The sequence below is a fragment of the Vanessa atalanta genome, chromosome 10, assembly GCF_905147765.1.
Source record: "Vanessa atalanta chromosome 10, ilVanAtal1.2, whole genome shotgun sequence".
Taxonomy (NCBI): Eukaryota; Metazoa; Arthropoda; class Insecta; order Lepidoptera; family Nymphalidae; genus Vanessa; species Vanessa atalanta.
The window spans coordinates 12138517-12208806 of record NC_061880.1 but is presented as its reverse complement, the minus strand read 5'-3'; the positions used below and the strand labels follow the sequence as shown (position 1 = coordinate 12208806).

Here is a 70290-nt window from a genome sequence, read left to right as displayed (position 1 = left end):
TCATATTTTATAACATGTTCAATGGAATAGACAAGAATTAGATCAAGAAGAGAAGGAGTGCTGTTAGGAAAAGTGTAAGTAGCGTCCAAAAGTAATGTTTGCAAATCAGCTCCATTCACGAGAGACTTCAAACGTGAAGCTATTCTTATTCGAATAAAATATATAACTTTAGAATTAATTATTTTATAAGTTAAATCTAAACCAACCGCTCCCAAACAACCCAAAATCCTAATATGAATAAAGCGAATGTAACGTTTATATATCGATTAGCAACTAACAATTGACAAAAATGTTTCCTCACCATATTGAAGCAATCTTGTAGAATTATCACCAAGTCATTTTGACAAGAGATTCTTGCCTTCGGGACATAACTGTTGCGTTTATAGTACGACATTTAGTACTGGTAGTGGAAGGTGTTGTTTGAAACAATATGTGATGGTTTTGTCAATGGTCATATTGACCCTATGGTTCGAATGACACATGCTTTGTTTCTTTTGTTATAAATACACAAAAAAAACAACAAGAAAACAGAATTTTAGTTTTTTTTGGGTAATTACATTATAAATGTGCAGTCAAAACTTTCATGTATATATTTAAGAATGTCGTGAAAATAACGATTTGAGACACTTTTAACATTCCGTTACATAATAAAAAACGTTCTAACCAAAATTAGCTTATGTAAATGATATAATTCAAGACTGCATCAAACATGAAATCTCGTAATCTAATATCTAGGCTCTCCACTAGAAGAAATGCAAGCATGAAATTGCCTCAGAAGGCAGGACCTCGAATAAACAATTTCATGCTCAAGGCAGAATTTATTTTATTTTATGATATAAATAGGTGGACGGGCAAACTCGCCACCTGTTGACAAGTGACCACCACTGCCCATAGAAAGAAATTTTACCAATTTCGTACATAACCAATAACGATCACGTAAACGAAGGGCACGATTTTCGCGCTGTGAAACCAGAGCCTAATAGTTGTATCCATGTAATCTATAATCGAATCGGAAAAAACAATCCGATTATAAATACTACGTCAAACGAAATATTTATACTGAAAACGATGTACGCACACTAGTGTCATCTATTGCTTATTTACCATTTAGTTTTCTTGAGTTGACTTATTGTGTATCTAAATAAAAATTTATTATTTTCTATTGCCATATAACATACTTCTATTACTTATCTGTATGTAGATGTACTTTTAACTAGTAGGTACCATGAGAATTAATATACAAAAACAATGAGATCACGATAGCAAGTTAAGCTAAAAATAGGTCTAGATATATGGTTCAAATGATATCAGATCGGTTTGCTTTAAACGAAGCTAAGACAATTAACTTTTATGTGTGTGTGTGTCTTATAGCGTTTTCAATTTTAATAAAAACGTGAGAAAATACATACACAAGCCTTGCCAACATTTGATCAATTAAAACGAAGAATCGCAAGCAGGCGTGCTCCGAGATCATAGGGGTCATGACAAAAATTGTATACATGACCTTAAAAACCATCTAAAACCATTTTTTAACCTTGTTTCATATATAATCATATAAAACCTCCGTGGTCGATTAGTGTGTACACCGGTTTTCATGGGTACGCCACTCTGAGGTCCCGGGTTCGATTCCCGGCCGAGTCGATGTAGAAAAAGTTCATTAGTTTTCTATGTTGTCTTGGGTCTGGGTGTCTGTGGTACCGTCGTTACTTCTGATTTCCATAACACAAGTGCTTTAGCTACTTACATTGGTATCTGAGTAATGTATGTGATGTTGTCCAATATTTATTTATTTATTTATTAAACTGGCCAATAACGATAACATTTGACCTCCAAAATTTTTAGCTGCGACCACTACCACTTGCAAATGTTTTCCTAAATATTGGTTCTTTACAATGAAAATTCCGTAAATCCCTTGATGGGTTGGACGCCTCATCTCTACTTATGGAGACGGTTGGAGCTCATGCCTCATAACACAACGCTGTTCCATAATAGGTTGGCGAATATAACGACACACGATACGATACACGTGGCATAACTTTATCCGACACATGCAGGCTTACTCACTATGTTTTCCTTCAGCGCCGAACACGATATAATTATAAATACAAATTATGCTGATTAATAATTAAAAACATAATTTATGCAGATCATCATTTTTTCGTCAAAGGCGTTTGTCCGAATTCCAACCTGATATATCCGGTTAAGGTCCACGGATCCAAATCTTATAAGATATTCATTTGATCTTTTTAATTAAATAATTATCAAGTAAAAGATGTAATTGAACAAAAAAATATCATGTTAATTTGGCATCATTTTAATGTTTTTTATTTTCACATTGATAACAATGTAATACTTGTGATACACATACACTTATTAAATGGATATGGAATTACTATTTCGTTTTACACTTTATAGCTAAAAATTTGTTCATATCCATATTATATAAGTCAGATTAGGACAAAACCGAAAAGGGGTAAATACCTTAATTACAATTATTATCTAGTCCTTAAAGCAGCCATGTAGTTTAATACATGCTTTAATTTTGCATAAATTAAACTATGATAATAATATAAAGCCTTTCGATTTTTTCCTTTGACATTGTATCAATTGAATGAAATTAAAAAAAAAAAGGTTGTTACGTCAATAATTTGTTTACAATGACTTGATTTACACAAAGTTTGATTACATTTATTACTTTGTTCTTAGTGTAGATTCACGTCCGCAAAATATTCGTAAACAAGAAACAGTTAAAACTGAAGGTAATTATAATTCGTACTTGGTTCTTGTTCATAAATATTTAGCTGAAACATGTAGTTACATTGTGTTTAAAATCAAGGCCGTTTTCCCTTACACCTAATTAATTTACATTAAAAACGTAAACATATTATCCAAAGACAAGATTATACATAGAGATCAGTCCACAAAATCGTTTCGCAGTCATTAATATACAATTATCAATACTGTCTTCCACGCTCCGAATTTATTAACTTCTAACCTATTAAACCGAACTTAGAGCTAAAAACCTGACTTAGGCTAACATCTATACTCCGAATTTGAACTATTTTCGGTGGTATTATACAATAATAATAAAATTAAACGATTTTTTATTATTTAAGATATTGAGCAAATTAAATATTCAATTCAAATTACAGCTTATAGATATCAGACTGTATTCGAAACATTTTAGTGTACGAATTATTTGTTTCGCGCGTGGAATTTGAGGAATTCAACAGTTGACAAGAAGATATCGTCAACAAGTTCTTTGGGTGTCTGCATTGCTGCGAAGTGTCCGCCAAAATCTAAAGTAGTGGAATGTACTAAATTGATAAATTTATCCCTTAGTATCCAATCTGGTTGATAAACGACTTCGTGTAGGAAATTTATTGCAGCCGTCGGCACTTTTGTTGGGATGCTGAAAAGAAAATTTTAGTTACATATACAAAATAAATATCAATTTTATAACACAAATTTAACCGATTTACTTGGTGGTAGGGCTTTGTGCAAGCCCGTCTGGGTTGTTACCACCCACTCATCAGATATTCTACCGCCAAATAACAGTACACTGTATTGTTGTGTTCCGGTTAGAAAGGTGAGTGAGCCAGTGTAATCACAGGCACAAGGGACATATCATCTTAGTTCCCAAGGTTGGTGGCGCATAGGTGATGTAAGGAATGGTTAATAATTCTTACACCGCCTTTGTCTATGGGCGGTGGTGACCACTTTCCATCAGGTGGCCCATATGCTCGTCCGCCAACCAATGCCATAAAAAAAAGATTCAAGTTTTTCAAAAAAAACACAATACAAACTTTTAAAAATAAAAACAACCGAGTTGGTAATAATCTTCTTTTTCCGACATTAGTAAATAAATTGTTTTTCAAAACTATTTTTTGATTCCATATAGAATTGTTTATCTTTCTCGTTGTTGTTGAAGATGTTACGTCATACCGTCAGCGAAAACTAATAATTTATATAACTAGCTATGCCCGCGGTTTCGCCCGCGTTAAATTGGTTTTAAACATTAAATAATAAAATATCATTAACCAAACGGAACGGATGTGTAAAAACTTGTACCATATTAGCATATTTATAGTTTCTACGTAATTTTTGTTCGAACCACTTTTTATGTATTTCATATGTAAGTAACATTTTCCCGCAGTAAAACAATAACCCGCATTTGATGACTCAAGTTGTTTTCGCATGATGCGGTAACAGGCATACAGGCAGACAAAATAAATATACATATTTGTTATTGAGCCCGTGTATCGATAATAATGACTTTTAGCAATTACAGCTTACGTGGCTCAATTACAGTTTTATTACACGTATAAATAATGAAACCGACAAGAGAACAATATCTATTTAATTTATTAAAGTTTGCTTAAGAACCGATTACTAGTGTTAATTCTATTTTAGTTATGACCAAAGACATTTAGATAAGATAAAATATGAATCGTTGTTTTTTCAATTCACAGAAAACAGTAAATTTTCGCTTCCTCTTTAAATTATTAATAATCTTTGAAAATGGAACTTATTAAAAGATATAAATATGACATACGAAAACCTTTTGGTTATTTTAAACATAACAAGTGTTACCACAAAATATAAATGATGATATAAATAGATTTAATAACATAAATTAAGATTAACGAAAGGTACTTACTCCTGGACGATGAACACTTCGGACCACGCAAACGCCTCGGCATATAATCTCACAGAAGTGGTAATGCGCTCATTCGCCCACAATATTGTGGCCGTGTCTAACAAATCGTCTAAGTCTATGTTCTCTAATCCGCCGTGTTGTGTATGTAATTGTTTTCGATTTGTGCAAATACCGATCTTCTCGAAAATATACGCTGCCATCCCAGCTGGTGTGTCTGCTATTGCCGCGCCTATAAATAAGAGCTCGATATATATTTTTATTTATTTTATGTTGGCTGATGAGGATGCTACCTTCGTCCATAGACACTATAGCGAACCCTCCGAATTTAAGATTTTACATCTCCCTTATATCTTCAATTACTCTGACTTCATCACATTACAAAACAAAACACGGTGATAAAAAAAACATTATATTTTTGTGGAACTGTTAGTGGTAGAATTGGTGCTACCCACCTACCGGCCATATTTCAACGTGTTACCGTACTTTGTAAAATAAATTAAACGTGTAAATCATTTCGTATTAATAAACTTATTTATTTATATTAACACTAAGACCTTAATTATAAACAAATAAAAATTATATAAAATAGCTACTGTGCACGCGACACAATGTTGGCAAGTATATAGGAGCATTTCCCCTTTGAAATAATATTATAAGTCTTAATATGAATAAGATACGCTAACATGCGTCACGGTAGCATGTACTGCTGGTTTTTAGTGGGTATTCCGGTATACTAGGGCACACTAGGTGTCCTGGGCACCGGCGTGTCCCACATACCGCCCCACATTCAGGTGGGGGAAACCCGTAATGCGTTTTTCCGGCGAGAAAAAAAACGCTAACATCGTAAGCTAATTATGTTGATTATAAATATTGCTATCTTATCATTTCTCGTTTAGACACTGTTTGAGTCAAGTGCCTTGACTTTATAAAACCCTTTTCTTATTTGCAACTAAGTAGCTGGTAGGACACAAGGTGAACTCGTGTAAAGCTTAACATTCATATGTTTAATATTAGATTAAATTACTAATGAATGAAAACAAATATTGTTCTATTTTAATGTTTTATAACATTCAATTTTATTTAATGGTCTTAGTTGAAGTTCTTTATGGTAGGCGCCACTCACTCATCGGTCAATCTACCACCAAACAGCAAATATATAGCATATTTTAAAATGTTAATAAAAGATTTATAGATAACAGTTGATATCGTTGATCTAGTGACTAGCTTATCACAACCCCGACGCCACGAGCTTGAAACACAGGGCATAACCCTAGGGCCGTGAAGCATGAGGCTTTGCTAGCGCCTTGAGGAGTTCTCCACTGAGCCTTGGAGTAGATAACGGAAGGGGCCACGGGATCGTTATGGCGATCCACGAGTTGGAAGTTTATAAGTACCTAAACTCCCATGTTTTGGAAAGGATTTTCAAAAGATAAAGCATTTGAATTGTAAACCAGCTGCAATCCGAATCTGTGCCTATTGTATTTTAAGGTCCTAACCCTCAGTGCTTTGATTTCTGTATTTTCTTTATATTCTGATTTACTTAATCGTGATCAAACATTTTTATTATTATTAATAGCATTGTTCACTCACCTATTGTATCAGGTTTCGTTGCCTGTAAATGGAAATAGCCGCTTTCTCTGACTAGGTATGTCAACAAATCTTTAAGAGGATACATTCTGTGTCTGTGTTTGCTTTCAACAATCAAACTAGAGAACAATGACCCGACGATGTATTTCACATTACTTATTGGTCTAGACGATAACGGCATGTTTGTGTGGAATCTGCAAATTACAAGTCCAAGTAACTGAGATACGTTCACGATAAATACATGATATAACTAGTTATAACTAATTATATCCAATTATTATTAATATTATAAGCAACACCACGTGTATGGATCATATTTAGACTTCCTGAATAAATTTAATGTCATTCATTCATTAAACGTGATCATTATTGTGCTGTAGTCATCGTTAACATTATTTTAAAACAATGCATTGGTGGATATATATCTTTAAGTAAAGATATTATAATTGTCTATAGCCTATTCCAGTGGAAGTAGGAAAAAAGATAAACAAACCTTCGATTTCGGTATTTCATGCGATTTGCTAATAACTCAGCTATTGGGCACTACTAAGATTTTATGATTAGATAATATATATTTATTCAAATTTTACTTCCAAAATTGCCATAACAGTTTCGTTGACGTTCTAAACGCCATTTTTTCGCAAAACCATAGGGAATATTATAGATTAACCAAGCTCTCGAACAATTATATTATTACTATTTGCTGTCAAAAGTTGTTTATTTGGCTTTTTTCCTCTTATGGTTGGAATAGATTATAATATGTCTAAATTATAATCTATTCCAAGATTACAGTATGATTCTGTAAGAATTCACTTCGTATCTCACGTGTGAAATGTTGACTACTTACAGTGATACGCCATTTTGAGACGTGTATCCTATATTTTTTTTAATTATTATAGTCAATGCCACATATAATATTCTGACGTTTCAAGACCGTTATCTGCGGTGAGATTCGAATTTCTTGTTACAGAATAGCCCTACAGAAGGCTTTGCTATAGTAGAGTACTCTGTAGTATCAGTATTAATATATATCATATATGTAATTAGAAGTAAAACGAGACCAATAGTTATAATAATACATGCATCAGTTACCGACCCGAGTATTTCATCAGGAAACACCGTACACATATGTGTTGCCGCTTGCGAACCCCAATCGCCGGCTTGGATGTAGAATTTATTAAAGCCGAGTCTTTTCATTAGATTTCTCATAATTATACCGATTTGGACAGGGTTCAGACCTGGTTTATTTGTACCCTGTAAAATGAACGTTTTGAGAATTAATTACGGAAAAGGACTTTTAGTGCTAAATGATTTTGAAAAGTGTAGATATCTTATCTTAACAGTTTATCATAAGATTTATCGTCACTGATGTGTTCAAAAGATTTTAGGCACATATCATGCCGAAAGAAATAAGTACCTTCGTATTATATTAAAACAATATAAGAGCCTTTTTTATTTGAAATACGCATTCAATTTTACAAATAGAATGGTAATAGGAGCGGGCGAGACGAAAAAAATGGCACGTGTAAAATTGTTCTATTGACTCATTCACTTATATATCATAAGTACTTATAGGAACATTACTTTTGCATGTTTTGCGCGCACTGTTTTGTAAATAACTAGATACCCGCCCCAGCCACACACGGATTCAATAAGGGTCTATATAAACTTTTCGATTGAAGAACAAAAATAAAAAAATATTTTTATTTGTTCTGGGAAAGAAAACGCGGCTTTCTTCTCGAATCATTAGATTTATTGATGGAAACCGCATTTTTATCCGTTGTATAGTTTAAAAAATCTTAAAAAAGCGGGAAAAGAGTTTGTTTATACTATGTAGAAATATCAATTTAATAAAAGGTAATTTCACTATACTCTTTAAGATTGAATAGTTTTAGTTACCTCAGAAAATCCGAAACCAGGTAGATCGACGGCAATCACTTCAAAAACAAAGTCATATTCGTTTCTAGGCGTCGTGAGCATCGGAATAATTTTGTCGAACTCCTTAGACGAACTCGGCCAGCCGTGCATGAGCAACATTGGAAGGACCTGCTTGCCTTTCGCTTCGGGTTTCACTCTTATGTAATGTATGTCGAGACCTTGCACCCTCGTCTTGTAATGAGGATATCTATTCAGGAGATCAGCCCTCTCTTTGAATCTGTACTCATCCTGCCAATACTTCAAGAGTTTTTCCAAATATATCGTGTTCATTCCATATTCAGATTGCATGCCCTCCAAAGGCCGAGTGTAAGGTCGCCGGTTTCGTAATCTCATTTTTAAATCATCGATCATCTGTAAGAGAGATTAAATAAATATTTACGTACTTGAGTAAAAGAGGATTTTATTTTTATCGTTAAATGTACCGAGTCTTAATTTTTATTTTTGTGTATTATCTGTATCTATCTAAAATTAAATAGTAATTATTATATTTTTAAATATAAATTTAAATAATAAAAAATGTATTAAAATATTTTATCTATACATAAGTACTAATTTATACCGTTTCATTAAATATAATTTTAAATGGTCGTATTGTTTCGTCTTCTTGATTTGGTTTGTCGCCGTCTCCCCACCATCGATTTAAATCAAGTTTCGGCATGTCAGGAACCCTTTGGAGGTAGTAATTCGTTCCGACTCCGATGCCTACAGCTGCTACCGCGATAATAGTAAATGATTTGAGCATCTGAAATGATTTGTTAATTACATCACAGTATCCAAATATTAGTAATCAACGTTAGAAACCGGTAACAGCTCATATATTTCAAAGATATCTGTTTATTTTTTATGGAATTCATGCAATGAATGAATGCAAAATTGTCTTTAAAATATTAAGCTAGCAGCATTGATTATGATTTTCATGTCTTAATAGTATAAATACCCTACATTAATTTTAATTCGAAAAAAAAACTTCACGATAAATATGCAGTTTATAAAGTATCATTTGATATTGCATGTGCAATTTAATTATTAATAATAATTAAATTAAACATAATATTACTTATCAAATGATAAAGATAAACCACAGTGAAAGTTATGCGATAAATACGTTCATAAACATTTATTAACACATCATAACCACTTAAATTTGCAATGGCTTTAAAATATATACCTTCAACTTTACATATAATAAAAAAAACAAGATGTGAGCCACGCGGTTGGAACATAGTTGCTAACGAAAATAAATTATGTATTAAATAACAAACGCAAAAAAAATTTTGAGGATAATTTAAAGACAATGACTAAATTGTTAATTAAAAATTCCATGTGAAGTAAAACGATTACAAAAAAGTAATTTAAATTATATTACGCTAAAGAAAGATAGAGAAAGAGAAACGAACGGTCATCTAGGGGGGGGGGGGGGCAAAGGGGCATTTTTTCCTATAAGAAGAAGAAGCCGTGTATAAGAACTTCTTTTCAAAAAAGTATTCATAACCAATATCCCACATTTTAAATTTCAACATGAATACAAAACTTATTTTTAGTTTGTATAACGTTTACATTCGATTTTGCAAGTGAGATATATTTAACTTCTCATCTCATTGATCCCATTAGTTGGGGGTGAATAAGCGGCGAAGGTTATCTCCTCGTCTGCAGCCTTGTCTGACCACGTTCTGTTAAAGTCTCGTTATCGTAGTCTTCCTAAACTAAGATCTTCTACTAAGCCATTTCTAGATAATAAGTCTTAGGCGGCTGCTACACTATTTGAGACAGCACTGATCGATTCTTCGTCGAGACATATAGAATTTCATTAAGATTGCATGCTGCACACGTGCAGCTGCAATCAACGTGGCCATGATTTTACGATATATATTATAAAATAAATCCTATCTTTAATTGTATTAACATTAATTTCCTACAGTTGCAATTCTCTGTTTATTTGGGAGGCTTTATACTAATTCCTTTGCCTTGCTCCTCTGCAAATATTCGAGACAGATTTACATCAGATATCATGCAGATAATCTCAGCGTTTCCTTTGTCGTGAGTTGAGATGAATTATAAACAATGTTTAATACCATAAAACTCTGCGATGCTTGTCTCGATTTGAACCCGTAATATTTACTTACGATTCACGTGTTCTACTGGAATTTCTGTTATTATTATTCTGACATTCTACACAAGTACTAGTCCTTAACTTACTAGGCTTTGGTTCCGAACCTGTTTTTTTTTTAATTTTTATTATATTTGCAAATAAATATACCCACCAATTGTATAATAAAACTAAAATAGTGAATTGATTAAAAATTAAGGCTCACTTGAATTTTTTATCTTACCGAGTTTTTTTTTTATGTATTATAATAAGTTTTTCTTATAATTTTACCACAATAGCGTACAATGACGTCATAACAAAAAAAATGCTTAGCAGTAATTATATGTGCATAAGAAACGCGGATGAGACACGTGAGTTAATACAATCGTCTGACAAGACTAGAGTTCCACTAGCTATTGTAAACAAATGTCAGTTTTACATTAGTTTATAATTTAACATTTAATATACGTTCATGGAGTTGATAGAGGTATTATTTCTAACAAATTCAATTTTTAATTTGGAAGGTTAATGTTTTTTTATTTGTGAAGGTAGTATGCAAAAAATATGTTCGATTACAGCGAATTTAACTATTCACATACATTTGTTTTCAAACGATACATAGACGAATGCTTAAACTGTGGGAATATCAATCTACATTGCAAATATTTCATTAGACTGGTTTCAATTAGTTTTTATGACGGTACTTCACAATAAAGGCTATAAAAAAAATAACCGTTAATCCGACAACGAAAGTAGGCCGCAAAAACTTTCACTCGAAACCCTCAACAATAATTCACTGAATATTTAAATTAAAAACAAAAATGGAACACTTTACCTTTTTTTTTTTTAATATATCGTATAAACAAAACTGTGAAAATAATTTATTATTCCCAAAAAAACGTTTCACATACGATATAAAATCGTTCTCACTTTAAATTTAAAACAACTTAAACATCGCACTTCAGTACCGCACGTATGCAAGCGCCGGCGTTCGAAGCCGAAATTGCAAATCCAAAGCGATCAGCGACGGAACGTGTTGACATCGGTACAGAACTAGCGGCGTCTACGGCCTATCTACTACTGTACAAAAATTAAACTGATTATACATTACAATTCGGCCGCGACCTTGACTGATATCGAACATGATGCTAGAAACGTACCTATTATATTCGTATAAACAACAAAGGTGTTACATTAAAATATCAAATAAAATAAACAGGATATTTTAAATCCTTTGTATTGCAAATCTACTTTTTTTTGGATATAGTTAAAACCTTTTACAAACATGTTTAATGTTTGTAAAGTTTATTACCTCATCTTCAAATAACCATCAAGCTATGATTGTAAATATTTTTTGCAAGAAAGAAATAAATACATGTATATGCAGTCCAATTACTTATTTAATATTCTAATAGAAAAATATCTACAATTACCTAGATACATAGCGAACTATGAACTAAGAGAATTAGGAGGTAAAAAATACAATCATTTAAAAAAATAACTCGTGATTATATTCCCACTAATAGATCAATTAATTATAATATTTCTATACGGTTAAGCAATGAACAAAATATTGCAGACATTATACCTACTGGCTATTAATAAATGCAACTAATAGTGTCTTCAAATAGTGTATAATTGTTATCACGTTTCTCAAATTACATCGCTATTATTATATTTCTAATGTATCGCACGATTTCATCCGTTTTGCTTATAATTAATATGCCGGAGAATTTAATCAATAAATATCTAAACATTAAGAAACGGTTTGTTTGTTTAAACGCGAATAACTCAGGATGCAATGATTTGAATGTTTTTTTACGTTAAATAGCCCATTTATTGAGAACGTTTATAAGCTATAAATAACACCTCGCTACGACCCATGGGGTCGGAGCAGTAACGTTCTACGCAGGTGAAACCTTGCCGAACAGCTAGTACCTATATATACCTATACATTATATAAATCTGTCCGATTTAAAGAAAAATGCAATAAATAGTCCATTTATTGAAGTATGTAGCCTAACATAATATTTTCATGATACAAATTACAAACCTTATACGTCAACAAATCTGTCAAGTAGGTACTATTTGTTAACAGTCAATATGCTTATAAAATCAAAGTTAAAAGCAAGTTAAACCGGGGACAGGTCTTCTATAAAAACACAATGTTCATTTATATGTATATGTGTAATAATATGAAAATTCTGTACCTATCAATCGATTTTTTACGTGACCCGGCTAAACAAACAAACATAACTTACCTAGTTATATTATAATACTACTATTATGATACTATTTTCAACGAATGGGATATTAAATATATTTCTTTTATAGTTTATAAAAAAATACACAACGGGCTATTCGAGCAGCTGATCAAATCCGGGTTACGATTCATATATTCCTATAAGTGAGCATCGTAAGCGGATTTCACGGCTGTAAAACAAAGATGCAATTTGCAAACGTGTATTAATTTATAATTATGAAACAGAATTGCAGCCATGCAGTTTAAATATTTTACAATCTTATATATTAATAGCGTAAATCGATTTTTGTCCCAGTGATTGTAGGTCGAGAGCTGCACATAAAAAGTCGGTATAAGAGGATTCAGAATAGCAATTTGCTAAATTTATTAGAATTCATTTTAGATACAGGAAAAAAGTTGCCGGCCGGTTAGAGAGCGGTACAACGTAAACAAAATTAAAGTAAATTGTTATCGACAAATTCTAATTCTAACTGAACTAATGTATACTATTTTTCATTCAAATTTTTGTTTGAATAAGTTTTCATCATTTTGGCGCCGAATGAAAATTAGATGAGTAACTTGCAGTTTACAATTAAATGAAATCAAACCAAAACCTGCCATAGGCTCGAAATTCTGAAAAAAATCTTTTGAATAAACGCGAAGTTTTGTGGGCGACCCACTAGTAATATATTAATTTTACTTTGATTATTTATAAGTATCTAGGTACCTACATATATATATAACCTATTCATTAAGACCATTCCAATGAGTTCAACCACGACACATCTGATGTTATTTGCGGGGAAGTTGGGTATCCTACAGATTCCAGATGATGATAGGGGAACAGGTCAGGTTTATCATACTATGTATCATTAAATTCACAGGATACTAAATTTTGCGATCAGACTAGTAGAACTCACGTTCCCGCAACGACTAGAAGAGAGCTGAACAAATTAGCTGAAGAAATAAATACGACTCATCATTTATACTTAATATGAGTAGCCCTCTTTGTATTGGCGTTTAAAAAATGTGTTTTGACATTCCTGTCAGTATAAAATACACAGTTTTCAATAACAATGAAGTACATTCCATTTTAGTAAGGTACAAAATATTATATATTAACAATAATTTAGATCTTTTGGAAAGAAACGGTGTCCGTCATTGTACAGACACGAGGAGAATAGGTAAACTAATGACATTTAGTTCCCGACTTCGCTAACATAATACATCCTTCCTGGGGCACAGTATTCGTTTCTATAATAAGATTCCAGAGTTATTTTTAACTTGGCCTTATAAAAAATCCAAATCTCATGTCAAAATTACATTGGTAAATAAGGCGTATATATCAATAGAAGATTATATGAAATCTAAAAGAACGTGAAAGTTAGCTTATTTGTTGACTTTTTTGCAGGATATATATAAAAATATAATTGTACTTTACTGACGTATTCTGTAATTAAAACGGTGGAAATAAACTACTAAGTTTTTTGGCAGTTCTTCTCGGTATACTTTCCGAACCGCTGCTTTTCGGATTTATTTTCTTGTATATTGGTTTAATAGTTTAATGAGTAAAATATTACAAAATAATATCCAAATAAATATACTATATTCGGAAGTAGGGCTTTGTGTAATCCCGCCTGGGTAGGTGACACCCACTCATTATATATTCTACCACGAAACAGCAATAGTATTGTTATGTTCCGATTTGAAGGGCCAGTATGCCAATCTAAAGTCGAGGGTATAATGTACTTCAGGCATAAGGTATATCAGAAATTATTTACATTTCTTTCAGTACTAATATTTATGGGCGGTAATGACTACTTATCATTAGGTAGCCCATTTGCAAGTTCGCCTACCTCTACAATAAAAAATCATATAAGTATAGATTATATTTATGTAATGTAACGGAAAGATCAAGGCGTGAATGGAACAGTCTAAAGGAGATTAAAATATATTTAAAAAAAAAAATACTTGTATCGACTTCAACTACCCCAGAACCAAAAATTATGTAACTTCTTTATAAATACATCAGAAGAAATATGTTTGAATCAACTATACAAAAAGCACTATTAATGTTTTTGCGCGGAGATAATTACCTACCGTCACATAATGTTATTTCATTAACGAGAAGTGTTCAATAATATTTACAATAAATTACGTACAAATTGTATTTATTCTCGTCGCTATCTGACATCCGCTATGGTCAGTGAACTTGCCCTCTTGAGAGTCTGCGTTAGAGCCCCGTGATAACATCTATAGGTATACTTATATGTTTTCAATGGGTTTAGCTACCTGTCGTAACTTTTACAGCACATATTTAATAATCTATAAATGTCTAATAATCTATAATAAGCCAAAATGGCCCAGTGGTTAAAACGCGTTTTTTCTTAACCGTTGATTTCGGGTTCAAACCCAGGCAGGCACCACTGAATTTTCATGTGCTTAATTTGTGTTTATAATTCACCTCGTGCTCGGCGGTGAAGGAAAAGATCATTATTGTTGTGCATCCCAGAACAAGGTGCGTCATAATCTTTTAGATTTGATATTGAGGTCTCCAATGAACCATCCGTGTACTAGCTACGGCAGTTTATGGATACATCTCGTTCGAGTGGTAAGTGTTATTCTTGATGGCTATTGTACTAAAGTCAAAGAGCTTGATTAAGAACAGAGCACTTCTTTTAATTCGATCAAACAAGTGACGACAAGGGGAAAATAGACAGCGATGTGTGCACCAACTCTCTTCGCCATAGAAGAACAAAGTCAAAATTCAAGGTTTTTTCAACAATCTTTTGGAGCGTCACTGGTATGTGCGGAAGCGATCCTACGACGTCGTAACATGACGAAAAAGTTATTTGTATTTTCGACCTCAAAGTTTAGTAATTGGTTATACGAATACGTTTGCCTTGATTTACTATTAATAATCCGTTTTAATTTCAATCCTAACGGTCATTTAGTAGAAAATTTACTAATTTTATAAGGCTACCTATTTTTATTTGCACATTTACGTCGCAAAATGTGGGACGAAACCGAGACCAAGAACCGTTTCATCACTATACCGTAAACCGTAAAGCTATTGAGACTTTAATTACGATGTTTCATTTAATAGTATTGCTAGGATCACAAAGGTCAGACACTAATCGTTCCACAAAAACATATCTAAATATATTCATGAATAGGCGACATCGTCTCGAAAACTACTATTACTAGTATTAAGGTGAGTTAGAGTAGGATCGAGGATATTTTTAATCGCTCGATCTCGAATTCGATTCCAGTTCCGTCTTAGTAATTTTGTTTTTCCAAGCGAAACAAGCATCTATCGACTGGAGAACAACAAATGACCAAATCGGCCAGAAATTTGATCGGTACAATCTAATCACATGACCAATCTTACACCTTCTCACTGCACTACTAACTCTAATAGTAGTAACTGTAAAACTATACTCTATTCCAACCATAACAGGAAAAAAAGCAAATAAACAACATTTGACAGCAAATTGACGCGATATCATTGGTCGAGCTTGATTAATCTATGATATACACTATGGATTTGCGAAAAAATTGCGTTTTGACCGTCGACAAAACTGTTATCTGAATTTTGGAAGTAAAATGAAAGTGGAAAAAAGTATTTGAGTGTAATAGTGTTGTATTATAAATAAAGATATATTAATCATAAAAGTAGTATAGCATATATATTATAGCTTCAGATCCTATGACCGAATCATAATTAACTCAAAAATTTAACAAATTCTCATTACCTTCCGGTTGTGAGGAAGTCAGTAATGTTATTAATGCTGCTCGGAAAGCATATAAAGATGTAAGGTCCGCGTATAAACTCCCTCCGTTCGAATTATGAGATTAATAACGAGCGCACTAAATTATGCTATTTAACGTCCTTGAAATAGGCTGCAGTGCCTAAAATTCCGGCAAAATTATAAATACAAACGAAATAATTGTAAATGTTCTATTTACAAAATTTAGAATAGCAATTGATTTTAGGCATTATATCACACGATTTTAAACATACGCTACAAATTGCCAACAAACGAGGTCATACTTCGAACAGGTAGATCTAAGCGTGAATTATATCGTATTTCATAATAACGTCATACTTCTCGGAAACTAGATATGAATTATCGTGTAAATCAATTTTATTAAAAGTATAACACCAAGTCTGAATGCCTCGACGGGCGGCTGGTTAATTTTACGCTAACAAAAAATGTTCTTAGCATTTCTGCCACCGTTCCATTCGGTCATGGTTTGTAAAGTAAATATTTTAATTTTTTTATTTGTATATAATTAAGCCTTGAATGTAAATAATTCTTATTTGAGTTTAGAATGAAAAAAACAGTTTAAAAAAATATATTTTTATCTATCTTGGTGTTCTTAAGATAATGACATTTTAAAAAGGTTTTTTTAATAAAGTTGAATGTTAAGGGTGTTAGTGTTTTGTTGTAAAATATATAAAAGAAAAAATATAAAATGCCTTTTATTAATAATTAGGAAATAAGGTTTTAAAATTTATCGTTAATGGTAATGTTGAAGCCAAATACTATTCCTATTTTATTAGGTTGATGCCATATCTTCGTAATACAATTTAAAAAAAAAACATCATAATAATGTATTCATTATTATGATGTTTTTTTTTTTTAAATATTTTAATAAGATTGCTTTCTGGTAGAAAACATATATTTTTGGAAGTTAGAAAGGGGCCTCGAAAAGAGCATTGCCTCCAAGAAACTTACTATGATATATGTATATAGGAGTGTGTATATATGTATATAAAGATGATATATATATAATTATATATTTCGAACATGAATTGCTTAAATAGTTCTTTGTAATTTAAAATCATGCAGTTTTATCTAATTATTAATATTTGCTTTCTATTTCATATCCGTCTTTTCGATATATTCTTATCTTATTAATCACATGTGATAAGTTATGTATCTTCACATTTACGTAATTATTTAATACGGGTAAGTGTATAGAAGTAAATATTGGACATGATTTAAAAATACATTTATTTTTATAAATGAAAATTGTAAAAGTATTGTTCGGACCTAACATGATTAAACACAACTATAACCTCTTTAGTCCAGATCGGGTAGCTTATGAGGATGGAGTTGTCGAGATTATGAATTCAAAACCAGATGCGACCAATAAAACAATTTAATTTTGTATATTTTTCTACCCATTGAATGTTAGATTGTATTTGTCTAGATACACTTTGATATTAGTAAGTCTGTACCGGCATAGAAGAGTCTCGATACATGCAGGCTAATCTGCCTGAGTACTTCAGTGATTGAAATCATTCATGATATTAGTGTGTTAAGCAATATGGACTCCATTAATATAACCCATACCAAGTATTATTGAAATGATTTAGTTTTCAAAACTTTATGATCGAGTCGAACATCACGTCTTTTTTCAATAAAATTTGTTCAGCGGTACAAGTTAGTCAAAAGTATCTCATTGTACCGAGCGCAGTGTAGTTGTATGAACACCGAGAATTTCCATGGTAACTGAGTACTCCCCTACAGTAAAAAGCACGAAAAGCAGTAACTACGCAGCGTAAAGCGAAATCAGTAAGTACTAATCCTGCCCTGAACTTCCTCCTTCCTGAATCCTCTTCCTCCGAATTTTTAATACAGGCACTATTGATTCCAATAACAAATAAAAAGATATTATGTAGTTTCAAAAATTAAAATATTTAACTGCATATTTCGCTAACATTGTTATTATATATTTATTGTACTTGTGACGCAAATCCCACTATGATAAAAGTTCAACTTCAGTTATAAATACAAAATCGCGGCACGTATAAACAACACCGCCAGCCGCGACAGGCGCTTGCTACAATAATAATTAATAGCTAATATTATGACAAATACACTGTCTAGCTAGGATATTATCTGTGCTTCAGACGGCTCCAAGCACTTGATACATCGTCCATTACATTCGAAAAGTAAAAACAATAAAGTAGATAATTTCTAAGTGACGTATGAACGGGCCAATCTCAAACATTACATTACAACATGAACAGCCTTTAAATTTCCCACTGCTGGGCTAAGGGCTCCTTTTGAGGGGAAGGTTTGGAGCATATTTCGCCACGCTATTCCAGTTCGGGTTGATGGATAGACATGTGGCAGAATTTCGTTGAAATTAAACACATGCAGGTTTCCTCACGATGGGGTACATGTCAGTCACCTCCTCGTGGTGAACCCTGGGCAACGGGGCCGGCTTGAGCTTGCTCGTCGGCCACGGCTAAGACTGGCGGGAGGGATGCCGCGGGGCTGCTCCTGGTACGTCCCTGATCGGCGTCAGGGTGGACCATGTGAGTAGCCTCGTTGGCTAGGAGGGAGTGGGAGGGCTCGCTACTCGAGCCTCCCAGGTGTTTTATACCATCTTATCCGCCGCAGGGCGTCAGCTTCGTTGACGCCCAGCCTCAAGTGGCGGACTCGGGGGAGTTCGAGTTGAGTCCCACATACCCGTCCCGGTTCCCCGAATGGGCGGCATGCGTAAATGCATTTCCTCCTCGTTAAGGGGACTACATGAGCTAAATGCAAGTTTTATAATGCAAAAAAGTATATGATCCAATGCAGTAAACCAAATGAAAAAAATATATGATAATCTTCAGGATACATGCTAAGTATTTGTTATTTTGAAAACATGATGTAATTAATTTGGTACGATAGAAATAAATCACAAAGTTACCTCTAAAAAGATCTTTTAATCAATAATAACTATACTTATATACGTTCCATAATTCTGGTTTTTTGTCAGATTATTCTACAAGCAATATACTATTTAACCTGGGTGTCACTTTTTTAGTAAAATCAATAGATTTTATTTAAATCCGATATTCTTATTTTCGAACAAAATGCGTACGCATGTGTGCGTAAACGCCGTGTACAGACAATGCCGGCCGAGGCCTCATGCTATATAGACGTGTCGATCTTTTCGCCGCATCATTCATTACGTTACGAGATATTTTTTTGTAATTTTAATTGTAAATTCATTGTTTCATGTTTTCTTATAATAATTTTATTCTTTCTTGTAAATAAATATATTAAGTTAAAATAGTGTAGTAGTAATTAGGCATTTGTTTTTTTATTATATTATTTGTTATAAATTTTAATTGTGTAAATATGGGAAATAAAGTGAAACGCGTGAGGAAAACTAAAAAACGTTTATATAAATCAAGCGCCGAACATACATATGAACGATATTAAAAGGTAAGAGTATTTAATTAGTAAACATATTTTTTTTTTTATAAATTATGAATATTGAAAACATCTATTAGAAAAATGTGCAATCAGTTCGCATATAATCAGATTTTTCGAGCCATTCTTAATAATTACGATAGAGAATTTGGTCAAAGGAAGGAAAACATCAATTGACTTTCATGGGGATCAAGTGACTACATTCGATCCCCATGAACTCGAAGCATTTTTTTTTCATTATAACTACTATGACATATTAAGATACATATTTTTTAAATACATAATTTTATAATTAATAAAAATGTAATTACTAACATATATTTATTTTTTACAGAATAAAGAAAGTCGAAAATAATAACACGGAAGCTATTTATATTGCGTAAGAGTTTAATTTTATCGATTGTTTATAATAAGAATTAAAGTTATGTATGAACTAATTTTAATAATAATAAAAAAAAGTAAAGTCTTAACAAAAAAAATGTAATTGTTGTGAACCAGAGAACTAGAATATTTAGAAGTGTCATTTGTACGTAATTCATAAATTTAAATTTTTTTGTAACGTCCGCCATATTGGATTGAATATAGCAGCAATTCATGAATCGTGCATTGTCATCGAGATTAAATATGTGTGCCAACTTTCAGCTGAAAGTGGGTGTAATATTTATTCCAAGATTCCAGGACATATGTAATAACATTAATACATACAAGTGAAATTAAATAAAAAAAATTAACACTAAATGTTTTTTTTTTTTTGTAGTACTAAATATAAATAAAAATATTTTAAGTTTAATTAAATCAGTTTTATTTTTTAATCATTTTCGAATAACAGTCAAAAGCAATACAAATAATTCTAATATCCTATCTATATTTATGAGATTTATGATTAAACCTATTATGATTAACCTTTCATTCATCAATGATTCAATCAAATCGAATTGACAACATTTTTTTCTAGTAAATATTTAGATTTTTTTTTTAAATTGTATATATATTTTTTCTTTATGAACCGATATTAATAAAACGAACAAATACTACGCTATATGTTACCCCACGGTCACTACACTACAGATTTCGAACACTTACGATTTTATTATATAAATAGATCATTAAACTTTTATAAAATGTTAAAAATTGGTATGTTTCAATATTTAGTATAAGAACTAATTGTGGTATAATAATATAAATAATAGAAAAAAAAGTTAAAAACTAACTGTCTATTTTATTGTATACAAAATATAAATAAAAATATTGTAAGTTTAATTGAATCAGTTTTATTTTATAATCATTTGTTAACTAACATCGAAAGAAATAAAAATAATTCTGTTGTCCTATCTATTTTTTATGAGATTTATGATTGATCTTACGTCGCTCGGTTTGGCGCCATCTATTAGAATATTTGGGCGTAATCTCGTTACCTCGCTTAACCCTTAGTACACGGGCTTGCCGTTTTTGTCGATTTTGTAAGTGTGTGCGTGCGATTCTCAAGGGCACTTAGCTCTTGTAGTCCTCTTAAACATAAAAAAAAAGGTTTCCTCACGATGTTCCCGCCGAGCACGATTATGAACACAAATGAAGCACATGAAAATTAAGTGGTGCTTGCTGGGGTTTGAACCCGCAATCATCGCTTAAGATGCACGCGTTCTAACCACTGGGCCATCTCGTCGTAAAGGTTTTACAAGCTTTAATTTTACTAGCAATGTTTGTTTCTTGCAAACTGAATTAAAACCCAGTTCCTCTAATCCTATGTTATTTAAATGACATGTTGATTCAGTTTCGGGGAAAAATCATTTTTATGGTAAGTAGGTCACGTAGTCAATTCATGTTACGTATCCCAACTTCTTCGCAATATTCGAATCGAATCGAATTTGAGCCTGGGGTCCGGCATCATCTTGCATTACAATAAAATTTTCGCCTATTAATCCCATTTAAGACCACGTGAACCTCTAAGCCTCTGTTGTATAGCTTTGTGCCGTAAAGCCAACTCTTCTATCTTTTTGACGAAGCAAGTCAATTAATAAAAGTTTCCGTCGCCCGATCCATACACTTACCGCCTTCCAATAAGGAACAAGAAGTGTGTCAATGAAAATAATATCTGTCCCCACCTCGACGATACACTCGACGATGAGAGCAGTGTTTGCATATGTTTAAATGGTGCAGATCATTTAAACATGTTCTACAGTCACATATTTAGACCCATTGCTCTTCAGTCCAATTAAGCATGTTCAGGTGCAAAACTTAAACGAGCTTCTCTGTAAGCTGCAGATAGCTATGGACCATTTGCTGGTCTAAATGGGGTGAATACTGCTTTCTTATTGTTCGTGCACTCACATTTACTCAACGCACTTAATTCTGCTCCATTTTGACAAAACAATAAATCGGTCCTCAACTCGAGTTCTGCCGGTCTTCTTTTATAAGAATCTGTCTCTACAAAACTTCGGTATACTGTAGATACCGAAAACTAGACTGGTTTAAATTTAAATTTCTTGCAAACGTTCGTTGATCCAATCCTTCCCGCAACAATGCCGCCATTTGAGCGGCTTGTTCGGACGGAGTATCCATATTTATGATAGCGAAACTTTGGTTGAGTTAAATGCTTAACAATAAATACAATAATTTAAATCGCAATAGAAAAAGAAAAAAAACAATTAATTTCGAACCCTACTCTAATAACTAAGGAACTTGAGACTAGGCATAAATTTTATTTTCCCGGCTAGTTTTATCTTTTGCTAGTTGTATTTTTAAATTGTTTTTTTTTTTTTTGATTCGTGTAGTCTCGATATTTTTAGTTAGTTTGCATACTCAACATGCATTTCATCTTTGATGCAGTCCTGCAGTCAGTCTTTTTCAGCAGATGTTTTCGACAGTGTAGATAATCTTACTATTTCCTCAATTATTTTATGTATTATTACGATTATTATTTTCTTTAATCATATTATTTTCTTAAAAGTATTCCCAGCTCAAAATTATCCAAAACGTTTTTTTTTTTAAATCCTAATCAAGCAAATGAACAAATGAATCGTCTAACTATAATTCAATCTTCAGACATAGAATAGAAAATGCAAGACATTATTGCGCCGTCTTATATAGGATATGAAATATGGCTTGTCAACTACATAGCAAACAGTTTACATAACCCTATACCCAGTTAACCTGCACATAAAATTAACCTCTGTAAATAAAATCAATGTATTTTTTTACTTATTTTTCGTATGTTTAAAACAATGAAATACAACACTTTTTTTCCACTTTATGCGGATTTTATTGTAATATATATATCAATAAAATTACAAGAAGTATGTGCTTGGTCTCTTGTAGGCGAATTTGTTGAGTCGCTTGTAGTGGTGTACACGCTTGGGCAGAGGGAACTTGATGGTACTGTTGTGGAACTGTTTCACCTGTGGCCTGCGGCACGCTGAAGCCTTGATGACTTCCACTTTAATGATCTGAAATTAAAATGAATGCATTTAGCATTTCAGTTTTGGCATATAAAATTCAAGAATTCTTTAAATTCAGTCAGCTGGCAAAAGTAAATCTTAGAGGAAAATATAAACTTCATTTTATTATTTGCCAATCAATTTAAATAAGATATAATTTCTGGTTTTAATCTATATATCTGTCTAGATAAATAATTTGGGCACTATATTCTTAACATGCTACATTAGTAGGAGAAAAATAGACAAGAACACTGCTTCTTATAATGTCAAATACATTGATAATGCAATAAAAAACATAAGCATTACATTGTGCTTTAAAAATGCTCAAAACATAATTTAATGAAAGATCAACTGCTCTTGTAAATTATATCAGTTACAAGAAAAACAAAATTGATTAAAAATAAGCAAGTCAAAATCAAAAAATATGGAAATCAATGTGGAATACAATGGTTGATAAATCTGAATATAAGTAGTAACCTGTATGGAATGTGCGCGTGCTCTGTGACGGGCGCCCATGTCTCGGTAGCACTGGGTAACAGCACCTCCCACGCTCAGGTCACGGTACTCTCTGTACATGTTGTGGACACCAGATCTGGATTCATAACGCAGCCAGATACCAAAGTTCTTGATCTTAATTGGACTCTTTTCTGGGATTTCCTGTAAAATATTAAAATTATTTATATGTTAGCATCAACCTTTATCAAGTGGTATTATGGTTAAATTATTACATTATAAATATAAATATATTCAAATTCAATTAAGATAATTAGTCTCATTCATTTCATCTATCTATGAAATATTTATTATTAATTGTCTTCACTCCCAAATTCAAAAATAAAATATTATAATACAAAAATAGAAATGCTATGTACCTATATTGAATTATAATAAACAAATTGTTAATCTAGTAAAATGATGAATTTAATCTAAATTTAGGTATTTTTTGTAATTATAATTGACATTTTTATAAAAACCCACATAAAAATATCTAGTATATATATTTATCAGGTTTTCCACATTTAACCAAATATCGCTAATATATTGATACCACTTATAATACACAATTAACCGATATGAAAAATTTTCATGATAATGAAATATGCATACCTTAATGGAAACAATTTCTCCAGTCGCCTTCTTGAACTTCTTCAATTGCCTTAAAAAGTACCAGAACCGGGACTTGGCGACGATGGTGTCTGGGGAAAAGATCCTCATCTTGTATAGGGGCGGCTTCGGCTCATTCTCAGAGGGCAGCTTGCGCCCGATGACTTCAAATTCTTTCAACTAAAATACAAGTAAGACTCATTTAACAAACAATTCTATAACGAAACCAAAATATTCTTCATATATTCATTGTAAAATCGATCGATGAAATATAATATCAATAGTTTAATACAAACACAACATGACATAACCTATAATATTATAGTAAGTTTTTAAAAAGCACATTATTTTCACAACATTGTTACAATTAGTTCAGTGCAGATAATTTTAAACTGTATCAGTTAAAATATAATGTAAAAATTAAACTGAACATAAACGATATTTCCAAAAGAAATAGCCGCGGCAACGTGTACTCACATTAAGTCACTGTAGCACATTTGAAAACATAAACTTTTGGGCACTTTAAAATTAAATACACATAAACAACTCTTATTACTCTATTATTATTGCGAAACGCCATTATTTCTGTCTATAATTATATTAATTTTATAAAACTTACCTCTCCTTTAGCCTTCATTTTGAGAGATTTTAGCTAAAAAGATCTGTCAACGGAAACGGATCACTAAAGAAAGAAAATGGCGTCATAATTAATATTGCCATAAAAAAAATAACAAATTATATAGAATTATTAAATGAGGAAATATTAATTATTATTTGTATCGTACTTACATTATTTTTATTTTTAATAATAATATTTTTCGTTAACAATTTTAAATATACTTTCCGCGTCATATATATTTTTTCAAGCCTGCTAGCAATTCATCCATTAGTCAACGCCAAAAAATACTTTTCTTTTTTTATAACATTGGCATACTGGCAAATGGCCAGTTCATTCGAGTGGTCCATCCAATACCACATGGTGGTAAGTGGCCTCCATCGCTCATAGACATTGCTACTGCAAGTAATATTAATCATTCCATAGAGCGAAGACCCACTACCAATCTTGGGAAATACGATCTTATGTTCCTTATGCCTATAATTACACTCTCTCATTTATCCTTTTCAAACCGGAACACAACAATACCAAGTGGATGTTATGTAGGTAAGTATAGCAATTTCCGGCTTAAAGGATAAATTTGCATAATTTAGCCAAGAGCTCAGGTTAACACTTTGGAAGAGGTCATATTTATTAAATGGAAACACAGGGGTCAAATAGAAGCCTTTTCTTATTATTGATCACTTGTTATTTGATTTAAACACTTGTAGATTTTTTGCTTGTTACAAGGCAGGTTTTGTGCTTTGTGGTGACTTAAATATGTGGTCATGACCAATATTACATGGAACGTGCTTGAATTTAGTAATATCTTTTAACATTGTCAATTGCTATAGGTACTTAATTTTTTTTAAATACATTATTTAATGTTTTAGAGTATTTTTAACCTTTCTTATCTATAAAATAGAATAGATTAATATTTGTGTCGAAATTGCTAGACAACTACATTAACAAACTAGATATAGATTAATTTTCTATTTGATATGAATTATACCTCTCTTATGAATATGATTCGTATGAAAAATTATAGATATAATATTTTACACTATATCATTATTGACATTTCGTATAAGTTGGTCGCACTTTTAATTTACACACTTGAAGTATGGAAGCACCTGAATTTCGCCTGAAATCTTGTCGGATTTACTGTCCTTACAGATTATTGGAGCGAGTATAGATAGTAAGCTTACGTACAAAAAGTCAGGAAATATGATAATCATATTATTATTTAATTTGGTTACCTACAAAGATAAGGATATGATAGATTAGTGCCTAAAGAATGAAATGGACTAATTATTTTATTCTGTGATTAATGTTCTTTAAACGTACGCTGTAATAGTAAATAATTTGATTTGATATTTTATTGATATATTTACTAAGTAAATTTATTTTATATAATTTTATGCCACTATTCAGCAACACCTTAAAATTTAGGAATTTAGTAGTATATAGAAATTGGCAATTTGGTAGCTAATTCCATCTATTGAGTAAATAAGTCTAAAGTCATATTACTGTAAACTGTTACAATTTTTACGACTGACATGACATTGACATTGAAAGTCGAACTTAAGAACTTGTACTTGACTGTCTTGCTGTCTTCATCTTGACGTTAACGTACTATGTGATGTTTGTCGTAAAATAAAATTAAAGTTTCAAAATAATATGTTGATAAAAAAATAACTTAAGTTTAAATAGTGTCCAAATGTAAATATGTTGTCAAGAAATTTAAGTAAAGTCGTGAAGTATTCATTGTACGGTGGTGTTACCATAGGAAGTGCTGTTGTAGCTTTAAAATATAATGACGCTGATTACAATTCTTTTGCTATAGTGAGACTAACTAGGACCGCTTACACAGCTGTCGATATTGGTAGAACATACCAATCCATGTTATATAGCAAAGAATGGGATAAAAGTTCTAATGAATACTTGGAGGTTAAAAGCCAAGCTCATCAAATTGGGGCAGAGAAACTGCTTGAATTATGCAAAGCCAACAAGGGGGTCTACATAAAGGTTGGTCAACACATCGGTGCTCTTGACTATTTACTTCCCAGCGAATATGTGACGACTATGCGAATTTTACATAAAGATGCACCCAGGAACACAGTTGAAGAATTATACGAAGTTATAAAAGAAGATCTTAAGAAAGATGTAAGTACAGCTTACTACAAAAGTTTTATAACTATTTAATACAGATTTCATGTTTTTATTTTTATTAGCACAAATTGTATATTTCATAATATTATGTACATACTGATAATATATTGTGTAAGAATATAACTAAAAATTCCATGCATTGAAAATAAAAAAAATTAAAAGTTATTATAGTATGTATACATTTTAGTTACACAACAGTTACATCATCTGATAAACATATTAAGTCCGTGTAAGGATAATAATGCCTTATTAAACTAAGTGATTATATTACAGCCCAAGGAATTGTTTGAAGAATTTGATCTAGAACCTCTTGGAACAGCCTCCCTTGCTCAAGTTCATAGAGCTAAATTAAGAGATGGGCCTGAAGTTGCGGTTAAAGTACAACATCATTTTGTTAGAAAAAATACAAAAATTGACTTGAAATGGATGGAATTTATCATTAAAACCATGTCAAAAGTATTTCCTGACTTTCAAATGCAATGGCTTATTGATGAGACAAAGAAAAATATTGCAAAGGAATTGGACTTCTTGCAAGAGGGCAAAAACGCTGAGAAAGTTGCAGAATTGTTTAAAAATTATTCATGGTTAAAAGTTCCTAAGATATTTTGGGATTTTAGCACCGAGAGAGTCTTGGTGATGGAATATGTAACTGGTGGCCAGGTTAATGATGTTAAATATATAGATGTAAGTATTTAATAAATTATATAATTACTGGTTATTGGTGATTTTAAATACAAATTATTATGAATAATAACAGTTTTTATTTAAATAAAACAACATAATGAATAATTATACAATATTCATTTATCAAAGTGTTTTGTTTAATCAAATACAATGATTTTTTTTTTATCTGTTGCTATGTGGCCTTTTCTTTAATTTTCCTTTTTTTCCTCCTAACAGGAACACAAAATAAGCAGACCCGACTTATGTCAAAAGTTAGGTGATCTGTATTCCCATATGATATTTGTAACTGGTTTTGTGCACAGCGACCCCCACCCTGGTAACATTCTTGTAAAAAAGGATCCACAGGACAAGGATGTTACAGTGTTCTTGTTGGACCATGGTCTTTATGCTGTAAGTATTAAGATTTAACATTTAAATAAAATAATATTGAACATTTGTGATTGCATTACTGGGGGCTAATTCTACTAACATATAAAGGTTATGACTCATTCCCGATTCTGTTTCGATCCAACTTCAACTGAACTGCAACTATATTGTTGTGTTAGTAGATTTGAAAAATGGTTGAGTGGCAACAATAATGTTTTGTTTGATTGTGAAAAAGTGAAAATTTGTTAGTAGAATTACCATGACATGTCCATGATCTATCATAACAGACAATGTAACTTTCAAGAGTCAATTAACAATAAAAATATCATTTATTTCCCAGAACAACAATTAAATAAATATTACAATTTTGCTATAAACTTAATGTTAAGTGAATATAAAAACAATGGTTCTTAAAATTGAAACAAAGGTCTTTCAGAGATTGTCCTTTCATCAATAAAATTTTAGTCTTTTATTTGAAGAATTAAAAATTATTTTATCACTGAATATCACTTTTATATGAAATCAATTTGTACCTTATATTTTTTAGCAACTTACAGACAAATTTCGTTACCACTATTCCAATTTATGGCTCTCAATAATTGCAAGGGACAGAGATCAAATCAGAGAGCATGCAGAGCAATTAGGAATAGAGAAAGAATTATATGGACTTTTTGCTTGTATGGTGACCGGGAGACCGTGGGATGTCATCATGAAAGGCATAGACAAGACTAAACCATCATCTGCAGAGGTTTGTTGATTTTATTAAGAATAATTTAGCTTGTATTATCAATAAGTAAATAATTGTTGTTAATAAAGTTAATTTATGCTAATATTAACATATAATGTTATTTAATTGGAGGAAAAGATTACATATTGAGTTTCTTGCGAGTATGTACTCTGTAAATGCTTGTGCCTGGTAACTTAACATTCAATGTTGTATTATATAACCAACTTGAAAAAAAAACAGACTTAAGCATGTTATTATTTTATTAAATATATATAATATTATAACAATAGAATAGTTACTTTAGTGTGTGCATTTTACAAAATAATCACTGTTGTTAATAAATTTCATTATGGCTTGCAAGTAACTATTTCTTGCAGTTCCCTGAGGAAATGAACTCACTTCTTATTGTGATTTTTGTAAATTGATTTGTCATCATGACTGTCACTTTTAAGTGAAGTGAATCGGCCATGAGAATTTAAATCATAGTTCAGTTACTTTTTCCTCGATCTTTGTAGTTATGGAGTTTAAGGATAATAGACATGATTCATTAACATTCGTATTCTGGTACAATACTATCCTAGGTAGGGTTTCTTATTTAATTTTGTTTTTCTAACCTCCGTGAATCTACAATCAGATGTGTCTGTGTCTTTGGTGATACTGATGTATAAGATTTATTTTTTTAATTTAATTGTAAGCAGACAGGTATATGCAGATGTGCCACCTGGTGGTAAGTGGTCATCATTGCCCATAGGCATTGGCATTATAAGAAATATTAACCATTCCTTATAACAGTTAGTGTTTTAAGGAATGGTTAATATTCCTTGCAATACCAATCTTGCGATTTAAAATGTTATGTCCCTTGCGCCAGCTCACTGGCTCACTCACCCTTCAAACCGAAACACAACAATACGGAGTATTGTTGCTTGGCGGTAGAACATGTGGTGAGTGGGCGGTAGATGCCCAACGATAATTTATCATTACATATTATCAATCTTTTCCAGAAAACGACTTTCCAAAACGAGATACCAAACTTCCTGCACCACGTGACGCGGTGCTTGGAACACGTGGACCGCCAAGCGTTGCTGGTGCTGAAGACGAACGACCTCATCCGCAGCATAGAGTACGCGCTGGGGATGCAGGAGCGGATGTGTGGGTTTCTGGTTATGACCAAATGTTGCACTAAGAGCATATACCAGCACGAGTTTAAGGTGAGTGTCATATTATTATATTAAAACGTTAAGTTTCCACCGATTAATATAGTTTTATTTATTATCGATTCTTGATAAAAAAGTATACATTGTCTAGGACTGATATAACTTTTTCGGTTTATTTTTCACAAAAAGTGTTTGGCGCTTACTACATTTTCGTTTCGCGATAGGCTATATCTCCTGTCTCATGTTCCAAATATATGCTTCTTAAGACGAGAGATTATGGAGGCGAGCTAGTTTATGTAAAACAAAGTATAAGGAAATCAATGGATACAAACTGTGGTGTCATTGATTTACAGAATTAACGCACCCCGCATACAAAGCAGCCATACTACGTAGACAGGCACCTATTCAAATATCAATGTCATTTGGTTTCCGGCTATAAAGTTAAACTTGTATGTCGTTGTATTAAAATGATCCTTTGATTTTGATTGACCGTTTAGTTGATGATTTCCAAAAATACTGACAAAATAAAATTTTATTTACAATCAGAAGCTACACAATTTCACACAATTTTTCGCCCATTATTTAAAGATGCTCATATACATAAGGAACTCCTGTGCAATACTTCATGCTTCTAGGCCCATAGAATTATATCTGTGTTTAGCTTTAACTTGTAAATGACCTTTTTATTTGTATACAATAGCAGCGATCTTACAAATTTCATTTAAATCAAAGAATTATTAAATATTGATTAGGACTGAGTATTACGTTTTTTTATTACAACGGTATCCAAAAAATCGCTTAAAATTGTTTAACTGTAAATTTTAAAGTACAATGAAAGGTGTATAGTTCGCACAAAAAGTGCAAGCGATATAAAATAAATAAAACGATACGCTCAATGCCTTATTTCCAACAAAAAATATAATTGTAGTAACTGTAAACGAATAGTGTTGGACTAAGTTGTAACCTTGAGTTCGCAAGTGTACATATTGGGTCCTTTTTATTTTTTGTGTATATAAATTATCTTTCATTTCATGTAAAGATACTTGTGGTATCGCTGTTGTAATGTTGTTAACTTTATTTTCTTTTAACACTTTCAGAAAGCGGGGTCACTGGCGAGAAAGCAGTTTCTGAACACGAAATATGTATGGTCACTGTTTGTTCTGTATATTTATGGAATTTATTTATCACTGAGAACTAGATTTAATCTGTATAGCTAGAATTTCTTACCACACTATACCCAATTGTATTATATTAGTCGGGTCTGATGGTAACCAAAAATATTTATTTTGCGTATGATGCTTTAAGAGTTTTAAGGGATATTTTAAAGGGGTTGCCAGTAATAGAATCACAAAATAATAAATATGTAAAATGTGTGTTGTAATATACAAAAAAAGTGTAAATATTAAATATAATTATGTACTGTATATTTTTTATTTATATACTAACTCTGATTTTAAGATCATCTCATTTGTTTAAATTATAAACGAGAAAAATTTTGAGATGTTTTTTTTTTAAATATTTTTTTGCAAACATAAGTGATCAGACAAAAGCACAAAAACTTTGCCTATAATATTATTTCTTGCTTAGTTACTACGCTGCCAAACAATTAAGATGTTATGTCATCTAAATCAATCAATCTGAAACTTCACAATGCTTTTGTTTTTGGTAGAATAAATGTTGACACATATAAGGGCTTCCACGAAACCCTATCAGAATTTTGCAACAAATTAAGATAAAAACAATATTTTATTTTCTACAATTGATTATGTTGGCAACCCTATTTATTTCAATAATGATACAAAGTAATGTCCTAGTCAGCTTCGTTGAATCTTACCTCAAATATTCCATACCAATAGTTGAATTGTGTATTTGTATATTTTCACGTGTCATTCGATGGTGCTAGCTCTAATTTTTTATCACGTATATTATGTGTGTTTGTCGCAGGTCGTTTGTTGGAATAATCGTTGAGATGCGCGACTAGCCCTTTAATTAAAAACTTCATACAAGTCGATTAGCCGAACGGTTGAACAGATCGTTCAACAGTTAGATGGATTTCAACTATTTCTTATTTAACTAAATAATTAGATTGATATCTAGCCTTGACATGAGGTTGATCGATTTAAAAACCATAATGATTCAAATATAAAACAAGATGCGTGGTTGAATGGCGTTGTTAAATGAAAGGGCTATCCATGCAATCAAATGACGATTCCAACCATTTGGCTGCGATGTATACATTTAGACCAATTTAGATGATAAGAATTAATTCTTATAAATATACATATGTTTTATTTACTTTGTAAGCATTTCGGCAAATTTCATATATTGTAAAATATATCTAATAAAATGAATTATTTTTGGCATAAGTTTTTATTTTTTTTTAAACATCTTGGTAACTTACGTTATAATTGTATCCGGTTTTCCAAATCCGACAGTTTATTAGTTAAAGTCGTGAGATCATTTTGTATTTTTAATAAAATATTTGCGAAGTTGTCTCTGCTTTTTCTTCCGTGGAGCTTAAAGAATATTGACGAAGTTGAAATTTTGCAAGTTAAGTCTGTCTTCTTTTCACATTCTTTGTTTTTAATCATTTGGTGATTCTCCTTTACTCGAAATTTATTAAGCGCTATTGCTTCGTTGATGATCGTAGTATGTGCTGTTATGAAGTAATTTCTAGTTCAATTACATTGTTTATAATATTTTGTCTATTTCCATAAAAACTTAATTATTAGTTCTAGTATTTGTAAAATTTACAATTACTAAGAAAACTCTAAAACAAACACAAAATTCACCAAAAGTCAAGTATTCACTCATTTTTTTTTTATAAATTAAACTCAACTAATATAATCTAATTTGTATATTCTTGCTATTTTTACTCTTAGTCGCCACACACACTAGGACATCTTGTAAGAACAAACGTTATACACTCACACAAATGGACGCCGTTTATTTTGACGTGGAGCGGCGCGAATTCGTGAATGAATAAATCAAAACATATATTTTTATTCTAACTTATTATTATAACAATTGTCGGAAGATTTATGTAAGTATTACTATCAACATATAAGAATTTTTTTTAATGTTTATAAAATTGAAATTCTTACAAAATTCGTCTTCAATGCCTTTTTCTTTATAATCGTCTTTAATTTTTTCCTCGAACACGGTGTCTGGTGGTTCATAATTGTCTCCATTTACACTTTTATTACCCATGGTTATCATGTTATTTAGCAATCCTGAGGCTATAAGACGAAAAAAATACCATGACCTCTTTGTTTATGGACAAGCAGAAAAGCATCAATTTGGTTTTACAAAATAAATACAATAATAAACACGAGTATCTTTCACGTCTTTTACTTGATGCTAAGTGATCCCTATCACCTATAGATATTAGTGTTGTAATAATATTATTAATCCTATCCTGATTCGAATTAAACAAACTAATTGCTTTCTGGTTAATAGCAAAACCGGTTGCTTTCTGGTGGTAGTGTTTAAATATTAACAATTCAGTCTTCATTTGTGAAGTTTACTCGAATAAAATTGATTTGATTTGGCAGTGATTTTTCGGTACTGATGCAAATATGTTGGCTTGATAGTTTCTTATTTTTTACCTAACGAGAAGTTTCTTGAAAATTTAAATATGCTTACATATAATTTTGTTAGGAAGCCATACTTCCAAAATGTATGGGTGCTGCGGGTCGTTTCCTTTTCGAAGATCTGTCAACGGTAATTCTCGACCGCTTTCAGATTTCAGTATTATAATTTCGTCACAGTAATCCGGTAAATCAAGAAGATACCATACTTTATGTCTTAGTTGTGATATAGAGGCTGTCGGTTTTACCGCTATGTAGCGAAGTTTCTCATCGATTACTAGAATAAAGCTTATAACTTTAACGGTCAGTTGTGAAGTATTTGGAAAAATATTAAATTAGAAAGAGGAAGTTCGAGGATCCATCCATGCTCGACACTATCGCATAAAGCATTTCGACATGAGAAATGTCTATATACATAATAATCTACTATTAAATGTACAAAGTCCTAAATATATATATTTTCAAATAAGTATGCGGTGAAAATATAGCGAGGAAAGTAAGTCACAATCATTTGCCTGCTCTTATTACATACACCCAAACGGGTTGATGCTGAGTGAACTGTATTAAAATAGGTGACTGATTGTTTCCCTTATGCCTACTTAGTCTACTCCACCTATGGTTTAAGATAGGGTGGCGCTTTATAATGCTGCGGCAATCAGATGCTTGGAAGTAGCCTAAACTTGTGGACTATTTTTTGATATAAGCTGATTGTCTCTAGTTTCCCAAAGTACAGGAATAATCCTGCCTCCTATCCTATTATAAATAATATGAGTTCAGATAATTGGAAACCCTTATTAAATGAAGCGGTTTTTTGTTCTGAACTTACTATTCAAATCATGACGTCGTAGAATCAGGAAGGTGATGACATCCTTTTTGAATAATCCCTTCGAAATTCGGAGAAAATTTATAAAAGACATTGCTTTTACATCCTCCGATTACTGTCCGAAGAGCAATTTTTATAGAAATCACTTCATTTACCGTTAATTTTGTGCTCGTGACATTTGTAATCGCGCAAAGGAATAAGTTGACACAAATTATTGACACGGTATCATTATATACAGACTCGTTAGACGTAGAGTGTAGTCGATTCGTCATTACTTTATATCGTTATATAATAAAATAGAGCATGCGATCGCTTATAATAGAGTTTATTTTTTGGCACAAAGTTTGGGCATACAATTCTTAGAATATTTTTCTAGTTTTTATGTTATTGATTTAATGTAATTGTTATTATAAAGCCAGATAGTTATTTGTCTGTTATTTTTAAAGACCTTTTGACTGATCGTTAGGACTGGTATTGATTATGAGTTTGTGAATTGCGTTTTGATCTTTGGAATTAAAGTCCAAAGATATAAGTAGTTAATATGTCTTAACATTTATGAAAATTAGTAACAATTCACTTATCCTGTTACGATATGTGGGTGAACACTTATTTAAATAACTTTAATTAAACTGATGGAACTAAAATTTTCCACTCTATCTGACCATACAGTATATCATTAAAAATATAGCATTGCTATCTTAGCATTTGTAAATTAATATAAATAAGGCCTCAGATTTATTATAATGAAAAAGTATGAGAATATCATATTTATTTCTAACAAATATTTACAGTTCTTGAGAATATTTTTGCAATCATTCGGCTAGTTTGACGGCTTGCAACGCAAATATTAGTAGAGGAGAACTAGTCCACGCCCATTTATTTATAACGGGATAGTACATTAAACCGTGAACCAATTGGACATGGCAGTTATCTGTAACAAAGTGAAAAAAGAATTAATTAAATATTAATATATAAATATTGGACAACATCACATACATTACTCCGATCCCAATGTAAGTAGCTAAAGCACTTGTGTTATGGGAAATCAGAAGTAACGACGGTACCACAAACACCCAGACCCAAGACAATATAGAAAACTAATGAACGTGTTCTACATCGACTCGGCCGGGAATCGATACCGGGACCTCGGATTGGCGTGCCTATGAAAACCGGTGTACACACTCGACCACGGAGGCCGTCATTTTATTAATAGTTTTCTTTCATCTGAATAAATTCGTGAAGGAAGTCCAAAGCTTTGCCTAAACACAGCGTTTATTAGGAATTTTTAATATTAAAATATATAATTTGTCCAATTTCAATGTGACTAATCGTTATGTAATGTTTGCAACAGCATGACCAAGAGCGCTTCTGGCAAGATTTAAATTTGGCGAACTTCAATGTTTATTACTTTTTTCAAAGAAAAGCAGACACTACACCTTGAAAGTTAATTAGTTTTCAGTAAGTAATAGTTAAGTACATACAAAAATAGTTTTCAGTATTATTTATTCGACTTAACTACATAAACCCGCACCTAAACGTTTGTGAAACAATATGGTTTTACTTGGGAGACGTACGTTGCACGCATTTATATTTGATATGTATTTGTTTAATACAATATATATATATACAAAAAAATATCAGATATATATAGTAAATTTATTATATACTCACTTCTTTCCAACAAAAACGTGACTTCAGTTGGTGTAGTGAATTTATCATACTCATGCGTGCCCTTCGGTACTAAGTTGAAGACGTGTTCACTAAGACATATCGTAACGAATTCCGAAAGTTTGGACCTGTTTGGTGTCGTTATAAATATTTTTCCACCCGGCTTCAAGGCTTTCACGCAGGATTGAATAAATAGTTCCTTATCAGCCACGTGTTCGATGACCTCTGATGCCACCACTGCGTCATAGTGGTCAGAAAAATGTTGAGAGTGTTCCTGTCAATTGGAATAAAAAGTATTTATCGGTTTTGTTTTATACATTATTTTTACATCATTATAAGGCGATCTGGACATTCGGCTATAATAATATGTGCTTACAATTAAGAGTCGCTACTATGATACCAAGTTATCATTTGCGGAGTTAGGACACTAATACAAGCACAGCCCAGGAAAAACGGCGATTTTATTGAAGGAGTTTTCAAAAGATTTGATTGAACCTGCTACCATTAGCAATAACCAGTTACCGCACTAACTTCTACTGAATTTTAGAACATCCACTGAAGATCCACTGAATTTTAGAACATTAAAACAACGAGATATCGATTTAGTTATCACTAATTTTAAGTCTATGTATTATAAGTCTATATATTTTAGTCTATGTAGTCACTATGAAGTCACTTCAACTAGGGTCGCTTATTTACGTTTGCACATCACGGTTGTAATTATAAGAAACAATAAATCAGATTTTTTTAATAAACTTAAATCATTTGAATCGTATAAAACACAGGTAACGAATATTCCGGTCTAATGTGTATTAAGTCTTTAATCGATATTGGCATTACGCTTGATCCCCTTCGACACTCGAAGAGCACGTTAAGCCGCTTGTGTCGCTTGTCTTATTGACAAAGCATAAATCTATTTGCAATTATTATATAGTTAGCTTTGTCACACTACTAAACGAAAAAAAAAGAGTCTATTATCTGTATTCATGAACGCATTTGTCGGTATACCATTTAGCGGTTGTAGGGCTTCTAGGTTGTCCCAGATAGTATGGTACCACCGTTTATGCTGACGCTTACATACCTGTTATAATTTGACCGTGAGTGAGCTGGTGTTACCATATTTACTTATTTATTTTTAGGATCAACAGATATTAATATACTTTGTAGGAGCACGGTGTTTAGAGATTGGTATGAAATTGAAAAGATGTATGATCCCATTGGATACTTTGATAGTTTGGTGCAAAGTACGAAATGAAACGTGACTCAAAAATGCATCGATGTTTTGAACATTTAAATAAATAAATCGTTATCATTATAAAACACACACACACACACACACACACACACACACACACACACACACACACACACACACACACACACATCGGACAATAAGAGATATAATATAAGTTTAAAACCCAAACCAAACAGTAATGAATGGTATTGTTGTGTTCCAGATTGAAGGGTGAGTGCGCCCGTGTAACTAATTGCATGTTTAAGGGATATAACAGCTCAAGGTCAATGTTCCCAAGGTTGGTGGAATGTTGTGTATGATGGTTAATATTCCTTACAGCACCAATGTTCATGTCATTAATTTATAATATAACATAATTTAAGGCAGAATCAATGATGAGGCAACACCTAGTATTATAAATTTTAACTAAAATCAAATGAGACAATTAGAATATGAATTGTAAGACTTAGCATGAAAGTATTTATGATTTACATATTTACGAGCACATAAAAATTAAATGTGTGTTGTGTATATCTTTTACATTTGTTAAATAGATTTAAATCAACTATCTCTCTCTGTCATCAGGTCTCTGTCATTCGTATGAAGAAGGCAAAGTATTCTGAAACTGTTCAACTATGATTTTGGTTTATTTTATCTGTACCTGTTAATACTAAATTAAATGTCAAACCTGAAATGAAGTTTGTTTACCTGTAACGAAGTTTGTTTACTTTGTTCTACTAGCTAATTGATGATATTTATGATGATATTAAAACCAATATAACAATTTAAAACTCACCTCGACTGTGGTACAATGATATGATGGTCGATTGTTTTCTAGTCTTGAATCTATTGTACAATGTTCTTTAGCTATTTCTACTAATTCTTTACTAGCGTCTATCCCTGTTACTTTTGCTCCAAGTCTTGCTATTCCCTAAAAAAATCCAATAAAAAAAAAGTTAACAAAATTTTTGGTACACAATAATTAAATAAGGAGGGCCACAGTACATAGTCTAATATTTAAAAAGATATATAAAAAGTTTTGTTTAATCATAAGTATAACTTTTAACTATGATAGATTGAATTTTAGTTTTTAATTTAATGGAATTTAATTCTTATATGCATTACATACAGTATAAAGTCTAACATAAAATGCATATTTGTAATATCCATTGTACTTAAGTGTACAAATTTCAGTAATAATTCAGTGTTTTATTAAAAATGGATTTCTTACCTCTGAAACTATACCTCCTCCACAACCAACATCCAATATAACTTTATTAGATAAAGGCAAAGGAGTTCTTTCATCCAGCGAACAGGAGACAAGTCCATCTCTTATAAAAGGTATTCTGTTGAATAAGGGAATAACTTTCAATATAATTCAATGCAGTCATGGCCCAGTTTCCAAATAACGTAGATAGCTACTAAAGAAAATAACCTACAATCCAGCTAACCACTGTATTGCAGTGAAAGAATCTGGTTTATCTCCATAGATATTCATAATATAAACATTCTAAATCACAAAAAAGTATTTTCTTTGAATAGCAATTTGACAGGTCTTAAAATAAGCAGTTTATGTCATAAAATGAATATATAAGCACAAAAGAACAAAAAAAGTACACAAGACTGATGCTTGAAGTATTATACTTACTCATATGACACTCGAAAGTCTCAGTTAACTCCATCATATACTGAGTGCTAATATATTTCCACATCAACAATCTGATATCAGTGATTATGAATGGTAAAACTTACCTAATTAAATTATAACTGTGAAGTGCTTTCATAGGCCCATTGGGATCCCACCATCCTTGGGCTTGCTGTGAGTGTTTCTCTACATGACTCGTATCTATTGTTGTCTTTGCTGCCGTAGCATTGTTTGATATTTGTGCTATTTTTATACCTCTACCTATGGTTTTATTTAAATGTGATATTCTGAAAAAGATGTTATGCCTTAGTAAGTACAAAGGATTTTTTTTCGACATGTACATTTAAACCAATTTAAAAAAAACCTTACGATTTCATTGTTATCAATGTTTTGCTTAATGGACTCATCTTTAATTGTTTTATTTATCACAATAATATCGTTGTCTGAAAATATAAATAAGGTTTATTCTAAGTAGAATATATCATCGTCAGATTAAATACGATTTAATATTACCTTTTTAAAGTCAAATAAGCAACATATCTTACAAACAAAATAACAATTACGATGTTCTTTTAAAAATGTTATCCGTCTATTACATTATTTATCATGTTACGACTATATTTAAAAGTTGAGTCTAAAACTACACTGCATTTATTGAGGTCCTGTTAAGAATTTACGAGCTGAGTGTAACTTGTGCTTATTTAATTATTATTTTTTTACTATTTGGATGAGATATTACAGTTTCAATATTCAATAAGATTTTTTTTTAAATTGGACTTAGAAATATACTCTGTCACTGTCAGAACTCGAACGTCAGTCATGACAGAATTTTATATAGGTAACCTTTTATTATGATTAAGTCAGTCAGTGCTGCCAACCTTATATTTTTGAAAAGCATCAGCGAATATTAATTTCATTGAATTCTTTGTCAGTAGTCTATTAAAAATAAATGAATTAGGACATTACCAATATATTCCTAATATATTATAAAAAGAAGATTTACTATTGAAGGAAATTATCTGTTCTTAAATTACTTTTAATATTTTGAATATTACAAACGTGCTTTTATTTTTTAGGATAAAATTAATTAGATATTGCCACACAATATACTCTTATTCAGAATAAATATATTTGGCTAGAGCCATTTGTTCTGAATTCATACTTGTAAATTAAAAGTTTTACTTACGATTTTTTACACTTATAAAATAATCATAATACAATTAGTATTCAATCCCGCAATCTCATTGTATACATTATGTTAATAAATATTACTATCTTTTATCTCAAGATTTTTTTTTGGAATATATCATAATATTATTAACTACTGATTAATATAGTTGAAGTACGTTGAAGACGGCAATTTTTATTAAAAGATAATAATTTATTATAATTTATTTATCCTTTTTTAATTTTCTTCTATACTTTATGACTTAGATATTTTTTCAAATCATTAAATATTAAGAAAACGGTCGATCTGAGCGGGATATTTGTTAAGTAGTCAATTTAATAATTCCTGTGATTGCACCTCATTTTTTGACTCATGAAACATAGTAGAGTACATATTTTAGATAATATAATATATATTTAAATATCATTGTTTGCTGATGATACTTCTTTAATTTTCAATACATGATGATGTGAACAATGCTGTCTCTGAAAAAGTAGGTTTAGTGTTAACAACTTACTATTAAATAGAAAGAAGACAAAATGCGTGAAATTCACTACTCCTAACGTAAGACGAGGAAGCATTAGATGTTATAGAAACAACAGAATTCTTTGGTATCACTATAGACTTTAAGCTCCAATAGGGCCCCCTTATAAATAGATTGGCGACTAGACTAAGCTCTACAGCCTTCGTGATAAAAAAAGTTGGACTATTGACGTGTGTTGACACGGCTCGCCTAGTGTATTTGAGTAACTTTCTTTGGGGTAATGCAGACGATATTCAATATATGTCGAAAAGAGCTCGTGGAACTTATGCGCCCAAAATATTCATAAATTTATAGAAATTAAAATAACGACTGCCGTTTCACAATTTGTTTTTTGATATTGTTATAATATACTTACGCAAAAACATAAACGATTTATCCAGAAATTTTGGCATATATACTATCAATACTAAGAACAAGTATAAACTTGATACTTTAAATACCCGATTACACAGGGTTATTAACTCTTTTGTGAGACAATGTATTCTTTTTTACATAATGTGGGATAATATTCATAGAATTTTTTTAGTTCGAAATACGAATTTGACATTAGGTACTTGATGTACCTAATGTCAAATTCGCTACAATTAGTAAATCTATTTGGATTTATAAACACAACTGGTGGAGCGCGTTGATTACTCTCCTATTCGATATTTCGATGGGATGGATTAACGTTTAGAGAGTTTAGGCGCAGGAACTTTGGATTCACATTGGAGAAACAACGGGTTTAATTGATGGCACGGGATTGTCACTCCTCTGTTTTGTTATCACTTTTAAGTTTATAAGTCTTGCTTAACGTTTCTATATACGTAATTATTATGAAAATATATTCGGCATACTACTTATATACATAGTTTTCTTAAGTGCTGTCAAGTATTATATTGGATTCTTATCAAGATCAAGTATTAGATTGGGTTTTATACGAGAACCCAGGATTTGCGGTTTGATGAAGCTAGACAATGAATAATACAGTTTGTTTTATTTTACTGGATTTCGATTTGGAGTAGGTTTTAACATTGCAAAAGTCATATCTCTACTTACTTCATAACATTTTGATTAACCGTAGATTTTCCACTATAATTCTCTATAAAATTACTAAATTACTTTCAGTGAGTCAATAAATAATAAAAACGAGACATCGTGGAATTCCTGGTTGGTACGAAAATCTCTTTTACTAGGTATAAATTAAGTATTCAACAAGAGGCACAATTAAATTAATGGTTTTCTTTTGAGGGTAATGAAATAAAAAAATAATTAAGGAATGGTAATTATATTGTAATTAATTTTTAAAAGTTTATAATTAAACATTTTGTGATAAAATACAAATACAGTTGATAAGAACGCTTTATCGCTATACTTGAACAGTATAATTCTACAGACAAATGCTTATAAGTATCGTAATTACACAGATATACATTATACCTATTTGGTGGTCGGATTTTTAAGTACCACCCACTTATCTACATTTTATCAGCACCAGACAGTAATTCATAGTATGGTTGTGGTCCCGTTTTAAGAAGAGTAAGTCAGCGTAACCCAAGAAATATAACATCTTAGTTCCCAAGGTTGGCGGCATATGGGTGATATAAGGAATGGTTATTATTTTCCAGTTCTCCTACTTAACATAAAATAGCAAAACCGTTGTGTCGAATTCTCACGCTCATATCGACCTAGCTCTCATTTGCCGAGTTATTAACGTAATAAAATATTAAAAAAATAGTTTAACTATTTATTATATATATCTAGACATGCGGTAGCGTGTCAGCCAAGTTCAAGTAACAGAACTGGCGAGCACCCTGTGTAATTATATTCTACCGAAGAGATTGTACTTCGTAGTTTTGAATTTTTTTTAACTACATTGTTTTTGTTTTAATTTAACAGCTTGCATCGCGAACATAAACAATTTGTGGTTGGTCCACGCCCATCTGTTCGATATAGGATAAGCGACAAAACCTCGCGTCGATTCCACCTTGCACTTATCTGAAACATTTAAATTGATTAATTCTATACATTGCATCACATTAGCAGCCTGTAAATTTTCCACTGCTGGGCTAAGGCCTCCTCTCCTTTTGAGGAGAAGGTTTGGAGCATATTCCACCACGCTGCTCCAATGCGGGTTGGTGGAATACACATGTGGCAGAATGATCTGTGAAATTAGACAAAGGCAGGTTTCCTCACGATGTTTTCCTTCACCGTTGGGCACGAGATGAATTATAAACACAAATTAAGAAAATTCTGTGGTGCCTGCCTGGGTTTGAACCCGAAATCATCGGTTAAGATGCACACGTTCTAACCACTGGGCCATCTTGGCTCTGGCTTGGCATTATACGTAAGCCGGTCTTTTCGCGATGTAGTAAAAATGTATAATATACATACATTTGACCACTAACCGCCAGATATAATTTAATTTAATATTATATATTAAATAATTTCCAGCGGTTAGTGGTCAAATAAAAATGACAGGAACTGCAGGTGTCAAATCCGTATGAGAAAGTGTGAGGGGTAGAAGGTAAAAGAAAAATATCGTTCGATTGATTGAAAATATCTGTAAGGGCTATAATATATGTCATATATAATTGTAAAATACCCTAAGTAGTTCAAAGTACATTGAGTGATATTAATTTAAATCCATATGTCATATTTTATGTAGGGGCACATTTGTAACTAGGTTTAAAGATCTACGGAAGATAAGCACTCCATATTCTTTGAACTTTTTAATTTTCGGAATCCTATACAGAGACTATGAAAAAACTGTTTAGCCGCTCTAGGCCCGGGCATACTCGGCCTACAGGTGACTAAGCTTCCATAATAAATATATAATAAATATTTAAATGTTAATAGTGCCCCCCATAGATCCGAGTGTCTGATTAGTTTTATTAAAGTTGTTCCGATTTGCGTAAGAAATAAAACCCGATATCGAACTTGAATCGTTTAATTACAAAGACTCGGGTTTCTTTGATACTCCGTTGTATGTTTTTAGAGTAAAGCTTAAGATTCAATTTTTTATATTTGGTATATCTTCTAATGATTTTATGTAATATGTAGGAGAGCTGTATGACTAATTACTTTGTATTTGCTCTATCTACAATACACAAGTAATAAAAAATAAAAAATGATTATATAGGTATATTTTGTATACATAAATATTTTTTTTATAAATGCATTCAGATTCGAATTAAAGTTCTTCTCGTCCTATTTTTGCATTTTTTTTTTGCATTAGCAGCCCGTAAATGTCCCACTGCTGGGATAAAGGTCCACGCTGCTCCAATGCGGGTTGGCGGAATACACATGTGGCAGAATTTCGTTGAAATTAAACATATGCAGGTTTCCTCACGATGTTTTCCTTCACCGCCGAGCACGAGATGAATTATAAACACAAATTAAGCACATGAAAATTCAGTGGTGCCTGCCTGGGTTTGAACCCGAAATCATCGGTTAAGATGCACGCGTTCTAACCACTGGGCCATCTCGGCGTCCTATTTTACGGCGATCAATCTCAAAGACTAGCTAACTACTTACGTACGTACTACATAGCACTTTCTTTTCTTTTTTCTATTTCAGTTCTTGCCGAGGCATGGGAGAAAAAGACTACGGAGAAGATTTTTATAATTATTTTTTGACATAAATTGAATTAATGTGAACTTACTTTTCTCCAACATAGATTTAAGTTCCCTTGGAGTTAAAAGTTTGTGATATTGATGAGTGTCCTTCGGAATTGTATGTAGTATTCTTTCATTGACAAATATAATGAAAAATTGAGCCATCCGTGTTTTACTGGGTGTTGTAAAGAATAATTTTCCGTTTGGCTTCGTAGCGCGTACACACGATTCCAGAAACAATTCTTTTTCGACGACATGCTCTATTATTTCCGAAGCTACAACGGCGTCGTATTTTTCCGCATGAATAGTGGAATGTTCCTAAAAAATTGGTATTAGATACGTAAGATGAATAACCTATACAAGAAATAAAAAATAAAAACATAAAACACTTAAAAATTTCGCCTTAATATAAACTTTATCAAACACCAATAAAGTTGATATCGAAACATCATATAGTATATAATTGAATCCAATATAAAAATAATCATCTAAGTTCATAAAGAGTATTATACTCGAACATACGTAATAATATTTGTATATAAACAAGCGAATTGAGAACAACCTTTAAATAATTAGATTAAAAGACCTATTCTTATTACCTCCATTGTAGTGTTTATATATGTTGGTAAATTATTCATCAACTCTTTATTATTAGACGAATGGTATTTTGCTACCTCAATTAACTCTTTGCTTGCATCAATACCAACGACTTTGGCTCCCAACTTCGCTAAGCCCTGTAAAAGAAAAACACCATGACCATTCGTGATTAAGGTGATGACTAATTTCTTGTTACGGTGACCCTTCTGCGTGGGCCATATTATTATAGTGTCCAAGTTAATGTGCAAGCACATGGGCGCTCTCTTACCCTCGACATGGTCAGATATGGTTGAGGAGAAGTACCGGCTTTACCTAATTTTCGAGGTAAGGTAGTGTGAGCATTAACAATATCCAGAATCCTGGATGCCATTAACATTTCCAAAACATAAATATTGGTCTTGCCTTAAGGATTGGCAGTTGGTACGTAGTTATATTTTAAGTGACTTAAAAGATCTTTTTTTTTTTTAAGCAAAGGCATTGGTGCTAATAGACGAATGAATCCTATATAATAAGTAATATTATAAATGTGAAAGTGAGTTTTTTATTTCTTTATTTGTTACGCTTTCGCCTTCTATTACCAACCAATAATCATCTAATTCAAACATGTTGTTAGGGGCTCAAACGCGGCCGGTCGGAAAGTAGTAAGGAAATAAATAATACTAATGGTTACCTCTGATAGAATTCCCCCTCCACAACCGACGTCCAATATTGTTTTTCCTTTTAATACCGAAGACAAATTATCTTGTGGTTGAGCTAGTCCTCTTTGAATAAAGGGTATGCTGCAAATGACCATTTATTTTAAAATATCTATGATCAAAGTTTGGTTGTATTTAAAATTTTGTCCTTTTTTCTGCAATTTTATTTGTTGTATGAACTTAATTTTGAGTTTATTTTTTTATTTGAAATACGTAGAACAATGGCAAATAGGACATAGTATAGTAAGTTATCAAAGTTGGCAATTTAAGAAATATTTACCATTGCTCAAATAGCCAATGCGCCACCAATATTAGGAAGATGTTATAAGGCTACACTAGGTCACTCAAAAAGAAAACTTACCGAATATCGTTTAGGGTATGCAGTAGTCTTACTGGTCCATCAAGATCCCACCATTTATTCATATGTTGGCTATGCCTGTCAACATCTAAAGCATCCACTGTTGTCTGAATTCGCCTTGTCTGGCAGCTATTCCTAAAATATATATAATGTAAAAATTACGTGGTCGAGCTGAAGTATGCATCCTATTATGACATGATACCCGCCTTGGGGAAAGGAGAGACTGGTATGCCGTAAAAGTTTGCTACTTTGTCTTACGTTTTTGTCGCCACCCTTTACTTCCTTATCTGTGCGGCGTAGCGGTTACACATCGTTGCTATATATTATTAAATATAAGGTTCTATATAAAACGTTTGTATCGTAGGCTCCCTCCCAGTCGACACGTTTTTTCCGACATATCCAATAAGCATCGTCATGTCATAACTAATTTACATAAAACGTTCATGAATTATATACCTGAACCCTCCTCATACATCACCCCGTCTATTAGTGAAAGCGTATGAAAATCCTTTCAGAAGTTTTGGAGTTTTTCGTGTGTAGACAGACAGACGCGGTTGGGGGATATGTGATATAATAAAACATAGCTATTTATACATTACGGTTTTATTATACCCTCCCAGCGAATAATAAAGCCAATAGATCACTACACCATATAAAAATCAGGTAAAAGGTATCATTGTACCATCAGGTCATTCATCAGGTACCATGTACTTACTGGACACGCAATAATCTGAAGATGCATTTTGATTCACTTAACAAATACTTAGCCATAGCCTTATAAATTATCATGCACTGCCGAGAACAATTTATTAATAAAAGTATACGAACGAGCAGTTCATCTGTTTAAATACATTTAAGGTGATGATTGGCCTCGATAAGAGTTTATTTAGGATTTCTACATACTAACTACATTTTGATCGATTTTGCGTCACGTGTGACACAACATTGCCGCAGCGTTTGAGCGAAAGTTTTTAACGACATCTATGCTGAAATGTTGATGCATTCAATTTTATCTAATCTCAAAATATAAAGATAGATAAAAATTTTTGGCGTGGAATTAATATAGGCGCGCCTTTGGGGTAAGACGTGCGTAGTGTCGTAATCTTTTGTAATGCCTTCTCCGCTGTTGTTCTCTTCTCCCTCGTGTATCGTGGCGTGCAAACTATATACTCAATTCTTCTTCTTTTCCCTAGCCTTATACTAAACAATTTAGGGCCGGCGCTGTATATCTTTTCTCCATTCACCTCTATTATTCGTCATTTGATCGTCGACATTCTTCTCAAACTGGATGGAGTCATCCACGTCTTCTTAGATCTTCCTCCTTCTTCTATTCCATACCATCCTTCGTATTATATATGTATTTCTATTCTAATTATTCTCGTTATTCTACACATTCATCTACTATACACACAATAACATAATAATAAACACAATTTCTATATAACATTATTATAAAAATAAAACATATAGATAATAATTTTTTTACTAAATTTAGCGAAAAATGACTGTTTGTTTTTAAATCTTATTTATTTCGTCTCTTATTCCAAATTATGTCTTTGTTCCATTTGTAGCTGAAACACTCCAAGTGCTTCATCTTGGAGTAATAGTGAAAAACCTTTATTAAGAGTATCATACCCCGTCTTGCTGTCTCGACATGTGACATGGGTTGGTTCATTTCTTGTCCAGTAGATTGGACTGTTTTCGTCACAATTCCATAATTCGTAAATCTTTAATTGTAAATTCTTTCACGAAACATTTTTGATAATTTATATCTTGCTTGCTAGACGATCAAATTTCACATAGAAAACATTAAAATAATTAGTTTTATGTATGTCTGTTTTTCTTAAACTAAAACATAATTAATTCCAGCAATGACTAGGAACTATCATATTCGACCCGGTGTAGGATACTTTATTCATAATTATTCATTAGTGCTCACATGTTTAAAAATAAGACAGTTTTTTTTTTTAGAATGTAATTATATATAATCGAGGTTTCTTTTGTTTTATTATTCTGAAATTATATATATAATTAAAAGATAAAATAAAGGTAACTAGAACACGATGTATAATTTATCTTTAACAATTCCATTAATTATGAAACATATTTAACAGTCGTTTATCTGTTTTTCGTTGTGTTTTGCTGCATTGTTGGTCTAGAACCTGATGGCCTGGGTTTTTCTGTAGAAATTTTCTCAGTTATAGCCCAGAGTTTGGCAGTTGGAAGTGTTTACTGACTCGGAAAGCGCGTAGAGCCGTTGGCCGCGCCTGAATCTTTTTCGGTCAACATAACCTCCTCATCTGTATTTCTCATTATGATGATACGTTATATGACAGAATTTAATATTGTGTGCCCATTAAAATTTGGATAGTTTATAAACGTTCAGTTAGGCTTCGTTAGGTTAGAGACTGGCTCGTGGACTGCCGAGTTAGAATAGCACTCCCTCATCTTTTCCCGTGGGTGGGAGGCGACTAAGAGACTTTCTTTCTCGCGGTGAATACGGATCATGGTCGGCAGGTACTTTTTGGAGTGCTCGCCGGCCGTGTTTTACCACTAAAACGACAACAGTACCATGTGGGTCAATCCTGGTACTTTTCTGATCTGCAGAGTGGCGACCCGTCAGCTTCCGTCACGTTTATTATGGAGAATACCTGTGTAAGATCGGACGCAAAGCGATGACGGTGTGTCATTCGTGTGGCCCAGACCGGGATACCGACCAGCATAGGCTGGATGCGTGCCCCATATGGAACCAGATCCACCTCCAGAAGAGGCAGATCCGGGTACGCGAGGCTGGACGTGACCTTTCCCTCACATAGAGGCGAAACTACCCTATCGAGGCTGAAATATTTTTCGATAAGACCCCTGTTGGGGAGGACTTCAGTACCAGAGGTGGTGGTAGAGGTGGAACAATGGGAGCCTTGAAAGAAGAAAAATAAGGGGAAGAGGAAACTGGAACAAGCCACCGACGCATCTACGCGGTGGCAAGTATGGAACCACTGGCGAGCATTTCTACTTCTGGTCGTTGGGAGCTTTGTGAGCTTGGAGGTGACATGAGTTATCCTTCGGCCGACCGTCTCTTGAGCTTCTGGAACTGCCCCAAGAGTACCGGGTACCTTTTTGATAGATTCTTGCGTTACATTGCAAGCTGTATGTTACGTATTACAATCAGGGATATTATGGATGTGTAATTTCGGATCTGGATTATGATCCAGATCCTATGGGATATATGAATAACTAGCTGTGCTCGCGACTTCGTGCACGTTTTAATTTCAGTTCGCAAAATTTACTAGACCTCATTAATTCTTTATTAGGCAGCTTTTGTGACATTAAGTCGTTGGTGGGAGGCACCCGACGTGACGGCCTAGTGATGGCATGTGCGAGGACTGCGCGCGGTACTGGACAGTATTTGAATATTGCAGCGTGACTTTATTTTTATTTTATATATGATTCTAAAATAAGTGTCCTGAGTTACTCCTTATTACATCAGCTATCTGCCACTGAAAGTCCCGGTAAAATCGGTCCAGCCATTCCAGAGATTAGCCGGAATAAACAGACAAAAATTGTTTGGTATATGTACCGTGTATACATACAAATACATTTAGTAAAAAGCGATTATTTTTATACTACAAACAGACACTGAACTTTTTGGATTATCCGCTTGTTTCGGATAGTTTCAGTTCAGTATTTTTTTCTGTAATATCTAAATATTAGATTATTAAGAAATTGTAAAAGAAAAAAATTCAATATACAGGGTTATTGGTAATTCGACGTATTCCCGTTAGGAAGTGATAGGGGTGACTACTTGCGATAATTTTATGAATAATTTTTGAGTTATCACGTTTTTTAGATTTTTTCAAAATAATCATATATGCAACTTCAAAAATTTATTAAACCCGGGACGAGCCGGCCCCCTGTTAGTCCGCCACTGACTGACTGACATAAAATCTGCAGCCTAGACCGGTAAGCTTAACAGGATAAAATTTTGTTTAGAAATTATTTTCGCAACGTAGTACGTGAGCTATATAGGATTTTCCAAAATTCATCTCCTATTAGACTAAATTGCGGGTATAAGTTTCTATGGAAATTCGTCAGTGCAGTTTACATAGTGTGTACGTCTTGTTTCGTTGTATTTAACGCTAGTTTTAGATGTTATTATTATAATTACTAACGTATGTTTTGACTTCTGTTTCTCAATTACGCTGAACCAATGAGTTCTTGTGAAATTTGGCTTCCGCGAACTTACTAAGATATAATTTGGAATTAGAGACGTATATTCGAGTTGTGTAGTCATTATAATGTTTTCGAACAAAACTGGCATCGAATAAACTAATTGTATTGATTATAATACACAAAATATTTAAGTATGAAAAAAAAATCCTAATCGGTTCATAGATGACGGAATTTTGACTAATAAATATTAAAAATATATAACCGGTTTCAGACTTGACATTTCAATTGACGTCGAAAAAAGTTTTGTTTTTTTTTTTTTTAAGTCAGTAATAGATCCCTGACAATCTACGGTCAATAAATAAGTATAATTTCAAGCAAAATTACTGTCGCTGCGTGAGAGCTCAAACCAAATAAAAAAGAGTCAAGGTTTTTATAATTACATTATATATTCTGCTTTTGCTATATTATATAATGGATTAAAAAAAAAATACAACAAAATATTTTTTGAGAATAATTAATTAATTGACAAGAAATAAAATACTTATTAAAAATATTGTGTGAATTAAAACAATTAAAAATTAAAAAATAATCTATACTAATATTATAAATACAAAAGTTACTGTCTTTCTGTCTGTCTGTGAGTTGGTCTTTCACGGCTAAGCCGCTGAAACGAATTCGAAAAATTTTGGTATGAAGCTTGATCTCCAAGGAAGGACCTAGGCTACCTTTTATACCTTACTCCTATCGACCAATCCCTAAAACGCGAGGGAAGCCTTATGCTTTAACGTGACGATTTATACAAGTTCACTCTACTGCAAGCCGCGTAAAAGAACTTCGATCCAAAAATAGGTTTAAAAAAGGTTTTAGCGTCTTTCTAAATAAATGGGCTTTATTTAAACATATGAGAGCCAGATGGCCCAGTGGTTAGAACGCGTGCATCTTAACCGATGATTTTGGGTTCAAACCCAGGCAAGCACCACTTAATTTTCATGTGCTTAATTTGTTTTTATAATTAATCACGTTCTCGTCGGTGAAGGAACCTTGGGGAAATTGGCATGTGTCTAATTTCAATAAAATTCTGCTACACGTGTATTCCATCTGTTCAAACATACAAACAATTCTTAGAGGAGCTCTGCGCAAGGCCGTCTAGGTAGGCACAATGCAAGCATCAGATATTGTGCCGCCAAAGCGTAATTTATAGTATTGTTAAATCAGAAAATAACTTATAAAATTGAATTATTTTTTATATAAATCAAAAAATAAACTTCTAAGATTGCGAACAATGCTTATGCAGGCTGCGTAATAATGCTTGATAATAAACTGTAATTAAATCTCATTAATATTACCATAACAATGTATGTTTTTTACTAAACATTTATTTCCATTTATGATTAAACAATTATTACTTAATATATACAAAAGACTTAATTATACAATGAAAATGAAAAAAAAACAAAAGTAAAATAAAACTAAACTTACATCTATAAAATAAATAATAGACACTGTCCTTAAGATTAACCAGCTGCATTGTATATAAAAGTAACAATCTGTACATGTCCCACTTCTTGTATGAAGCCTCCTCCCCTTTTGAGAAGGTTTAGAGCCTACTCTACCACGCTGCTCCAATGCGGGTGGATCATTGTATATTGCTTTTGGTATTCAAGCTTAGTAAGCGTGAACTATTTTAACATTTTTGTAGAAAGTCTAATGTGTACAATTTATGTAATTTTCTATGTAAGTATTTATTTTGTCAAGTTGATTATTTTGATCTCGCCCCCCCCCCCCCGTACTCCTCGCTAATGCGTACTGCAGCGCAATATCACCTCGGCCGTTCTCCTCAGGGCCGTCTGAAATAGGAAATCTAAGGCCTCCGACTCATGTGTCCACGACCCCAGGGTTAAATTCCATCTTGTAATCCTCGGGCGCCGATGTTGATATTAATCATCCTTTATATCAATAATGCCTTTCGGATCTTTTATCCTTTGTACCTGTAGTAAGACTGGCTCATTCATTCTTGAAACTGAAACACAGAAGTACTGAATGTTTCTGTTTGGCAATAAGATATACGATAACTAGGTGGTCCGAACCCGTAGAGGCTGCAAAGTCATACCACCAAGTAAGCGATTATGCGTAATGATGTTCCTCATTAGCTTTAAACGATACTATATATACAGACCATTTTTCTCAATTAATGGGCTATCAAATGCAAGAACAAACAAGGTCTTTATCTTTATAATATAAATTTAGAACAATATTCTAATATAGATGTATTATATAGCCAGTTATTAGAAGCCGTTAAAACGTCATGAAGATAAATGGATTCGACATTTCGTCTTACAAATTTTTCACAGTCGTAGTGTAGGCGTTTGAGGAATGAAGGCAGATCATACACTTCATATGAAAGATAAAGCTGATCAATGTCCTCAGGCTTGAGGGAGCGACTAGAGACATAAATTATAAGTACGAGTAACTTAATATAAGTTAAATAGTTTTATCCATCATATATAAATTTTATTGCTTTTTACGAATATTTTGGAACACTAAGTAATATTTGGGAATATAATCACCAAAATAATCACACAATAATATACTTTTCTTGGATTTTTCCGATTAGTACCGGTTTTATGAATGCTGGTTTATATTTTATTTATTTATATACGGAAGACAAACAGTTTAATACAAATACATTTAGGAATATTACAAAAATTCAAATACCAATAAAATCTTCCGAGTTAAAAATAATTCATAAACAGTAGTTACCAATAGTAAAATTACATTATATCAATATAAAAATGGATTAAATTTAACTATTATATTACAATAAAAGTACATTTCAAATTTTGGATTTGAATACTTTAAAGGGAGGTAAAAATATGTAAACATCTTTAAACAAATGACCATAGGAGCATTTAGATCTGAGTAATGGTATTTTGAGCGAAGATGATGTTGATTTCCGTAACATGAAATACAAATTGTTGACATTTTCGAATAGGAGGACATGTTACAATGATCTGATTGGGAAAACACAACCTAAATGATTTCTTATTAATTTGAAACAAAGAGAACTTACCTTTCGATTCGATCGAGTATTAAGTATGTGTGAAACTTATTTTGGATACGTTCTATTGTCTATATATTTATAAGCACATGCGGATATTCTGCGGACATAGGACTTGTATAGAGTAACTGAGGTACTAGCATTTGTTAAGCTTAATCTACAATGTGATAAATATGACTATTAAATAAATAATTGTTAGAGACTAGCCCTAGCCTCCAATACGGTGCTACGTCATAGGATATCATACTCGTAATTAATTATATCATTAAAAATACATATTATTATCACATTATTATTATTGTAATTAATTGATCAATAATTTTTACAACTTTAGTTAATATTATTTTATATGGAATAACATTTAATACTTGCATGTAACACTATTGCTTATTTTAAAAGTGATTGAGCTGTCATAAGGAAAACAATTGGATGATTGTGAGGCATTGTAACAATATAGAGAGAGATTGAAACATCATTGTACAACATAATTTTATTTTGCCATCCCGAACTACTGAAATTACATAAATCTATTTAATATGGAAGTAATAATCTATCAATATCCAGCACCAAACAGAGCAAGTAACATAACCACAAGTATGCCTTTGCTCCTTTACAAGTATATTTATTAAGAAATCTTTTTACTTCGTGTAATGCAGAAGCATTCCTACTCCCTGAATTACTATAAATTGTAATTAGTACGAAAAGTTAGATATTTTGTATACGTTTAACTACTTGTGTTTAACATGATGGTATTTATTAGGTAAATAAGGAAAAGAAATGGTTCAAGGATTGCTCCTTGGTAATTTTCCGCTCTGCTCTAGCGAGCGAGAGGCGGATGTGTGGACTCGAAGAGCAGCGGTCATTAGGGTACATGAAATATCAGGATGTGGTATTATACGATATTGACTATAATAAATATAAAAATTGTAGGATACACGTATCAAAATTGCGTATCATCATCACAAGTGAGATACGGTGTGAAGTTGCACTATAATTGAGGCAATTCGCTTCCTTAAATAGTGACAAGATCAATAATGTAACTTAATTCAATGCTTTATTCTGTATCTGCCATATTTTTCTAACGAGAGATGATCTAAGATGTTTGTGTAATGATGATATATATGTATAATATTGTTATGTTTGCAGGTATACATTACATACATAGCTGGAGATCAATTTACAAAAGTAGTCACGTACTCGTCAGCCGACAGGGACGCTCAGAGCGTTCATGTGGAAAATTTATGACAGTACATTACACACACATGTTTAAACTATAACTTAACGATTTTTTTATTTTTTTTAGGATATGTAATAGGTGTTATGGTAACCAACCTCATTGACGATTTTAAATTTCTGGTAGTGAGACGCGTCTTTTTGCGAATATGTCAATAATTAATAATTATTATAGTCATAGCACTTTTGACGTTACAAAAAGACGGGTCGTTTCGCACTAGAAGGATGTTGATGTTAAACTTCTTATTTCTTGATGAAATATTTTATTGAATTCACAATTCGGTTTTATTTTATTTTCAATAGGACAACCAACCTACTGTTGGTTTCTACACTGTTGGTTGGTTAATAAAAAAAATACATTTCAAAATTATCTAGGCAAATGTCCTACTGTTCACAGGTAACCTCACCATGCACTATCACATCGCAAAATATGTATTAAAAATATTAATCAAACATAATCAATGATTACAAATAAGAATCATAATAAATCTTTTTAACTATAATATAATAAATAATAATTAATAAAAACAATAAGATACAATAATATTTGAAATGAGCACAAATAAAATTATTTATTTTTCGATTGAACTGAGGGCGGCTCTCGTGACATATGACTAAATTTTCTACTTGATTACTAACGGTAATGTATAACAATGTTACACTTGATATAATCGATTTTTTTCCTATGTAATATAAACAGAATCAAATTATACGAATTCTTCTATCGTTGTTTCGATGGATGTCTTATCGTATTTCTTTGTTGAGGCGCCAACATTTATCTATACTTCTATTTTAAAGAAAGCATGCGGTAAAACCTTTCTTTGTAATATAAAAAAAAATACAATAAAACCAATATAATAAAATATACTAGGGTAATTAATTTATAACTATAAATACTGTTCTTATCTATCAGATACACGTCCCTCCTTCGCACGGATATAACAAGGCTCTACCTAAAACGTTTACCGATATTGAAGGATTAGCGACCCGCCCCGACTTCGCTCGGAGCGATTTGTTAATAAAGAAAAGGTTATTATGTTACTATAATTGATACTCTATAGAACTCAGAAATAATGTAGCTCTCTACCATTGAACATTTTTGGAATAAGATCGTTAGTTTAGATTACGCCTTACAAACAAACAAATTTTCCCTCTTTACAATATTAGTAGAGATAATCATATAATAAAGGAGACTCGGAAACTCGGTTGAAAGGAAGTTGCTTTCGTTATAAATTATGTATTATATATTAGGAGCTGAGACGACCCAGTGGCTAGAAAGCGTTCATCTTAACCGATAATTTCGGCTTCAAACCCAGGCAAGCACCACTGATTTTCATGTGCTTAATTTGTGTTTATAATTCATCTCGTGCTCGTCGGTGAAGGAAAACATCGTGAGGAAACCTGCATGTGTCTCATTTCAACGAAATTCTGCCACATATGTATTCCACCAACCCGCGTTGTACCAGCGTCGTGGAATATGCTCCAAACCTTCTCCTCAAAGGGACGGAGGCTCAGCCTAGGTAGTGGGAAATTTATAGGCTGTTAATGTAATGTAATATAGTATAGTAGACACAATGGAATAAATTTATAACGGTTTTTTCTTCTGACGATTTCTGCCAGTTCGCACTGCCGTAAGCCGCGTTAAAGAACTTTGTTCCATAAATAACATTCAATTAATACTTATTCAAATCAAATCAAAATATTATTTATTCAAGTAGGCTCATAGAAGCACTTTTGAATGTTAGTGTTGAATTTAATGTAAAGATACCAGCCGTTCGGAAAGTAGCTTCTACCGAGAGGAACCGGCAAGATACTTTTTCCACCATTATAATTACGGAGTATGTTACTAAAGAACAGTTAAATTTTTATACATCCTGCCTAGAAATCAATAAATACCTACTAAGTCCACGCTTCTATATCTTTGATATAATCTTTTATTGAATAATACGTCTTACTTATCAATATACGTTTTGTTTTTTAATTTTTGAATACGCCAAGTTATTTTATTATGTTATGCAAGTCTCCGACGAAGAAATGTTCAGCATTTGAAAGCGAAATTTGAAATAGTTATCCATGTATTAAAGTGAATTTAAAATATTATGACCAATTTAAAATGATAAATAGATCACATTATGGATTTAATAAGTTTTATTTATGAAGCATTATCATTCGATAACATTTAAAACATTGAATAATCCATGGTATTAATTGAAGATTCTCGTAAAAATGCTATTTTGAATGTAGGTGGTGGGGCTTTGTGCAAGCCCGCCTGGGTAGGTACCACCCACTCATTAGATATTCTACATCAGATATAACAGTACACTGTATTGTTGTTTTCCGGTTAGAAGGGTGAGTAAGTCAGTGTAATCACAGGCACAAGGGACATAACATCTTAATTCCCAAGGTTGGTGGCGCATAGGTGTTGTATGGAATTGTTGATATTTCTTACAGCGCCTTTGTCTATGGGCGGTGGTGACCAATTAAAAAAAAAAATTTTGGAAGATTTTCTTAGAATTTGGAAGATAGATTGTATTAAAATTGAAGATAAATGAATCAAGCACCGTTTAGAGTGCATAATATAGCAAGCTATTAGCAAATATAACGTTTGTTTATCTTAACTCCTCCGGTTGGGATAGGGTATATATGCAGCTGTCATAATTAGTATTAATCTCAGCAACAACCGCATGAATTCGGTGTGGCGGAGTGAAATCGGAATAATAAATTCTGCTTGAGGTTGCAGAGACGCAAACAGAATTGCAATGAACATCGAATGCTATAGCTTATATTTTGAAATTGCAGACTCTAAAACTTATTTCGTAAATATTTATACGTACGATATCATTTCCACACTGCTTTAAAATATCTTTAAGTAACAGCTTGTAAGTGAATCACTGCTGGGATAAGATAAGCTCTTCGATATTGTTTAAAAAGATTAACTACTGAATTTCTTGCTGGTTCTTCTCGCTAGAATCTACATTCCGATCCGGTGGAAGCTTTCACTTAAAATAATTTGTAAAATGACGTTTAACCGCGATGGCTTCACGCTGCCGTAAGCGCCAGCGAGGAGTGCATGAGTCGAGATCACCTTCACGTCCTGAGTAGTGCTCCACCGAGCCATGAGCGGAGAACTGCACGCTAGGAGCAATCCGTGCCGAGGACGGCCATCGAAATGGTTTTAGTGGGTAGGAATCCCATATAACCCGGTGTCCCCCCTCCCACAGGGGCATATGTACCTTTCTGAAGGTTTCCACTGTGTTAAAAAAAAAATCCAAGCTTTAAAGAGAGGGGAAAAGTTATATTATCACGCTTATTCGATTGTTGTTCTGTGGTGGAACATTTTCATCCGAGACATTTAAGTTCATTTAGAGCTTTTCAACTTACAATTGATGTGTTCTAACTTCGGCTTTATCTTCTTTTTTTACACTATATCTATTTATTTTCATTCGTAAAAAAAGAAAAGTACAATTATTTAATAAATCAGAAACGGTTTATCAAAGTTTTAAGTACAATTTTCATCAGTAACAGTCTATCTCGTTTTAAAAATATTGTTTTCTTTTTAAATGTATTGCCTTTGCAAAGTCTAATGTTTAGTAGAATAGCTTAGTTTTGCATGTTATTATAACCTATAATTAAGATACTATTGGTTTTTATTTGATACTTAATTTATGTGGAACATCTATTGGCGCGTCGGAGGATAAGAACGACTCATACGCCGTGACGGCAAACTCCTCCTCTCCCTTTTATGTGCGTATGCTATACAAGTACCTACTTTGTTGCTTTTATTATTATAAGATAAAAAATAATATTTTTATCATATTAATGAAACTGTGTATTTATTTTACTCCATTTTATTTGTTGTATTTCTTTAATTATGAATTCCAATAACCATCATCTTTGATGTCTGCTCATATTTATTTTATTTATAAAAATAAAATGTGAATGTTGTTGGTTATTGGTAAATAAATACACTTAAATATTTTCTGTGTGTTGTGTAGTATCAGTGTTATATTAAAATAAAGCATCTATGATGAGGGGAAAACTTTCAGCGGCGTGGCAACACTGGCAAAGTTCAGCCATTTTAATGAGCGAATTCACATTGTACGCTAGTTTTTAGTCCGTAATTACGCTTCACAAGAAACTCGTGGTGTGGCCAGTTAGTCAGAAAGTGTTGATGTTTCAAACAGTTGAAAATTATGCGCCTTGAAGTTTTGAGTTTTTTTCTAGATTATTTAAACATTGTTGTTCGCCTTTGGAAACTGGTTTAGGTATTATGTTACGTTAAGGAGCTAAAAACTAAGTTTAAATGCAAATGTTTGGTGAAACTTTTCAGTTTTTAAGACTAAATGTTTTCACGAGAAAATCATTTACGTTACGTATAAAGTAATTATTAATTTGAAGGGATAGGTTTTTAATTTCTTTGTTTAGTGTACCAATTTAGCTTAAAACACTGTATACTACCTATATTACAGACTTTTATATAATCAATGAATGCTGATGGATAATGATGTCCTTTTTTACGATTATGACTACAAACCGCACAGTATAGATTAGTGCACAAACCCAGAGGCACTCTCAATTTCCGCACTCTCAAAATCCGATGGAAAGGCAATTCGACAAGATCTGTGAGAATTTCTGGCGCAGAATCTTTGCGCGCTTTTCGAGATGTGTGAGGACTGGCAATTCCTAAGCTATTATTGATAGAATATTATAATATATCTTTACTGGCCTGACTCGTGGTTTGAAGCGAGGGCCTCGATATCTACAGGCTTATAACTGAGCCACTAGACCATCGAGCTCCTTAATCACAAGTTATACAAACAGAAAATACGTTTAAGTATATGTCAATATAATTTATTTTTATAATTTTTTAAATAGTCCATTATATTCTTTCGTCATATTGATTTAATATTTAACGGTTTACATAACTCAAGTTTAAAACTATTCAGTTCTTCAGTGGTCGGCATTTCGCTTTTAAAAGGTATTACTTTAATTTTACTTTTGACTAGTCGACCAATTTTCACTAAAGCCTGTAAATACATTTTTATATATATATAATGTCTTTTCTTTGATCGCCAATCACTTGAAAGAATTATCAATGAACATATTGGTATTATACGACCAATAGATGCTGAATCCCTACCCTACCATCCCTAGATGGTTATTATCCTTTTTTTGATTTTGTGTCCTGTTAGAGGTCATATAAATGGTATCAATAAACATATAATGTAATTTATACCCACATCCTTTCTTATCCCATTGTATCCGATTATTTAGTTACGATTTTCAATTAAGATTTTTCTAAAAATTGTTTCATATCAACAATTTTTTACATATTTTTATTAAAACTTAAAAACTTATAATACATGTAAATTATTATCACTTTCTGGGTCAGTGAACTGTTATTATAGATTTTATAACAATTATTTATCAATTGTGTCTAGTGTAGTGTCTGAAAGTGCTAAGAATATACTTACAGATTTAGCAGGCACTGGCAATGCAGGCTTGACGTAAGCTTGTGGACACTTTAGAAGTGTATTTAATGGAATCACCATCTTTAGCGTATCAAATGATGGGATCGCAGATATCATTTCTAGTGATAAAAATATAATTAGTTAAAAAATAAAATATTTATGTGTCTGTTCTCAAATGAAAATAAAACAATTACCAGGATAAATTCGACCTAAATATTGTTCTGAACATGAAAACACAGGTTTAATCGTAGGATAAAAGCAACCCGTGACTTCCCATATATTTGAAATTGGTCCATTTTTTTCTCCTTCGATATAGAAAATAACAATATCACAGGTGTCGATAGCAAATCCTGTCAATATATTATTTACATCGTCTGTGTTGTGATGTTTTTCATTGACTTCGTTTATTTCATTTAAAATAACTTTAATTGCATCTGGATTATTAGTTGAACAATACATCCTTAAATAACTTGGAATGATTTCCCGCGGTTTACATCCAACTAATCCAATGGATACATCCATTGTCATATGTGCATCCAAGATTATCGATGGTTGAATGATAATATCTGGCGCTTCAGGTATTCTCACAGCATTGATATCGTTGGTAGAAATACCCATACGACCTAGCTTATGTCTTGAAATTTGAGGTGGGTAGAGAGAAAACTCTCCTGATACAATCGTACTATTCTTTTTAGCAATTATACTGGCATCAATCTTCGTGACAGCAATAAGTATATCTTCGCTATAACTGCTAGTATTAGATGATAATTTCATATCAAAATTATTATCATTTTTATCGTTTCCAAAAAGTTTTTGATGGCTATGAACTATTTCAGCATTTCGCAATCCACGAAGCTGAAAAAAGTTTAGTTATTATGATATAGTTATTTCAAACATTTCGTCCGTTTCTTGAGGTTTGGAATTGGAATGCACTTTATCGACAGATGGTAGAAACACACACGTGTAAGAGATATGTACAGATTTATATAGTGGAATTTTGAATAAATAAATAGAAGATACTTTTTCTCTGATTAAGAAAAAAAATTGGACCTTATTTCAACGCACTCCTATGCTGTAGGAAGGTGTACACATAGTAATAGTTCTTTATTCGACTCAACCAGGGTTTCTAACGATGTTTTTTGTTTGAAGAGTCTACGATGTGAGTTGTTTTTGATGATTGTCCGTTGAAAATCTACACATAAGACCAACTCAGACCCTTAAACTAATAATATAAGTGAATTTAATAACCTGAATTTCGAATGGATTATCTAAAAACGTTGCTGTGATTTCAGAAGCCTTCGTATGTTGTAGAGGGATAGTATGATGATCATTAAAATTTATAAAGTTTCCCGATTTTATATTTTGTTTTTCTGAATCATGGTCTTCGCCATTTAATCTCCATCGCGTATATATTTGCGTTATTCTGTTAAAAATATTTAGTTTAATTTTTACGACAGTTAAATATTCACTAGATATGGCTTAGAAACTGACCTTGCCTTTTTAAAGTTTGGTAATGGTGCATCATACAGCTGACCGATGTTAACAAATATGATCGGCAAATCATCGTGAGCTGGGAGGTTATTGGTACTGATTAATACTATAATATCACTTTGATCGTGTGGACGTTCACCAGAATATCCGAATGAGGAAACTTTTCCAGTACCTAATACGAGTGATCAGAAAATTACTTTCAAAATTCACAACAGAAACTTACGGAAAACTCGCAACTATTTTTATAAATATAATGATATCTTACTGGGAATATAGATGATCGGTTCAATAAATTTTAATTATTATTATTAAAAAAGGCCCTTCAAAGACTTATTATAGACTCAAGTGGTCCATTGACGTACTTGAAACAACCCAAGAGGACGGCTTGACTAAAATAATTAAGAATCTTTTAGAAATTATTTTAGTATTAACAATTCTGATTTACAGATATTGGTAAATTATTGAAAAAGTAGTAAATAATATCAGTATTATAAGTGTTTACTTGGACATTACGCTCTGCGTAAGTCCATTTGGGTGGGTACCAACCATTTATAAAAAAAATATACTTTATTCAAGTAGGCTTTTACAAACACTTTTGAATCACCATTTTAAATAAAATTGTATTAAACGTAAAGATACCACCAGGTCGGAATGATGAACTGGTAGGAAACTTAGTAGATATCATCATATATTCTATCGTATTGTTGTGTTACTTTTGTACTCCTATCACGAAAACTCATCTTGGAAAACTGGCTCCGATAGTGCGCATATGTGCTAAACATAATGAATTCACAAAAGTTATACATGGCATTGACATCTTTCATGATAGCTTCATTACTTTTAAAAAAAAGCTCATGGATTACTTCTTGTCAGCTAAATAGTGCGTTAAATTCCTTGTTTTTTGTTTTTCTTTTATAATATGTAGTTATTGTGTTTGTAAACGACGATAGCATAGGCCAATAATCTTTTTTAAAATTGTATAATATATTTTAGTTTCAACTTAATTTAAACTTTATTTTATATGTTGACACCATACACTGTGAATGTTATGTACACTTGTAATCGATGTACATATCAGAAGTTGATTTTCTTTTTTTGGATGTTGTGTAAACCATCAATTAATATGTATATTGTTAGTGTACTTATTAAATAAAAATAAAAATAAAATAAAATAAAACACAACAATACGATATGGTTTGTGAAGGGTGAGCCATTGTAACTACTACCATCCAGGGGCCGATTTGCCACTCCATCAATGACATAAAAAAAATTATAACCGGCCATAATCGCGTCTCCTGACAAGCTTATCATAAATTTTTCTTTTTGAACATCAACGATTTTCTTCTTTTCTTTTTCCTTTTCCTTCGTTGTTTTAGATTCCCTTCGATTTTTTGACTTTATAAACTCATCTGATGGTACTTCCACTTCTTCTTTGATTGGTAAATTTTCTTTTAAAATAATTTCTCTTACTTTAAATAATATTGCGTCTTGATGTCTTTTATCTGAAATAGTTAAAGTAATAGTTAAATTAAATTCTCATTTCCTATTGGTTGGAGCTTAATCCACCATGATGCTTCAATGGGAGTTTATATCCGTTGTGTAATGTATATATATATACATAATTAAAATTTATAGTTCTTTCTAAGGTGGTTTGTGCTTGGAATCTTTGTTTGGGCACTTAATCATAAGTAGGCAATATAAAAATTAAATATATATGATTTTTATTTGTTTATATTTCAAATGAATGAGTGCTGTTTAAATTAACTAACGTACCTGTAACATTAGATGGCGTGTTGAAGGTCCCATCTAAACATGAAGCTGGTATATGGGCTTCTATGGCGTTCCAAATCATATCCTGTATATATGTTTCAAATGTATCTTCTCCTTCCAATACCGGAGCAAAATAACGTTGAACCCCAAATTTTAGGGAAGGGAGAAAGGCTTCTATATTCTTATCGTTCTTGGCACTAAATGAAAAGTATTGGTTTTCATAATAAAACTCTAATGACACAAAATTAATGATAGATTATTATTCGTATTATAAGCAGTAGTTGGTTACACGAGCGTAAAGTTTCCATTTTATTACTGTCAAAATATTTATTCTACTTTTTCATGTCACGTGGCTTAGTTATTATTTTACTCATTATAGGCAATGCAACGTTAGCGAGGCATTATCTAGTTTCATTTGCAATAATTGTTATTAATAAAAACTTAATAACGAATAATAACTAGGAAATAATAACCAAAAACGATTTGCTTGTGTAGTGTAGAATAGTCTACGAAGCGTCATTTAAAAGTGTTCCTATTAATAGGTCTCGTAAGAAGAAGCATGTATGTGACGGTGCGGGAATGCCTCGTAATTCAAAAACGATTGATTACTGTTATTCAATAATGATTCAGAACCATACAATTCAGATACGAATTCAGAAAATCAACAGGATCAAGGCCGACTGTCAATCTATGGGTTATTTTTCTAAAAAGTAGGTTTTATTTTTCCAACAACTGGAAAATGATAACAAATTAATGTACTATAAATAATTCTGATACCCACTTATTACTAAGAGCGTTAAGTCCCATAGCACAATTAATAACAACCAAGTGATTCATTAAGTCAAGTACTCTGACTGGAAAAGCGTGTCGAATTGAAAATGCGAACCAACGCCTCTCCAAAAACTGCCACGTCCGCACATAGCCGTATTGACCTCCACACCAAATCTATAATATTATTACGTATTTAACATTTATGTTCGGGCATCAAGGTACACACAAGGTTTTTACACTATATAACCAAATAGTCATGTATGGTGAGAATTTTCCTTACTTTCTTTGCTTTTCTATAGATTTCTTCTGCCGACCAAAAGTCAAAGCCGAGGAGGACTATTAATATTTATTAATTACTATTATATCTTAATTATGGTGGACCAAAATCCTAAAAGGTATTATGGGTTCGCAGCGTTTTCGTTCCCCTACATTTTTCCGGCATCAAAATTAAGCTGCCTTTGTTCTCCGGCTCGTTTTTCAATACACTGAAGAACGGACAAAGTAACAACTACTGGATCAATCCGTACTTCCCAGAAACGGCATAACTATCTCATACCGTGTTAGCTAATTCCATAGATTAAAAAATTGAAGGCAAATTAAAAAGGTTTTTTAATTCCCTCTCACTTTAATTAATATTTTAGTAGTGTCATGATTTTTTAAATATACTTGTATAATTTTAATTGAAATAATTAATAATAATAATAATATTTAGTACATTGAAATAAAATGTATGAAGTATGATTATTAATTCGGTTATCGACACCGTGTTGTAGCACTCCCGCCACTTCCATCTCGTGGCGTGGTGAGGCGAGCTGGTACTGCCTGGCACGGAGAAGCGCGGGATTTTAGATACGGGGAAAAAAAAATGGAGGACAAACTACGAAGGACGGATATTTGCTGACTTTGCTGTTATAATAAAAGTAATATATGTATCGAGTGGTTTATTAATATAGTGGAAGTCAATGTGATGTGAGTTGTTTTATTTTAGTAGGTAGTTCTACTGCGCGTTATCTGTGCCATGTAATATATGTATAAGAAACGACAAAATTGTTCTCCTCTTAATATTTTATAAGGGTAAAATAATTTAAACGAATTTCAATTCAGTTGTATTTCTCTGGTTTATAACCCAAGATCTTCGTTTATAATCTAAAGTTTCCCAATTAAGCTTAAGCAACATAACAACTATTTAAACCTTGTTGCGTGATTTAAATTCTTACCTTAGCAACATGAGGCCATATTAATACGTCTAAGTCAAAAGTTTGGTCTGGGTATAATTGGTATTGTATCTTTATAGCTTGATGGCAGGGACCGAGATCCAACCATCCTTCATTACAGTCGTGCCAGACGTCCATACCAAGAATTTCAATAGCGAAGGTTAGTGTGAATGTACTTTTTGAAAACATCGTCAAGTCGATGACTTTTCTATTTTGTAACCCCTTGCTCATAACTCGATTAAACAGATAGAAAATAATATATTAAATACTGAAATATTCTATAATAAACAGTTGTTTGAAGGATCTGTCAGGCGTGAAATATGTTTTACCTCTTTGGATAATTTATTTGACTTAAGAGATAAATGAGTATCCATTATATCAAAACAATGTTGATATACACGTTGTTAAACTTGGTTTTAATTTATATACAAACCTAAAACTGTTCTTAAAAATAAATTGTTGTAAAAAGAGGGTAATTTTTAGGTTTTCTTCGTCGTAACTGACACGTACCCCAAATACAGATAGAAACAATCAAAATGTGGTTATTGTTATGTTTTTTATAAGGTAGAAGTTCCTTTTTAGAAGGTAAAATTAGATCAGACAAGGTTACGACAACGAAATAATTACAACTGTTGTTACGTACATTTAGAAGGAATTTAAAGTTATATAAAGATATGCATTCAAAAATCAATAATTTAAAATAAATTAACCATTTTCTCTCATTTAATAAAAAGTTATAACATGTTTAGTGGTAACAAAAAGGTATACGCAATTTATTATATTTTTATTTAGTAAATAGTTAAAAAGTTACTATAACAATGCTTTTAGCTTACAGTATTACAAAATGTATGAAGTTATTTAAATAAGTAATAAGTCTTTCAAAATAAAGAAAAAGTGTTGTCACACGCCCCAATTTTGTAACTACATTTACAACTTTTATTTTCAAAGAGGTGACAGTTTTTCAAAAAATACAAGTGCGTAAACTTGTAGTGTCCTACAATAATATCAGCGTTGCAGAACTATCGACCTCGAAAATTATTCAGGATATCGATAGTACTATCGATAGTATCGTCTTGATCAATACTATCGATACTATCGATAGTATTGATAGCTCTCCGTGAGTAATACTATTGATTATGGCAATACTATCGATACTACCGATAGTATCGATAGCTCTCTGTAAGCAAAACTATTGGTAGCAGCGATACTATTGATACTATCGATAGTATCCATACCATTAACAATATCGAAAATAAAATAAAAGAGATACCATTGATAGTGTCAATAGTATCGATACTATCGATAGTATCTTTTTTATTTATTAAATAGGAAGCTAACACAATGTATAATATTGATATATAACTATCTTGTAAAAGATGACATTTTATTCATTCAATTATCGATAGTTTTCAACTATCGACAGTTTAGGTTAAAAGTAATGCTCTTTGCAATACTGTCGATAGACTATCGATGCTATCGCTAAAACCTTAACTATCGATGGTCTATTGATAGTGGACTATCCAAATGCAGCACTAAATAATATATTATATTAAGTGTTGAAGTGAAATAAATGCTTAGAACTAGAACTAATTAAGGGATGAAACCGGACTTTTGCTGATTGTAACTAATTAAATGAATAAATATTTGACGTAAATACATGACGAAAATATCTGGAATACCTAGTTTATTAGATCTTGTAAACATCTAATGTAATGTGTTCCATTTGTTTACGAGTATCATTTCATAAAATTTGACAAAAAATAATTTTTAGTATCTTAGTTATAATGTGTGTATTATTTTAATTAAGTTTATTTTATTAATTTTAAATCTTTAATATTACTATTGTTATTTTATATTTGTTTGATGGTTGAATGTTAATATTATTATATACTGTTTATTTCTCTCTCTCTCTCTCTCTCTCTTTCTAATCTGTCCTGGGTTTTAGAATCCAACTTGAAAGTCGAATGGTACACCTATTTGGAACACGATTGCAGTCATTGTTTCAAAATGTTTCTTTCGCTTTATTGTTATTTTGTTGCTTAGATTAAGTATGTGCATGTTGTTTATTTTCTCTGTTACGTGTTAACATACTTTTTTTTGTAATATTTTCGTCACTCAAACCTGCTTATCTATCTAATCTATACAACCTATGTGTATTACATAGTCATACAGCCACAGAACTTAGAGTGTGAGTCACAAAGAAAAGATCACTTTTAACTCGCAAACTTTATAATGAACATTAACTTCAGAACAATTTTAATTAAACATGCATGTCTTGGAATTCCTGTTATGAGCAAAGTCGAGACTATATTGAGTAGCAGAATGTTGAGTATTGTGGGAAATAAGTTTTGTGATAGAATTAAACATTATTTTATATGGATTTTTACTAGGGTCTAAAAGACTAGAAGTACACCAAGACATTGTTTCTTTGACTTCCACTTCTCTGATGGTGTTTGGTGGACTTACGCGATTTATTTAATCCACTTTAATAAGTCTCTCTGACAAAATCAAAATATACTTTATTCAAATAGGCTTTTACAAGCACTTTTGAATCGTCATTTAACAAACTATATTAAGAGAAGCTACCACCGGTTCGGAATGCAAATTCTACCGAAAGGAACCAGCAAGATACTCAGTAGTTACTCTTTTTCAACATTTAAAAATACAAAGTCATGTTAGTTAAATACAAATATATATGTATGTAATATATATATGTATGTATGTAATAGAGCCATCATGGCCCAGTGGTTAGAACGCGTGCATCTTAACGATGCTTTCGGGTTCAAACCCAGGCAGGCACCACTGAATTTTCATGTGCTTAATTTGTGTTTATAATTCATCTTGTGCTCGGCGGTGATAGAAAACATTGTGAGGATACCTGCATGTGTCTTATTTTAACGAAATTCTGCCACATGTATATTCCACCAACCTGCATTGGAGCAGCGTGGTGGAATATGCTCCATACCTTCTCCTCAAAAAGGGAGAGGAGGCCTTAGCCCAGCAATGGGAAATTTATGTATGTATGTATGTAATATATCCTGTCTGGAAGTCAACAAGTATTAGCTCCACGTTTTTTATCACCCATATAATCTTGATTTGAATAATAGGCCTTCTTTACCAATGATTTGAATTTATGAGACGGCAAAGTTAAAAATTTCTGCGGAATTTGACTATAGAAACGGATACCTTTCCCCTAGAAGGATTTATTGACTTTGCGGAGTCGGAAACTTGGCGTTATAAACACGACAATCGGTGGGTCTAACCATCTTAGGATAGAATTTTTTAAAAAAATATTCCTGCTTATATACGGTCCATAAGGAATTCCGGAATCCTGTGCATAATTTCATCTTGTTAGACTCACTGCTTTGAGGTGCACGTTCTGCAGTGAGCCTTTTAAATTTTTTTTTAGTATTTTTTGTTAGTTTATTTTATGTCTAGTTTTATCTAGATTTATTTGACCGAAGTTATGTTAGACGCCTTATCGAAGTAGTAGAAGAAATCGTCACGTAAACAAAAAGTGTTATGCATCCTCCAGGCGAGCTTTCCCTCTCTTTCTCTCTCTCTTTCTGGAGAGAGACAGATGTATCTTTAATCTATTATATGCGTTTTATTAGAACATTATTTTTTGAAAACTAAACGTTATTTAAACTTATTTTTTGTTATTATCTTCATTAACACGGGATTGTCATAACAATTTTATTTTTTGGGTTTTTATCTATTTCCGAGCGTTTTTGGTTTATTTCATTGTGTCTAATACATAATACATAATTTATTATGCGAAAGCAACTTTGCTCTGTCGGGTTTCCCACGACACATCTAATTTTTTTTAAATGTTATAAAGAGGTAACATTTTTGTTTTTTTGTATGTAGGGGGTAATCCAAACTAATGATCTTATTCTAAAAATTCTAATGTTTAATGGTAGAAAAATACATTATTTCTGAGTTCTATAGAGAGTATCGATTATAGTTATATCATAACCTTTTCTTTATTAATAAATCGCTCGGCAACAACGGCAAAAGAATTCGTATAACTTGATTTTATTTATATTACATTAGCGACCTACCCCGGGTTTGCCGGGTGCAATGCTGATACTAAATATGTGTACTGTGAGTTATCTCTAAGAGGTAGACATCGCAGACTTTTTAGTAGACCTTTTTAAGGTGTACAATACTGTACTACATTATTTTGATTTGTCTCGTAGGGTTCAGCCGGCATTTACAATGTGTTTATACATGACATCCCATTAGAAACGTCTAAAATTATCAGTGTTTCTCTAGTATATTATGGATGTATTATACTCGTACATATAAACCATACTCTTAAATCACTCTATCTATTAAAATAAACCACATAAAATCAGTTGTGTAGTTTTAAAGATCTCAGCATACACGGGGTCATACAGATAGCGGAAAGCGACTTAATTTTATACTACGTAGTGATACGAGTATACGGTAAGATCAATTTTTTTGATCCATCTCGTAGGGTTAAATTAGAAAAACGAAAAATTAAAAAAACGTATTTATATATGACATAGTTTAGTTATGCAAATTATAACTGAATTTATAATTAATGAAATCTTTCATCATGCAATCAAAAGTACAAATATACTATAATTACGATCGATTAGAGCGTTATACCTGATGTAACGTACAAGTTTATCTTGTCTCATGCCCGACGTCTTGTTTCAAGTTTTTATTGAAATATCTTTTAAGAACTATGTTGACCGGACTGAAGTTAGCTCCGAGACATTCGGGGTGGCGTCCAAAGAATGAGATGAACGAGAATACAGATGTATAACTTCGTATTCTTGATATTAATGCGGAACTTAAGCTTTTTTATTAGGAGATCTAATAGTCTCTTTCTGTTTTATATAGTGTTGGAATAAACATCTTAGCCGAGCGTAATCTGCGTGATGTCACACAAATTCCATTAAAAAAAAGGAGGCGGTAGTTGTGGGGCGGACGCATTCGATCGCCACCGCTAGCAGGATAAGGACGTATCGTACTTCGTTATTATCGTTATTACTGTGAAGTGTGATTATCAATAGTTATTTGTGTTGTAGATTAAATGTTTTTCTTTTGTTGTAGATTGATGGTTGTTGTGAATTAAAGATCATTGTTTTAGAGGTTAGCCTATTTGTCTTTTTTTTTTAAGTAATTCCTACTTCTGGTTCTAGAAATAGTATAATACATCGTTATTTAAACATTTTTTTAAGCTATTG

General features: G+C 32.1%; 7 protein-coding genes across 8 annotated transcripts; 1 reads left to right on the top strand and 6 right to left on the bottom strand.

Moving 5' to 3' along the window:
- Positions 1–2298: 2298 nt before the first annotated feature.
- LOC125066897 (juvenile hormone epoxide hydrolase-like) lies at positions 2299–10730 on the bottom strand. 2 transcript variants are annotated; one of them, XM_047675210.1, is made up of 7 exons: positions 10516–10730; positions 8745–8927; positions 8147–8536; positions 7344–7501; positions 6251–6441; positions 4661–4889; positions 2299–3412 (listed from the first exon to the last, which is right to left on the bottom strand). In XM_047675210.1, the coding sequence occupies exons 2-7, from the start codon at positions 8925–8927 to the stop codon at positions 3196–3198; spliced, it is 1368 nt and encodes a 455-aa protein (XP_047531166.1). In that variant the 5' UTR covers positions 10516–10730; the 3' UTR covers positions 2299–3195. The 2 variants fall into 2 exon arrangements, with proteins under 2 accessions (XP_047531166.1, XP_047531168.1); XM_047675212.1 differs by lacking the exon at positions 10516–10730 and having other exon boundaries at positions 8745–8929.
- A 12241-nt stretch (positions 10731–22971) lies between these two features.
- LOC125066736 (60S ribosomal protein L18a) lies at positions 22972–24980 on the bottom strand. The gene is made up of 4 exons (XM_047674982.1): positions 24894–24980; positions 24278–24454; positions 23648–23827; positions 22972–23179 (listed from the first exon to the last, which is right to left on the bottom strand). The coding sequence occupies exons 1-4, from the start codon at positions 24909–24911 to the stop codon at positions 23021–23023; spliced, it is 534 nt and encodes a 177-aa protein (XP_047530938.1). The 5' UTR covers positions 24912–24980; the 3' UTR covers positions 22972–23020.
- Positions 24981–26481: 1501 nt separating this feature from the next.
- On the top strand, positions 26482–32305 carry LOC125066912 (aarF domain-containing kinase 1). Its single transcript, XM_047675234.1, has 6 exons — positions 26482–27035; positions 27315–27725; positions 27942–28115; positions 28639–28839; positions 29820–30026; positions 31070–32305. The coding sequence occupies exons 1-6, from the start codon at positions 26598–26600 to the stop codon at positions 31187–31189; spliced, it is 1551 nt and encodes a 516-aa protein (XP_047531190.1). The 5' UTR covers positions 26482–26597; the 3' UTR covers positions 31190–32305.
- A 19-nt stretch (positions 32306–32324) lies between these two features.
- On the bottom strand, positions 32325–34487 carry LOC125066913. The gene is made up of 4 exons (XM_047675235.1): positions 34389–34487; positions 33618–33839; positions 33077–33211; positions 32325–32628 (listed from the first exon to the last, which is right to left on the bottom strand). The coding sequence occupies exons 1-4, from the start codon at positions 34477–34479 to the stop codon at positions 32375–32377; spliced, it is 702 nt and encodes a 233-aa protein (XP_047531191.1). The 5' UTR covers positions 34480–34487; the 3' UTR covers positions 32325–32374.
- A 650-nt stretch (positions 34488–35137) lies between these two features.
- Positions 35138–39723, bottom strand: LOC125066762 (ubiquinone biosynthesis O-methyltransferase, mitochondrial-like). The gene is made up of 7 exons (XM_047675021.1): positions 39446–39723; positions 39302–39375; positions 39040–39219; positions 38519–38633; positions 38084–38218; positions 36057–36327; positions 35138–35316 (listed from the first exon to the last, which is right to left on the bottom strand). The coding sequence occupies exons 2-7, from the start codon at positions 39337–39339 to the stop codon at positions 35198–35200; spliced, it is 858 nt and encodes a 285-aa protein (XP_047530977.1). The 5' UTR covers positions 39340–39375; positions 39446–39723; the 3' UTR covers positions 35138–35197.
- Positions 39724–42462: 2739 nt separating this feature from the next.
- On the bottom strand, positions 42463–46678 carry LOC125066763 (ubiquinone biosynthesis O-methyltransferase, mitochondrial-like). The gene is made up of 6 exons (XM_047675022.1): positions 46606–46678; positions 45894–46025; positions 45508–45616; positions 44840–44974; positions 44288–44558; positions 42463–42621 (listed from the first exon to the last, which is right to left on the bottom strand). The coding sequence occupies exons 1-6, from the start codon at positions 46659–46661 to the stop codon at positions 42491–42493; spliced, it is 834 nt and encodes a 277-aa protein (XP_047530978.1). The 5' UTR covers positions 46662–46678; the 3' UTR covers positions 42463–42490.
- A 1791-nt stretch (positions 46679–48469) lies between these two features.
- Positions 48470–65299, bottom strand: LOC125067100. Its single transcript, XM_047675480.1, has 10 exons — positions 65072–65299; positions 63865–64028; positions 63087–63280; positions 62591–62815; positions 61314–61485; positions 61071–61245; positions 60017–60677; positions 59826–59941; positions 59273–59378; positions 48470–49035 (listed from the first exon to the last, which is right to left on the bottom strand). Exons 1-10 carry the CDS (start codon positions 65297–65299, stop codon positions 48470–48472), a joined length of 2607 nt encoding a protein of 868 aa, XP_047531436.1.
- Between the last annotated feature and the right edge of the window lie 4991 nt (positions 65300–70290).

Bases quoted from the DNA above. Each gene is read 5' to 3' on its own strand.
- LOC125066897 (XM_047675210.1), bottom strand. From the start codon at position 8,927: ATGCTCAAATCATTTACTATTATCGCGGTAGCAGCTGTAGGCATCGGA. The intron at 6,442-7,343 runs GTCGGTAACTGA...TGTAATTTGCAG, and splicing joins TTTCCTGATGAAATACTCGG to ATTCCACACAAACATGCCGT. The intron at 4,890-6,250 runs GTGAGTGAACAA...TCTTATTTATAG, and splicing joins AACGAAACCTGATACAATAG to GCGCGGCAATAGCAGACACA.
- LOC125066736 (XM_047674982.1), bottom strand. The intron at 23,828-24,277 runs GTATGCATATTT...AATATTTTACAG, and splicing joins GAGAAATTGTTTCCATTAAG to GAAATCCCAGAAAAGAGTCC. The intron at 23,180-23,647 runs GTTACTACTTAT...TTTTAATTTCAG, and splicing joins CACGCGCACATTCCATACAG to ATCATTAAAGTGGAAGTCAT.
- LOC125066912 (XM_047675234.1), top strand. From the start codon at position 26,598: ATGTTGTCAAGAAATTTAAGTAAAGTCGTGAAGTATTCATTGTACGGT. The intron at 28,840-29,819 runs GTTTGTTGATTT...AATCTTTTCCAG, and splicing joins CTAAACCATCATCTGCAGAG to AAAACGACTTTCCAAAACGA. The intron at 30,027-31,069 runs GTGAGTGTCATA...TAACACTTTCAG, and splicing joins TATACCAGCACGAGTTTAAG to AAAGCGGGGTCACTGGCGAG.
- LOC125066913 (XM_047675235.1), bottom strand. From the start codon at position 34,479: ATGTCTTTTATAAATTTTCTCCGAATTTCGAAGGGATTATTCAAAAAG. The intron at 33,212-33,617 runs GTAAGCATATTT...TTCGTCTTATAG, and splicing joins GCTTCCTAACAAAATTATAT to CCTCAGGATTGCTAAATAAC. The intron at 32,629-33,076 runs GTAAGAATTTCA...ACTTCATAACAG, and splicing joins AGGCATTGAAGACGAATTTT to CACATACTACGATCATCAAC.
- LOC125066762 (XM_047675021.1), bottom strand. From the start codon at position 39,339: ATGAGTCCATTAAGCAAAACATTGATAACAATGAAATC. The intron at 38,634-39,039 runs GTAAGTTTTACC...CTTATTCAACAG, and splicing joins CACAGTTATAATTTAATTAG to AATACCTTTTATAAGAGATG. The intron at 36,328-38,083 runs GTGAGTTTTAAA...TCCAATTGACAG, and splicing joins ATCATTGTACCACAGTCGAG to GAACACTCTCAACATTTTTC.
- LOC125066763 (XM_047675022.1), bottom strand. From the start codon at position 46,661: ATGGCTAAGTATTTGTTAAGTGAATCAAAATGCATCTTCAGATTATTG. The intron at 44,975-45,507 runs GTAACCATTAGT...TTTCTTTTACAG, and splicing joins GAGGGGGAATTCTATCAGAG to GGCTTAGCGAAGTTGGGAGC. The intron at 42,622-44,287 runs GTAAGTTCACAT...TAAATGTTTCAG, and splicing joins TAAATCTATGTTGGAGAAAA to ATAAGTGCAAGGTGGAATCG.
- LOC125067100 (XM_047675480.1), bottom strand. From the start codon at position 65,299: ATGAGCAAGGGGTTACAAAATAGAAAAGTCATCGACTTGACGATGTTT. The intron at 62,816-63,086 runs GTACGTTAGTTA...TAACTATTTCAG, and splicing joins CACGCCATCTAATGTTACAG to ATAAAAGACATCAAGACGCA. The intron at 61,486-62,590 runs GTTATAATTTTT...CACTCGTATTAG, and splicing joins AGGAGACGCGATTATGGCCG to GTACTGGAAAAGTTTCCTCA.